Raw genomic sequence first — 72,089 nt, 5'->3', positions numbered from 1 at the left:
AGGGGTGTCCCTTCGTGCACATAAATAATCTATACTGAGGATTTGGCACTTCTATGTGTGCTGCAAAATGCAACACACATAGTAGTACCAATGCATTATTTTAAATGATTGTTTATGTACAGAAAGGTGTCCCTTCCTGCATGTAAACAATTGTCTGTTGCATTTTGCTTCTTCTATGTGTGCTGCTGAATGCAGCACATATAGAAAAAGCAAAAAACGAGGAGGAATAAAAGCATTCCTCTTCGTTTTGCCATGCTAATGCCACTAGTTTTTGGCGCTGCCTCAGGTTTACAACTGGTAAATCTGAAGCAGCATCAAAAGCAATTGGTGTTGTAGTGGAACACCCACCGCAACACCCATTGCATCCTCTGTGTTGGAGGGGCCCATATTTACAAGGAGGCGTAACATCACAAAAAAGTGGCATTACATCTCCTTGTAAATATGGAGCAGTGCTTAGCACCACTGGAGCGCCATGGAAAGTGATGCTCCAGTGGCGCTAGGGGCTCTTAAATATGCCCTTTAGCTTTTCACTATGAAATTACTACCTCTTGTTCTGGTCTCTAGCTCAGATGAATGGACTCATGAGAACAAATCCAGAAACCAGGTAAAAGACATGTAAATTGTAAAATGATAGCAAATGACAAATCTGCTTTTGTAAAGATTTTTTTATTTTTATTCATGATGTGTAATTTTATGTGGTTGTGCGTATATTAGTGAATGTTTTACTCTGCACATATGGCCAACTGTTGGCAATTGCCATTTCTTCAGCAGATGTACATTTTAAGAAAAAGCTCAGGTATAGAGTGCACTACTACTGTCCTTTGTCTGGGATCATCTGCACAAATAGATGCACAATATTTCTGTAATGTTTAGAAAAAGCAGAATCTCACCGTAAAATAGTTATATTGATGCCTGACAGCAGACTTCTGTTTCTTCAAGGGTGGTGTAATTGACAGGGAGGTATGCCCAACACCCTATTTAAAGGACAAGAAGACAATGGAGCACTTAGTAAAACATTGCAGCATAGCATTGAGCAATGGAGAGAAAATAATGTAGAGCCTAATTTTGCAGGAGTCACCTGCCGAGGACATCATTGCCTGCGCTAAGGGCCATATTTAAATATTTACTTTTCTTGAGCCCCCCTGCACCCTTTTAACGTCAACATGGTAGCACCGCATTACAATACGGGGCACCATGGCGCACGTTAGCACAATGGCATCAACGTTTTTCACGCTATTGTGGGGTATTGATCTAGCAATGCGTGAGAAGGTCCATTGGGAACAATGGGATCGTCACTTTAACACCCTGCCTTGAGCAGGTGCTAAGATTTATGGGAAAAATGGTGCAGTGAAATCTTGTAAATTTCACTGTGCTATTTTTCTGGGCCTCCAAATGGGGTAATGCCCCCTTGCATACATTATGTCCGACGCAGGCATAATGTGGTGCAAGGGGTTTCAAAGTGGCACAATGCTTGCATTGCGCCACTTTGTAAATCTGGTGTGTGGATAAGGCACCCTTGATGATGCCTTTGCATAAAACAAAGTATGCTATGTCGGCTCAAGGAGGTACTAGGGGCTTATAAATATGCCCTTAAATGTGCCTGATGTCGAAAATGCAACAGTGAGCTAGCCTTTTCTAGCCTAGAGTTTTTTATAGGCCACTGCACTGGGGGCCAGACATGTAAGATGTGTGCTTTGGTGCGAAGCACACATGTTACACATTGGGATTTCAGATGATATATCACCTGATCCCTTGCTTGCGTCTGGTTACACTAGAGTGCAGATTTACTGTCCTTTATTCAATATGGCGCTGCATGAACAATGTTAGTATTGCATTGCATGAAGGAGAGCAAATAGTTTAGCACCAGATTTGGCAAGTGACCCATTGATGACATCTCAAGTGGCACTAATGCTAAAGCTAGATGTTCTATTTGATGCTATTCATCACCATGTGGTGCAAAAGTGAGCTACCATTATATAGCCAGGGATTTCCACATGGGGTACACCTTCTAGTACAAATTGATGCTGGTATCAAACATTTAAAAGGTGCGCTCTAATGGAATTGACACATATAATGTTAAAATTAAAATATCAGCTAATGTACTTCTTGCCCCATACTTGTGCCGGGTTACACTAGCAGAAATACAAGATATTAATTCACTAGATCTGGATTCGTGCTCAAACCTATGGTTTTTGTGCTGTCTGTCCCGAGACACTCTCCCTTGCATACTTTAACATTGAAAGACCAACTTCTGACGCTAAACAGCTTCTACAATAGCAATGATCAGTCACTACTTTTTGTTCCTCTTTTTGTTGGCTTCCATCTCACCAGGACAAATCTTTAGTAGGCATTGGCAGGAGGATTTGGGGCAAATAAAGGTTACCTTACTTGAATACATCTGGCTTTTCTCTAAAATACACGGGGGCTTATTTACAAGCCCCTTGCGCTGCCATAGCATCACTTTTTAGTGAGGCTGCGGCCATGCAAGCAGTCCCCTACACTGCGCCACATTTATAAATTAGCGCAATGGGACAATTGCACCAGTTATATCTGCACCAGGTATAATGTATGCAGGCTGGGCATTTACTAAATTTCACTGCCCCATTCTGCGCCTTCACAGCATCAGTTTTTTAATGCCTGCTGAGTGCAGGCATTGAAGTGATGCTGGGCTTTTTGACATGGGACCCTCCTCGCATTGGTGGAGTAGCGTCATATTACCAACGCTATGCCAGCACTGTGCCACTTTTATGCCAAAAGATGCACCAGAATTCCTAGTTCATCTGTTGAAATATATGCAATGGAGCGCTGTATCATAAGTACAGCGCTATCATGGCACTGTGAAGTTAAGGGGTCCTGGGCTTGGGCTGGAAATTGGTGCATCAATGCCGATGTTCCAGTTTGTAGTAAGTGAGGCCTATGGATTTTGTACTGTCCCCCGAACCACCTCGTTTGCATGCATTAAATGTAAAAATATTTGGGCGTTTAGCAAAGGCCAGCTTTCTAGGTAAAATACTTAAAAATGGATTCATCACTGTCTCAATGGGTCGCGCGAGCTCCCGCACAAACCCTCCGCTAATGCCCCTTACCCATCCTGCCAGGGGAACGTGTGAAAAACATTTGCATATCTGTGTTTTCACCTAGAATGTTCACAAGACCTATATTCCTATTCAGACATTCTCACTTGCGGTCAATGGTTCCGGGACTGTAAAATCAACCGTAAGCCTGTCATTTGTAATACCGACGAGAAAATTCAATCGGCAATCTTGCCAAACAGAATACCTGAAAACACACAAAGGTGATGTCCTTTCCCCCTTGTCGCACTGAATCCTAAGGCATCCTCTGTAGGACAACATTGTCAGGTTGAGAAAATAATTAGATGCTGCCTTGTAGCTGTTATCTGTCATGCATTTTCATCTCTGCTACTTAATGCCCCTTCCAGAAGTAGTGCATTTCAGGATACATTTCTCAGGCCAAATCAAGAAATCGCTCTCTCAAGTGTTCAACACCTTGGGGTGCTTGATAAGCAGACACTGGAGTCATTGTTAAATAAATCAGTGAATTTCAAGTTCGTCACGTGGATCTGCCCTTTCTATGTGGTTAGACCTCCTTAATATATATATTTCTCTTAGATTTTGTTCCAGCTTGTGAAAAGGTTTGCTTCAAATGAAGTGAAGCAATGCTGCCATCTACTGATCATTTGATAGATCACGTTGTATGTAAACACAGCAAGGATTTTTCGAAATAGAACGTTGTGCGGCTTTTCACTGCGCAGGATGCTACTAATCGTGATGGGAATGCATATAATATTTTATCAGTAAGTGCCAGTATTGTTTAGATTTCATATCAAGCTTTGATGTAACCATTTTTATTTACGCAATGAAGTCATATTTATTGTTCATACCTGTTTCTAAATTGCTACCTCAAAATTATTCATGAATTCAGAAAAAAGGAGTCATACATCAGTGATCTGTTTTGGAGCCATCTGTAATTAAGTGGCCTGAAGATGAATGCATTCTCGAAGAGTTTCGCTTCCAGCAAAACGAAAAAAGATATTCGTGAATACGGATTGCTGGAGGCATGATGTTCCAGAAACCCTGCCCAATGATTGGCTATATTTTGTATTTTTCAGGACATAAAGGGTATCTACCACATATATTTTTATTGCAGTTATAGTAGTAACATTTGCTGTTGCTAATTTTCAGTTAGCTCACAAAACTAAGGCCCGTATTTATACTTTTCGACGCTAAACTGCGCTAACGCAAAAAAAAATTTGCGCCGGCTAACGTCATTCTGAAGCGCCAAGCGGGCGCCGTATTTATTGAATGCCGTTAGCCGGCGCAAGCAGACCGGCGCTGCCTGGTGTGCTTGAAAAAAAACACGTACACCAGGCAGCGCCGGCGTTGGGAAAAGTGGCGCTAGGGCGTCTTAAAAATGGTGCAAGTCAGGTTGACGCAAAAAAACGCCTCCACCCGATTTGCGCCATTTTTAACGACGCCCAGACGCCATTTACATGACTCCTGTCTTAGTAAAGACAGGAGTCATGCCCCCTTGCCCAATGGCCATGCCCAGGGGACTTATGTCCCCTGGGCATGGTCATTGGGCATAGTGGCATGTAGGGGGGCACAAATAAGGCCCCCCTATGCCACCCAAAAAAAAAAAAAAAAAAAAAATGTATACTTACCTGAACTTACCTGAATGTCCCTGGGATGGGTCCCTCCATCCTTGGGTGTCCTCCTGGGGTGGGCAAGGGTGGCAGGGGGGGTCCCTGGGGGCAGGGGAGGGCACCTGTGGGCTCATTTTGAGCCCACAGGCCCCTTAACGCCTACCCTGACCCAGGCGTTAAAAAGTGGCGCAAATGCGGGGTTTTTTGACCCGACCACTCCCGGGCGTGATTTTTGCCCGGGAGTATAAATACGACGCATTTGCGTCGCCGTCATTTTTTTAGACGGGAACGCCTTCCTTGCATCTCATTAACGCAAGGAAGGCGTTCACGCAAAAAAATGACGCTATTTGCCCATACTTTGGCGCTAGACGCGTCTAACGCCAAAGTATAGATATGCGTTAGTTTTGCGCCGAATTTGCGTAAAAAAAAACGACGCACATTCGGCGCAAACGGAGTATAAATATGCCCCTAAGGGCCTCATTTATGAGGAAATAACGCAGTACGCTGCCTCGAGCAATTTTGATGCTTCGAAGCTGCGTGATTTCCAAAACGCAGGGATGAGCCGTATTTGCCATAATGTGGTGCAACCCTGTGTTTTTCTCTGCACTGGCGCTAAATAAGCTGCTTAGTGCCAGCGCAGCCACCCTTGCACTATGGTGCAAGGATGCCTGAATTGCGTGGTGATTGTTTATGTGCAGGTTGGGACACCTTCCTGCACAAAAACAATCATAAAGGTTATTTGCCCATTCTATATGTGCTGCAGAATGCAGCACACATAGGGCCTCATTTACGAGGCTCTAGCACCACAGGAACGTCACATTTAGTGATGCTCTGGTGGCACTGTGCCATTTTCATTGTTTACAAGGCGGTGTTGCATGAAGTCACATGAACTAACTACTGCTGTTTAAGCTACAGGAATGTGTGTAACATGACCTGTGCAGACATGCGTTCACCCAGACAATAGACATGATGGAGACCAAGCAGTATGGTTAAACAAGATTTAATGAACTATGGGGCACATTTATGAAAAGTGGATCTACACCTATTTCTGCGCTTTGCAGAATTAGTGTAAAAAATGTTGTCGCTAATTCTGCAAAGCACCCAGAGGCCCATTGAATTCAATGGTAGACTCCTTTTAACACCTGCGCTGAGCAGGCCTTAAAATTTTGGGGAAAAATAACGCAAAGAAATCGAAATCCCTTAGATTTCTTTGCACCATTTTTTGGGCCCTCTACTTGGGGAACTCCCACATAGCATACATTATGCATTGGAATACTTTGCAAATTTGGTGCAGGGAAAAGGCCACCTGTAAAAAAAAAATACACTAAGGGGCATATTTATACTCTGTTTGCACCGGAATTACGTCGTTTTTTTTTACGCAATTCCGACGCAAAACTAACTCCATATTTATACTTTGGTGTTAGACGCGTCTAGCGCCAAAGTCCATGGAGTTTGCGTCATTTTTTAGCGTGGACACCTACTTTGCGTTAATGAGATGCAAGGTAGGCATTCCCGTCTAAAAAATTGACTCCGAGGCATGTGCGCCGTATTTACACTCCCGGGCAAAATTCACGCCCGGGAGTGGGGGGTCAAAAAAAATGACGTACGGCCGCTTTTGCGCCGGTTTTTAGCCCCTGGAAAAGGCAGGCGTTAAGGGACCTGTGGGCTCGGAAGGAGCCCAGAGGTGCCCTCCCATGCCCCCAGGGACACCCCCTGTCACCCTTGCCCACCCCAGGAGGACACCCAAGGCTGGAGGGACCCATCCCAGGGACATTAAGGTAAGTTCAGGTAAGTATTATTATTATTTATTTTTTTTGTGGCATAGTGGGGCCTGATTTGTGCCCCCCTACATGCCACTATGCCCAATGACCATGCTCAGGGGACAGAAGTCCCCTGGGCATGGCCATTGGGCAAGGGGGCATGACTCCTGTCTTTGCTAAGACAGGAGTCATGTCAATGGGGGTTGGGAGTAAAAAAAAAATGGCGCAAATCGGGTTGCGGCGCAAATTTTGCCTCAGCCTGACTTGCCCCATTTTTTGGCGCCCAAGCTCCATTTTCCCCTACGCCGGTGCTGCCTGGTGTACGTCATTTTTTTTAACGTACACCAGACAGCGCCGGCGGCTAACGCCGGCTAACGTCATTGAATAAATACGGAGCCCGCATGGCGCTTCAGAATGGCGTTAGCCGGCGCTAATTTTTTTGACTCAAAACTGCGTTTGCGCAGTTTTGCGTCAAAAAGTATAAATATGGCCCTAAGTCGGAGCTAAAGTGGAGCTAGGCCCTCTTAAATCTAGGTCTATAAACTTAACTCTAAAAAACCTATTCCTAAATAACCTAAGTATACTAACCTAACCTACACTATCTAACTCTAACGTATTAATACATCTAACTTAGCTTATCTTAACCTATTCTAAATACCAGAAGCCACATGATAAACATCAAACCCCAGCCCCCTTAAAATACATCCACTGACAAAGACAACAGGAACTACAGCTAAATATTAACAAAACATAAAGGCTAAATAAATATATATTTTGTTGTATTTTATTATTTTTGTCTGTATATTTTTTAATAAACATAACATATACCCAACACATCACCCACCCATCCCCACAAACAAAAAAACCCACCCCTTTCATTACAACTACTATTGCCTAAGATTAACTACACTATGCTAACTAATCTAACCCTAACACTTTAAAAAACCCAAATATGAAAACAAACTATATACATGAGGAAGGGAAGAAATGTTCAGATCACAAAATGTCCACTTCAGCACCTGCTGAGTTAAGCCTAGATGTATCGTAGTACTTTTTGGATCTGTTCAGTCCTGTGTTCCACCCCAGCAATAATATGTTTTTCGTCTGCCTGTTCTGTACTCTTGCACATATGGTGGCACTACAAAATGCTGAAGTGGCTGGGATGTACAGGTGCAGTATGTGACGATGGGGGCATAGGTGCTCTAGAGGGTCCTGTCCCAAATAGTCCTGCCCTGCCCGATGTTCCAGGCCTGCCTGCTGCCTGGGTGGTGGATGACGACTCATACCTTGGTTGTCCACCCTGAGGGAAGGCCCTCCAGGTCCCCAATGCCTTCTCTCTGTCATAGAGGTATTCCATCCTCCTGTACCCTTCCTGACTAGTTCGATGTGCTGGAAGCGTTTGGCACACTTGGCGAACTCCCGCTTCTCAGATGGGGTCATATTGGCAGCTGCAACAAAAATAGGACATGCCAGCCAAATGTCTATTAGGCAAAAGAGAACAGGCATGCAATGAAAACACCAACTTCAGTCCTCACATGTTGACCAGCACAAAACCCAATTTTCCCTCTGATGGGCGATGTGAATACACATCTGCACACCAACAAACACATAAAAAATGCTCATGTCCAAGGTTTCAAGGCAAGCCACTGTTGTGCAATAGTATTTAACCATATTTGAACATCTTCCGAGGACCATGACTCCATTGGCAAGTATTGTCATACACATCATCCATGTGACCATGGTATGTCACAATGATTATGTTTGATTGCTCATCAATGTCTCTCATGCATGCACCATTGACCTCTGATCTTATTGCACGTAACAAACTCATCAGAGCATGAAACTTCTAGTGATAGGTAGTCTTACAACTGTTTGTGCCTGGTATGGTAAGAATAGATTTCTGAAAACTTTGCTTCATGGAAAATTGATGTTATAAGTATTATATGTGTAAATGGAGGTTAGAGCAGTCATCCATGTCACACAGAGGAGCCTGACACAATTTTCATATCCACACAGCTCAGTACCTGGTGGATTGTGCCATAACGTAAGGCATAGTCTTGTAATTCCTTGATGTGTTGCACTATGCTGCCCATTGTCTGAATGTATCTCAAAAACTCAGCGCAGCATGTTGTACTACAGCACTCAGCACCTCCATCAGGACCACCACTATCTGATTATGTTTTGAATGATGGAATGCCGTATGACAATGTTGTATGGACATCCCTTAGCCCAAAAACACGTCAAGATCCCTGAGGCTGACATGGCTTAGCAATGTAGCTGCACACAACACTGAGTAGGAGGTATTACACCTCAGTCGTGGTTAAGACTTTGGCACTTCTCAATTGTGGTAGGTTGCCCACTGTACTGCAAATCTTAGGTAAGTAATGACATGATGAGTCCCACCATGATCAGAGTTGATGTGTGCTACGTGTGGCAAACAGTGCAGTAGCATGTTTAGGGAACAACATCTTGCCACCCTGCATAAATGTTTGGGGCCCTGTACTTCTGACACATGTCCCTACTGTCATCACTGTTTTTGCACTCATATGCCATGTCCAATATTTATAAGGTCCTTGCCGTACAGGTTGTCCTCAGTGCATTGTTTACTTGGGATGCACATGCTACACATTACTGCAACCATACTGTACACATTCATGTATTGCAAATAAGTTTTGTAATAACATACATGCATTTGATACATGGCATCACACACAACATACCACATCACACAACATACTTGCTACATACATTACGTATACAGATTGACACTCACTGGTAGTGTTGGTGTCTGCAAAACTGGCCACCTCACCAGTGGTGTACGGCTGGGGTCCACCTGCAAGAGAAAACATAAGACATAGCATTGTGAATGTGGAACAATGAACAGCATGGACACATTGTACATCACACACAATTTGTTAATGTACATAGGAGTCTTAGGTAAGGGATTACCCAAACAGGACAATTGAGATGTCTCTGTGACATACATTTGCAGGCCAGCTTGACATGTACACATATGTGCTGGGACAATACTTACATGCCTCCGGTACATTAGTCACATATTGCAAATGACTTCCTCCTGCATAATGTTTAGAGCGTAGTAGTAGTTTAAAGTTGTATTTGATTTCAACATAAAAAACATAATAAAAGCAAGTTAACAGACTGATAGAACAAGTTCAGTAGAAGGCCGTAGACCGCATATATCTAATGTATATTACAAATTACAAAAGTGGAATGGAATGCTAAAAAGATATTACCACGTCTAACCTGTGTATGCTTCCCAATAAAAAAACTAAGATTAGCTGCCTGTTCAGTCATTCCTAGCCCTGTCCAGAATTCATATTCCAGGTCCTGGGAGGACTTCATTGCATGCAATGCCTTTCAGGCTTCCCCCTTTAGGTCCTTCTTCCTTTGCTGAATTTATACTCTTGTCTGGTCACTTGTACATCTTATATTTACACCTAGGAATTCAATGCAATACTTCCATTAGCCTCTTAGGTGCTTTTGAACAGCCAAATCAAACCATCCTTTCCTCTTCAGTGGAAAAACACTTCCTAGTAGCAGAAAGCCCATCCTTAATCCTTTTTTTTTATGGAGAGAGATGCATCAATGATTACTTTAGGATCAGCAGTTTAATCTAAACAAGACACAAAATCCTTTCTTTGGGTTACAATTAAATCTTTTAGAAAACTACTGGGCTTCACCTGACTCCATCTCAATGAGTATCAATTTGAAGAAGTGGTCTCCATCTTATTAACTCTAAAGGGTGTGTTCTGTGAAAAACACTTGCTAACCTGCCCGATGATTAGCTGTCACTCCATGGATAATGATAGCTGAGTAATATTGAATGTGTGGTGAAGCTAGAGGTCCTTCCCATTTGAGAATAACAAAAAATCAATAACAATATCTTCTCCTTTACCATAATAAGTTAATTTAAACAGTGTCTGTGGGATAGATACCTTGTTATAAAAGGCCAGATCATATTTAAACAATAACTCATTCAATTTGTCTCTACGACAACTATGTGAAAAGTGATTTTGATCATTACTAACAGGGGCTATTAATCCACATATTTTATTCAATGTGCCACGGCATAAATAAATATTAAAATCACCACACCACATAAAGACGTGTTCTCTGGAGGTGCCATTACATATGCGCTCCAGGTCATCATCAAGTTGCCTAAGAACATTCACTATCTCAGACGGCGTAGCATGTTAGAAAAGTTAACCATCACTAAAAGAGTAGATGATGACATCACCAATGATAATCTGATAATACGTGTTAGACACATCTATTGTTATATTAGAGAGAGTCAAGTAATTAGAAACACATGTACATAAGCCTTCCTTGATCTACCAGAACTGGATGGCACAGCTGATGTATGGAAGGTTCTATAGGCCTGAACATGGATAGGCTACACGGCCCAAGTCTCCTGGAGACATACAATGTGAAATGCCGTAGCAAAATCTACCCAATCAGTCACAAGAATCTTGTTATGTAACCCAGCCACATTCCAATTAACATTCCTCAATGTGGTGGGTTCCAAGTTTTCCAATGATACATCCGCTGAAGATGATGATAAAGCCAAATTTGCTGACAGTCGGGTCGCCATAGGAGGAAATGTATAAGCAGCTAGCTACTGAGAGCACATGGAATGAAATCATCCCAAATAAAAAAGCTCTTTACCAGGGGGGATAGATGCCTGATAAAAGTCCTCAGCAAGTCAATCAACCCCATCGAGGTTGGCCAAACCATGAAAGCACTTGTGAGTTTAAACAGAAAACTGATGTACAGTAGTGGATCCTATTTAGTTTTAATGAGAATCAGGAGTTTAGCTTAGCCTTCTGTCTTGTAGGCCTGTCCCCCATCACCTAGTGAGTTTTACCCTACATAGCCTGCTCTGTCTTAGCCTATTTATTTAATTATTTCTTTTTAAATGGCTGCCATGTTTTTAGTTAGTGAAATGTTTTGATTTTGCGTTATCAGTGCCATTCTATGAATGCGTCACTATCAGCGCCAAAGTTAACTAATATACGTAGATATTCACATCATGTCCCTTTCTCACTCATGTGTGACAGGAACATAATGTACCTTTTAGAAGGAATTGTTTACATAATTGCCGCCCCAAGCATGCCTCCTTATCTATTGTTTGGGTACATACCTCCGCCAGGGTTCCTACAAGTTCTGTAGAAATACATCTTACACAGACAAGGTTTTCAGAGGGATTCCTACCAGATGCTATCGATGCCATCTATGCTGCATGTCCCCTTGATGCACACCCAGCCTTCGTGTCACCACAGAGTCTAATCCAGAGACCTCATTCCAAGGTAACAAGGGTTGGGGTGTGCTTCTCATGGACATGGCACTGGCAGATTAGGTTTATCACACCTAGCTCTCATTAAGCTAGAGATTAGGGGGAATATTTATACTCTGTTTGTGCCGGATTTGCGTCATTTTTTTTCCCGCAAATCCGACGCAAAACTAACTCCATATTTATACTTTGGCGTTAGACCCGTCTAGCGCCAAAGATTTTGGAGTTTGCGTCATTTTTTAGCGTGGACACCTTCCTTGCATTAATGATATGCAAGGTAGGCATTCCCGTCTAAAAAATGACTCTGAGGCATGTGCGCCGTATTTATACTCCCGGGCAAAAATGACGCCCGGGAGTGGGCGGGTCCAAAAAAAATGACATCCAGCCGCTTTAGCGTAATTTTTTTGCGCCTGGTCAGGGCAGGCGTTAAGGGACCTGTGGGCTCGGAAGGAGCCCAGAGGTGCCCTTCCATGCCCCCAGGGACACCCCCTGCCACCCTTGCCCACCCCAGAAGGACGCCCAAGGATGGAGGGACCCATCCCAGGGAACTTAAGGTAAGTTCAGGTAAGTATTTTTTTTTGTGGCATAGGGGGGCCTGATTTGTGCCCCCCTACATGCCACTATGCCCAATGACCATGGCCAGGGGATATAAGTCCCCTGGGCATGGCCATTGGGCAAGGGGGCATGACTCCTGTCTTTGCTAAGACAGGAGTCATGTCAATGGAGGGTGGGAGTAAAAGAAAATGCCGCAAATCGGGTTGAGGCAGATTTTTTGCCTCAGACCGACTTGCCCCATTTTTTGACGCCCAAGCTCCATTTTCCCCTACGCCGGCGCTTCCTGGTGTGGGTCATTTTTTTTGACGCCCCCCAGTCAGCTCCACCGGCTAACGTCATTCCATAAATAAGGCGCCCGCATGGCGCTTTGGAATGGCGTTAGCCGGCGTTACATTTTTTGACGCACAACTGCGTTGGCGCAGTTGTGCGCCAAAAAGTATAAATACGGCCCTAGGTCCTTCGTGCTAGTTTATTGCAAAATGGGGCGGGGGGGTCTTTGTATTCATGACTTTCATATTTAAAATTCTGCTTCCTGCATTGTGTATTATCCTAGTCATTGCAGCTCATGCATTTTTTCATAAATTGCAGTCTTTTTAATAAACCTATAGATAACTTTGCTGCATATTCTTTTTTGCCTGTGTGTGATTGAGATTTATTGCAAACATGAGAAAAAGGTCATCTACATTCCACCACAATTCCCCTGAGAAGTCCCATTGTAGAATCCATGTGTAAGGCTGCAAGAAATCACCTTTTACTGTTTGGATTTTTGGTGACCCACTGCTCGTGAGACGGGAGGGTTGGGCCAACAGTTGAAACTTGTTGTAGGATTGGCCTAGTAGCCTACAAACAAAAGTGCCGTCATCCCTAAACCAGCAGTCTCCCCTAGGAGCAAGAGTCCAACTATGACAGTACTGAAGTGGACTGACGGTTAGATCGTACCTTGAGTCTGGTATCACCAACCCTCTTTAAAGGCTGATAAGAAAAAAACAATGAAGAATAAATTTATCTGATGATAAATCATTAAATGTGATCTGGTTCTGTGTAGAATTGTCTCCACCAGGCGCAGAGTTTTAAACAATAATACTACTCGGTGACCTGGCAAAGACTGCCTTCCGCTGCCAATCCAATTCAACCTTCAAACCATTTTTAAGTCATCAAACAAAACCCATGTTAATCCGGTTTTACTTCCCAGCCAGTTCAGGGATTTATTTCTCAGTGAGCCCCAATTCTTCAAGCCCCAGGTGGTGATGGCGAATTACCACATAAGGTGTTACTGCCAGCGGAAGATCGATGATTTTAGGAACCTCCAATATCTTAATCACTGTGCCTGACTCTAATTTGTTGTTCAACTCTACTTTGTTGCCACAAAAAAAAACACTAAGGGTACAAGTAGCAAGCTCAGAGTCAGTACGAGTCACTTGCTCAGTTTGTATGTTTGGTGGCATATGTAGGTGTGGTGAATGGCCCGGGTTATGATTTAGATGACAACTAATTAGGGCCCATACGTGTCCCAAGTGAGCAGGTAAAATAGTCTGCTGCACTGGCACAATTACAGATGTTGCAACTGCTAGCATGCGAACCTCCCGACCTTCAAGGGGTTATAGGTTGCCAGCCTGATTGGGAATTGACTTTAATAGGTCCAGACAGGTGGAGAGCAGGCTTTCCTCCTGTGTTAGTCTAGAAAACAAAGGATCTAACACTGACCTCACATACAATTCTAGCGATTTAACCACAGTAACCAAACAGTTAAAATCTCCAGGATGTGTTTTAGAAAAAGACAAATCCTCAGTAGATCTGTTTTAGCTGGTCTAGACAAAGCCTTAGGTTTAGCCGTCATTAACTGCTTTTCCTCAAGATTAGATTTCAAAGCTTTAGACCAGGCACTAGAGGTCTTTAATTGTTTTGAATGAGGCTGTGAGTCTAGATCACACGGGGAAATGCTATTCAAAATGTGATGTACACAGCCATTTTGTCCTTTAACTGTGTCAGACACCCGAGGCACCCTTTTGGAATTATCAGTGTCAATTTTAATAATGGACTCTAAATGTTGTATTTGCTTGGATACATCTGTGATAACCCCGTACAAGTATACAAAGATTCTTTGACACTCAAAATCTGCTTCTCAATCGCGTCATTGCCCCGGTGGTATAATTCATAGTAGAGAATCCAGAATTCCTTGGAGAATTTGTTTTAGCAATGGAGGAATGATGTTTCCTTTTCCCCATCTCTTGAGCCTTTCAATACAAAAACATACACAAATAAAGAAAATTAAACTACTGCTATTGCCAAGTCCTCAGGCCTTAATAAGCTACACTGGTTGTTCTAAATATGTCTAGTATTGTGGCTGCCACTGCCCCTTTAGTCAGACACATTTCAGTTGGATTTACCTCAGTCCACAACAGCATAGTCCAAAAAGAAAAACATTGCCACCAAGTTAAGGGAGGGTGGCCCTTCCCTGCCTCTTACTGTTGCTGAAGGGTGCAGGACGGGTCCACCCTTGGCCCGGTCTTCACCCAGGCATGTCCTAAGCATGTCCCATGCCGCGGGGCAGAGTAAAGCACTTTATAGCACCACGAAGTGCTGACAATGACTAGGGCCACCTCCTGGGGCCCAGGGAATGCTGGAAGCCGCAGTCCCAATGTCGAAATGCTGCTGATTGTGTTCCGCACAACGGGGCAGAGTGAAGTACTTTATAGCGCCCTAGGTGCTGACAATGACTATGGCCACATCCTGGGGCCCAGGGAATGCTGGAAGTAGTAGTCCCAATGCCACAATTCTGCCACTTGTGTCCTGCACCAGAGGGCAGAGTGAAGGACTATTAAACCTGGCATCCTTGGCGTTGTCTCCCCTGTCTTTATTGCCTCTGCTTCCTATGTTGAGACTGTGTGCTGGACTCTGATTTTTTGCTATTTTTGGTACTCTGAGCACTTTACTACTGCTGACCAGTGCCAAAGTGCAAGTGCTCCCTGTGTAAAATGTATGTGTAATTGGCTTTTCCATGATTGGCACATTTGATTTACTAATAGGTCCCTAGTAAAGTGCACTGGAGGTGCCCAGGGCCTGTAAATCAAATGCTACTGGTGGGCATGCAGCACTGGCTGTGCCACCCACATGAGTAAACATGGCACAGACCTGCCACTGCAGTGTCTGTGGGTGCAGTGTTAACCTGCCAATTCGATCTGGCAAGTGCACCCACTTGCCAGGCCCAAACCTTCCCTTTTTAAACATGTGTGTTTTACATGTCCTAACATTGTAATTCTGCCAAATTAGTTTCTCACTGTTGCACAGCCTATCCTTCCTATAGGTTAACATAGGGGGTTGCCTTTAAATATCTTTTAAGTGCAGTTTCCCTTTGGGAGCAGATAGAAATTTGGTGTTTGTAGTATCTGAACTTACAATTTAAAAATACATCTTTTGGTAACGTTGTTTTTTAAATTGTCAGTTTGAAAATGCCACTCTTAGAAAGTGGGCATTTGTTTTCTTAAACCATTCTGCGACTCTGCCTGCTTGTGTATTCCCTGTCTGGGTCAGATTGACAGTTGGGCTGTTTGTAAATCCCCTCTAGAAAGTGACACAAGCGGAGCTGGTGTGTAGCATGCATATCTTGATGGGACATCTGAGCTAAAGTGGAGGGAGAAGTTGTCATTTACACCTGAATGGACTGTACCTCCCCTCACACAGTGCAGTCTCAAAACCCCTGGTGTGTGTCTGGAGCCAGGTGTAGTAGGCTGGCCTGGTTTGGAGTGGGTACCTAAGGTACTTGCACCTAATACCAGGCCAAGTTATCCCTTATTAGTGAAATGTAGGCAGTGTTCCAGCAGCTTAGGCTGATAGAGGTAGCTATTGCAGAACAGCTTAGGCTGAACTAGAAGACATGCAAAGTTCCTGCAATATCACTTATAGTCACACAGTACTTATACACAAGTAAAGACAATGCTCAGTGTTACCAAATATAAAGGTAGTTTATTTGGGTGACACAGTACACATCTTAGAGGCAATACTCCTTCTGAAGGTAAGTATTATACACAGTATATACACTAGACACCAAAATAAGGTAAGTAATTAGAAATAGGATAGTGCAAACAATAGGAAATGCTATCGAATGCAGTGGGAGAAAATAGGTCTAGGGGCAACACAAACCATATACTACGAAAGTGGAATGTGAATCACAAATTCTGCCCTAGACAAGTGTAGTGTGTGCAGAATCGCTGGGAGAGTAAGAATACAGTAAAGGTAAGTAAATTACCCCACCCCAGAGCCCAGAAAATCAGGAGTAAAGTACTGCAAGTTTCCTTAGGACACACTACAAGTCGTGATTAGAGTTATTGCAAGAACCAACCACGACTGCAAACAACAAATGGATTCCTGGACCTGAAGAACTGCAAAGGAAGGAGACCATGTCCAGAAGTCGAAAGAAGTTCAAGGAGGGACAGGAGCTCCTGCCAACCCAGAAGGGGGTGTAAAAGAAGAGTCCCTGGTTGGCCGAAGACTACAAAAATGCACCCTAGGAAGATGCCATTGGGTTCCTGCATGATGCACTGGATGTCCCATGGAGAGAAGTTGGATGCAGGCAAGTTTTGGTGCTGGATTCCTCCAACAAGCCCTGGTTCCGGCAAAGTCAAGTTTTGGGTCAAGTAGGCACTATCTGGACCCTGGAGGGACCTGGAGGCCTCATCTGTATGTGAGGAGGAATAGGGCGCTCTCAGCACTTCAGAGAGCCCTCAGTGCACCAGATAGCATCCATGGGAGACCCAGGACACGGGGACAAAGGAGGTGCAAAATGCAGTTGGTGCAGCACTACAAAGGAAAATCCCATGCCGCCGGAGAACAACTCAGTAAGTTGAGCGTCACAGGATAGAGTGTTGGGGACCAGGGCCAGGCTGTGCACAAAGGAATTCTGCAATTAGTGCACAGAGACCTCAGGAGGTGAAGAAGACATGGTGCACATGGGTCCTGTCGTTCCCGGGGAAGGCAAGGTCTTACCTCTTCCAAATTGGGGCAGCAGGACCTGAGGGCAGTCTGTGTCAATGGGGTCCATGGTCTGTGTTCCAAGGTGCACTCTCATTGCCAGGAGAGGAGTCCAAGAGAACTGTTGTCGACTTAGAAGGTGCCTGCTTGAGCAGGGTAGCTATCACAGAGCAGATTAGGCTGAACTAGGAGACATGCAAAGCTCCTGCAACACCACTTATAGTCACACAGTACTTATACACAAGTAAAGACAATTCTCAGTGTTACCAAAAATAAAGGTAGTTTGTCACGTAGGCTCTCATTATTCTAATGAGACTACTGGAATTCGAGTGGCAGAATTGCCTGCGGTGTGGGAGACTAAGGGGGTCATTTTAACCCTGGCGGTCCAAGACCGCCAGGGCTAAAATGACGGGGGCACCGCCAACAGGCTGGCGGTGCCCCGCTGGGCATTCTGACCGCGGCGGTTTGACCGCGGTCAGAAGTGGAAAACCGGCGGTCTCCCGCCGGTTTTCCGCTGCCCATTTGAATCCTCCATGGCGGCGCAGCTCGCTGCGCCGCCATGGGGATTGTGACAGCCCATACCGCCATCCTGTTCCTGGCGGTTTGCCCGCCAGGAACAGGATGGCGGTATGGGTTGTCGTGGGGCCCCTGGGGGCCCCTGCAGTGCCCATGCCAATGGCATGGGCACTGCAGGGGCCCCCATAAGAGGGCCCCACAAAGAATTTCACTGTCTGCATTGCAAACAGTGAAATTCGCGACGGGTGCCACTGCACCCGTCGCACCTTCCCACTCTGCCGGCTCCATTCGGAGCCGGTGTCCTCGTGGGAAGGTAGTTTTGCACTGGGCTGGCGGGCGGCCTTTTGGCGGTCGCCCGCCAGCCCAGTGCAAAACCCAAAATACCCTCAGCGGTCTTTCGACCGCAAAGCGGTAATTTGGAGGGGGAAGTCTGGCGGGCGGCCTCCGCCGCCCGCCAGACTTAGAATCACCCCCTAAGTCTGACCCACTGCAGGTGACACCTGTTGCTCCAATCCGGGTTCTGCTCCAGCTAACTAGCAGTGCCTCATCTCTACCCAAAGGCAGAGATGATTGGGCAGCCGAGCGAATGACATAACTGGTTTCTCAGTAAAGCCGTGGTCACTCAGGTCTTATCCGTTTCTCTCAGTTACATTAGTCTCACATACACAACGACAAACAGAGCCAGTATATATTTAAAAAATACTTTAATAAAGCGACTTTATCTTACATAGCAAATTGTGGACTGCTATAACCAGGACGATACAACATGACAAGATTAAAATTGTGACAAGGAGAGTAAAACATAAACATAATGCTACCATATTGTCACTAGACTAGACTGATTCCTACGTAGGCTATGATAGATCACAGTGTGTTAAGCTCTAATTCTGCCTTTCAGGTTTCCCTGGGAAGACGTCATCCCTCATACCTGAGCAAAGGCCTGAAGTCTTCAATATAGTTGTAGTGAAGCATTCGGCAATCAGCATACAGTCATGCTTCTCTGGCTGGAATCTCCCTCTAACGTGTAAGAGACAGGGAAGTGTTTTTATAATAAATAGCTGGTGTTGTAAGACAATGTCCCTACGTAAGGATGTGTATTTTCTATGAATGTCAGAGACTAAACATGCCACGTTCACCGGCAACCTATCTTACTGCAGCCTTGGAAGAAGCACAGAGTGAGCAAGAATGCCTTGTTTGAGAACAGAGTGCTGGCCTAGGCAAAAAGAGTGAGATAGAGAGAAAATAAAACAAGACCGTAAAAGTGGCTACTGTAACAATAATAAAGCAAAGCCGAATAAAATATATCTAGGTTAAAGTGGACAACAGCAGGCCTAGTATGTTAAAATAACGTGCATGAAGCTATAACTAAAATGGTTCCACACAGCCTCCGCTTGTCGGTTGAAGGTGGTTCAAAGCCTAAATATACTTAAAAGCTACTAAGCTCAACCTAGGATATAGATGTAAAAATGTCAAGAATTACAAGTTGAAAGGACACATGAGCATATAAAAGGACAATTTAAAACTGTTAACATGTGACAGAAAAAGGACCAAATTTCAAGAGTCATAGTTTTTTTTAGAATTTCCAATCGATTCCGGGACAATGGAGGACAGGAAATCTTCCACTTCTGCAGGTGTTAAAGTTGGAAAGGCATCACCGAGAAGGACCAAGGAGCAGTCATGTTCCATAGTCTGAGGCTCAGCCAAGATGGCATTCCGTGGTGTTCCCAATGATGAGGCAAGAGCCACATCCTCCAGGAAGAGCAACTTATAAGTAGCTTTCCGTAGCAAACGCACCCTCAACACACATGTCTGGTAATGATCCCTCAGCGAGAACATCAACAGGTCAGCGTCCAAACGAAGCAACAGCTGCGTAGAAAGACAAACTTCCAGTGCATGTTTCAAAGAGCACCAGAGGCACCGAAACACGGGCTGCACACAATGTAAAACCGGTCTCAATGACAGAGACCAGTCACACTCCAATTGCTCCAGGAGAGTTGCTCCAAAATACTGCATCATGCATACACAACACAGCTGCGCTGATGGGAGCACTATTGTTCCTTCTAGTTGCGGCAGGGCAGCCATTGCACATAAAAAATAGCAACAGCAAAACGCCAATTATTATAGCCAAAGTTATTGGAAATCCCCAGAAAAAGCTGGAGAATATTGAGTAGATGGCTGATGGTATTAAATCGAATATGGAGGAGAAGGTGTGAACAAACCCAGAACCAACAGCCTTAAAGAAATTTGTGATTCCAGCAGTACTGGACGCATTAAATTTCCGTCCCAGGAGTTCACAAAGGGGCATATTTATACTCTGTTTGCGCCGGAATTGCGTCGGTTTTTTTTAGGCAATTCCGACGCAAAACTAACTCCATATTTATACTTTGGCGTTAGACGCGTCTAGCGCCAAAGTCCATGGAGTTTGCGTCATTTTTTAGCGTGGACACCTACTTTGCGTTAATGATATGCAAGGTAGGCGTTCCCGTCTAAAAAAATGACTCCGAGGCATGTGCGCCGTATTTACACTCCCGGGCAAAAATGTCACCCGGGAGTGGGCGGGTAAAAAAAAATGACGTCCAGCCGCTTTTGCGTCGTTTTTTAGTGCCTGGTCAGGGCAGGCGTTAAGGGACCTGTGGGCTCGGAAGGAGCCCAGAGGTGCCCTCCCATGCCCCCAGGGACCCCCCCTGTCACCCTTGCACACCCCAGGAGGACGCCTAAGGATGGAGGGACCCATCCCAGGGAACATAAGGTAAGTTCAGCTAAATATTATTATTATTTTTTTTTTGTGGCATAGGGGGGCCTGATTTGTGCCCCCCTACATGCCACTATGCCCAATGACCATGCCCAGGGGACAGAAGTCCCCTGGGAATGGCCATTGGGCAAGGGGGCATGACTCCTGTCTTTGCTAAGACAGGAGTCATTTCAATGGGGGTTGGGAGTCGGAAAAAATGGTGCAAATCGGGTTGAGGTGATAATTTTTCCTCAGCCTGACTTGCCCCATTTTTTGGCGCCCAAGCTCCATATTCCCCTACGCCGGCGCTGCCTGGTGTACGTCATTTTTTTTTACGCACACGAGGCAGCGCCGCCGGCTAACGACGGCTAACGTCATTGAATAAATACGGCGCCCGCATGGCGCTTCAGAATGGCGTTAGATTTTTTGACGCACAACTGCGTTGGCGCAGTTGTGCGTCGAAAAGTATAAATAAGGCCCAAAGTGTTTTGGAAAGTTGGTACTTAAAAGTGACTGTATCTCTGCTGACGACCTTGCCACCTGAAGTGCGTAGGTCTCGTTTGCTGATGTAAGATCCACATGTTTTTGAAACAATAAAGCCTTGAGTCTGCTCACCTTGTCAAAATTTACATTAGAAGTAGCAATATGAGGCCAAATGTCTGCTACCTCTTTTGTTTTAGTGGTAGGAAAAAGTATGTTCCCACAGCATGTAACAATCTTAGAGACCAAAACAACATAAACTATACTGGCTCGCATCCCACAACAGCCTTCACCATTGAGGAGAACATAGATGCCATTTGAAAGCACCTGGAATGTAGGTCTCATCAAGAGGACTGCAGATCACAAGCCAAGTTTGCTGCAGATGCGTTACATGCCCCATGCAAGGACAGCTGTTTACAGAAGTCTCGCATTCATAACCGCTAAGAAAGACTTCTTTCATGCCACTGAGACATTTGTATGCGAAGGGTAGCTCCCACACCTCATGGATGTAACTATCTCCCAGTTTTTCGAATCTGTCTACTGGAATGTGTTTTAATCAGGTTGTGAATTGTAATGTGGAGATAGGCAGATTAATGACCCTGTGTATTAACCACTCAGCAGATGGTATTTCAGGCAAAGTAAAAAGCAACTTTTCTAATTTTTCAATGTTTAGCATGACGTAAGTCGCTTTTTTTTCAGCCATTAGTTGTTGTTGTCGCGGTAAATTAAAAGAAGAAAATATTTCCCTCGCGCTGACATATTGCCAGGGAACGCGACCCGCCTTCAGTGTTTGAAGCGACCAACCCAAATGCATGATGGACCTTAGCTGACTCTGTCCATGATGTAAGGAAGACATATCTGTTTGTATAACGTCTATAGCAGAAGATACGGTGTTATTTAAGGTACATATTTGGTCAGACAGGGTATTAATCCTATCATCTACAACAGTTAATGCCTTCTTTAACCCCTTCGCTGCCAGGCCTTTTCCCCCTCCTGTGCCAAGCCTTTTTTTTTACTATTTGGGGCAGTTCGCGCTTAGGCCCTCATAACTTTTTGTTCACATAAGCTACCCACGCCAAATTTGCATCCTTTTTTTCCAACATCCTAGGGATTCTAGAGGTACCCAGACTTTGTGGGTTCCCCTGAAGGAGACCAAGAAATTAGCGATGTCAGATTTTTTAAAGCAATATACCGTTACGTCAGCTGGACTCTTCTGGTTGTGGGGATATATAGGGCTTGTAGGTTCATCAAGAACTCTAGGTACCCAGAGCCAATAAATGACCTGCACATTGCAATGGGTTTTTATTCTATACCGGGTATACAGCAATTCATTTGCTGAAATATAAAAAGTGAAAAATAGGTATCAAGAAAACCTTTATATTTCCAAAATGGCCACAAGATAAGGTGTTGAGAAGCAGTGGTTATTTGCACATCTCTGAATTCCGGGGTGCCCATACTAGCATGTGAATTACAGGGCATTTCTCAAATAGACGTCTATTTTTACACACTGCCTTACATTTGGGAGGAAAAAATGTAGAGAAAGACAAGGGGCAATAACACTTGTTTCGCTATTCTGTGTTTCCCCAAGTCTCCTGATAAAAATGGTACCTCACTTGTGTGGGTAGGCCTAGCGCCCACGAAAGGAAATGGCTCAAAACACAACGTGGACACATCACATTTTTTCACAGAAAACAGAGGTGTTTTTTTTGCAAAGTGCCTACCTGTGGATTTTGGCCTCTAGCTCAGTCGGCACCTGGGGAAACCTAGCAAACCAGCACATTTTTTAAAACTAGACACCTAGGTTAATCCAAGATGGGGTGACTTGTGGGGCTCTGAGCAGGTTCTGTTACCCAGAATCCTTTGCAAACCTCAAAATTTGGCTAAAAAAACACTTTTTCCTCTTATTTCGGTGACAGAAAGTTCTGGAATCTGAGAGGAGCCACAAATATCCTTCCACCCAGCATTCCCCCAAGTCTCCCAATAAAAATGGTACCTCACTCGTGTGCGTAGGCCTAGCACCCACGAAAGGAAATGGCTCAAAACACAACGTGGACACATCAAAATGATCAAATACAAAACTACCAGTTTTTGCAGGGGTGCACCTGCATTTGTGGTCCTGGGCTCAGCAGCCTTCTATGGAAACCTATCAAACCCAGACATTTCTAAAACTATATACCCGAGGGATTCCAGTGAGGTGTGACTTTCGTGGATCCCCCAATGATTTCTTACCCAGAATCCTCAGCAAACCTCAAATTTTGCTTAAAAAAATGACATTTTTCCCACATTTCTGTGTGGGATCACCGCACTGGGACACATTTCATACCACCCAATGTTCCCCTCAGTCTCCCGGTAAAAATTATACCTCATTTGTGTAGGTGGGGCAAGTACTTGTGAAAGGGAAGAGCCAAAAACATGTCGATATTGAGGGGGAACAAAGGGGGTCCAAAAGGGCAATTTGCAAAAAAACATTTTTAGGCTGACAAGTGCAGCAGAATTTTTATTGGTATAGATGAGACAATGCTGGGTGGTAGGAATTTTGTGGATTACTGCATATTCCGGAAGGTTCCATCACAAAAACGTGGGAAAATGTGTGATTTCCAGCAAAGTTGGAGGTTTGCAGTGGATTGTGGGGTGCGGGGTGGATGTGAAACACACCAGTCTGGAATCACCCAGATGTTTAGTTTTCAGATGTGTCTAGGTCTTGTGGAATTTTCTACATGGCAGCATCCCAAAGTCCATAAAGTGCAGCCCTCACCATTCCAAGTGGGACGATTTTGAGAGTAAGCCAAGTTCTCATGGCCCAAATGTAAAACTAAAACCCAAAATAATCAAATGCCTTCTTGCTTGCTGTGGGATAAGATGTTTTAGAGTGCGGGGGAGAGCTGAAAGACTGTTACCCCCTTCAGTTGAGGTGGGGGCGTAACCAGGCCCATACTGGTTGGTAGCCACCACCCCAATATTTTTAGTTTTTAAAAAATTCCCTGGCATCTAGTAGACTTTTTGCCCCCCCCCCCAGGGTGTGGCTCAGGGGTAATTGCCCCATCTGCCCACTAGTGGGCAGAACAACTTTGGCCCCATTTATTTGGGGTGGGGGTATGGCCATAACCACACGCTCTTATTTTTGGGAAAAAAACTTCCTTGGACTCTGGTGGGCTTTCTGCCCCCCCTTTGGGGCAGATGGGCCTTCCAAAAATAGGTCCATCATGTGCTCCCATGGGGAGCGACCCTTACCCAAGGGGCTGCATCCCTAAAGAAAACACACGCATACACACACACACCAATCCCTGGTGCCTAAGTGGTTTCTGCCCCCATGGGGGCAGATTGGCCTAACAAAAATTGGCCGATCTGACCCTTTGCGTGACATTGACGCAAAAAAAAAATCCCCGGTGCCTAGTTGTTTCTGCCTCCCTTGGGGGCAGATTGACCTAAAATCGTCCGATCTGTCCCCAAGGGGGACAGAAATGGTCTAAATACAATTTTCCCCCCAGGGGAGCGACCCTTGCCTAATGGGTCGCTCCCCATCTCTAAAAAAACAAACAAACAAACAAAAAAAACTGAAAACAAAATTAGCCCTGGCACCTAAAGGTTTCTGCCCCCCCAGGGGCAGACCGGCCTAATAACAATAGGTCGATCTGCCCCCAGGTGGGGCAGAAATGGCCTAAAATAAATTTGCCCCTCCACCCGCGAGGAGCGACCCTTGCCTACGGGGTCGCTCCCCTTGCGTGACATTGGCGCAAAAAAAAAGATTCCCGGTGCCTAGTGGTTTCTGCTTCCTTTGGGGGCAGAATGACCTAAAATCGGCCGATCTGCCCCAAAGGCCGCAGAAATGGCCTAAATACAATTTTCCCCTCCAGGGGAGCGACCCTTGCCTAAGTGGTCGCTCACCATCTGTAAAACAACAACAACAACAAAATCCCCGGTGCGTAGTGGTTTCTGCCCCCCTTGGGGGCAGATCAGCCTAATTAAAATAGGCCTAAAATAAATTTGCCCCCAGGGGAATGACCCTTGCCTAAGGGGTTGCTCCCCTTGCGTGAAATTCACGAAGAAAAAAAAAAACTCCCTGGTGTCTAGTGGTTTCTGTCCCCCTTGGGGCAGATTGGCCAATCTGCCTATGGGGTCGCTCCCCACCTCTAAAAAAAAAAAAAAAATGATGATCCCTGGTGCCTAGAGGTTTCTGCCTTCAAAAAAATGCCCCCCCCTGGGAGCGACCCTTGCCCAAGGGGTCGCTCCCTTATGCCAATTTCCAAATAGAAAAGAAATCCCTGGTGTCTAGTGGGCATTTCAAAAGCCGTATTGCTTTACAATCCAGCTTTTGAAACGCTCAGAGAGACTTCAAAGGGAAGGAAATTAATTTCCTTCTCTTTGAAGACTCTCCGGCCTCCTCCACGTGATCGGAAGAGAATTGCTTTGCATTTCTCTTCCGATCGCGCTCAGCTTCCAGCGCAATGGGAGGAGGCCTCTGTGATTGTCAGCGCGCACGTGGGGGTGGTGGGTGGGTCGGGGTGGAAGGGGAAGGGATTCCCCTTCCATCCACGACCGGGGGGGAACCGGTGCCTTGGGAGAGATCACCTCGTCCAAGGCACCCAAGCGGTTAAAATGTCCTGATCTATTTTCCTTAACCGGGCAGCAGCTTCTTGTTGTGAAAGCTTCCAAATTTCATTCTATACTTCATATGAGAAGCATTTTCTACGTTGTTTTCTGGGGCCTAACAGGAAGTCATGTAAGTCGGTGTTATTAGACAGGAGACTGAGGTGTTCTCTAACTGCGTCTAGTGAGGAAGTCTTTGACCATTGCTGGCATAGTTTCACTACACTGTTGTTACTATACTCGCATGTTCTGACAATATATAGTGAGTGTCCAGCCTATTTGTTCTAAACCCCCGAGGAGTTAATGAAATGTTTGTGACACCCATTGGTATCTATTGGCCACAATAACCCCCCGCCAGGATGTGTCAGTGAAACATTAAATGTGCCACTCTGGACCCATTCATTGAGTTGATCTTCAGTTGCATTTATATATTTCTGCCATTTATAAGATTTTGCAGGGGCAGGTATACTGGGCGTGTTCAATTCCTTAATCTTTGTTAAGCCTAAACAACTCATTTGTTGTACAGTTTCATTTAAACATGTATCAGGCTTGCTCTAAATAAAGCTTCCTTCCCTTGTATTTGCCAGTGTCTGGTTCCCCACACACTCTTCAAGTCAATCGACTTTAGCTGATATTCATAGCCTTCTATAGTCAACTGGGAAACAAAGGAATCCCAAGATATAAATTTCCTATTTGTCAATAGTATGTTTTCTGTAGGTGGCAATTTAAAATAATATGACTCAGCATTTTTAACATCGTGCCCAGAAAAATATGTAAAATTGTCAGAATACATTTTAGAACTCCCTTGTGGTGGAGTCGGACAATGTTCCCATTGTGTATAATTAAAAGCAGTCTTTGGGCTGCTTGCTCTGTGGATGAAATGGTGCCTATAATAATTATAGCAAAACATATCACCATAATTTTCTCTAGATTGATAAACATCTTTGTTTTTAAATACAGTACAATACTGCAATTCAGTCATCATAGAATCAACTGTTTTCACATCCCAATCATCAGAAACAACCCTGGGTATTATTATATCTTTCATTGAAAGTTTAAAGACATATGGGGGGTCATTCTGACCCTGGCGGTCAGTGTTAAAGCGGCGGCCAACCCGCCAACAGGCTGGCGGCCCAAAAAATGGAATTCCTACCCTGGCGGGAACCGCCAACATAGGCTGCCGCATTAACACTCCGACCGCCACGGCGGTACAAACAAACAGCGCGGCGGTCACCGCCAACAGGCAGGCGGCAGACAATGTACCGCCCACCCTATCACGACTCCCCAATCCTCCACCTTTTCCGGGGCGAGAGCCCCGCCGATAAAAACACGGCGGAAACAGACATCTCCAATGGAAAACGCTTACCTCGACACACTCCACGCGGAATCGGAACAGCATGGAACCCGAACTCCACATCCTCCCAGCCATTGCCTTCCTGCTATTCTTCCAGGATCACGAACCTCGCCGCAGACGACAACGGTGAGTACTGCACCTACAACACAGGGGAGGGGGGAGGAGGAAAGGTTACGGGCACACACATACGCCACACACCCACCCCCACCCTCACCCCCACCGAAATACCTACACACCTATGCTGATAAAAAAGTCAGAGTGACACCCCCAAAACCCCCCCAAAAAAAACAAAGACAAAAGGCAATGAATGTAAAAGTAGAACTATATTATTGCAACAATAAAGTATAGCGACCTTAGCAATATATGAAGAATCAATACACATCTAGAACTATATCCATACAAGTAGCAAAAGTCTGGCCCAGTCTTTCAAAGTCCAAATGTCCGTGGGCCAATGTGCAGCAACACATGGGCAAAGCCCACACACGAGATCGAGTCCATTGGAGAGAACACTGCTGGGGCATCACAAAAATAAAAAACAGGCACCTCAGGGGGAAGGGAAGGGGGTGCACCTCAGCCACATGAGTCCACGACGCCAGATCCACGAAGGCCCTCCATGCCCACTGTGCCATCCTGGGGAGTGCAAAGCCACAGTCTCACAAGTCTCTACAGTGGGTGGATTGCCCACTGTGCCATCCTGGGGAGTGCAAAGCCACAGTCTCACAAGTCTCTACAGTGGGTGGATTGCCCACTGTTACATCCTGGGGAGTGCAAAGCCACAGTCCATCAGGTGGATTACAGAGACCACTGGTCATGGAGGAGGCATGGTGGGCAGAGTGCGTCGTGAAGGCCTGCCCGACACAGAACCGGGACTGCCAATGGGCCAGCGGTGCTTGACAGGAAGGGCCCAGCGGAGCGGTGCTTGACAGGAAGGGCCCAGAGGAGCGGTGCTTGAGACGGCGGTGCCCAGCGGAGCGGTGCTTGACAGGAAGGGCCCAGCGGAGTGGTGCTTGACAGGAAGGGCCCAGCGGAGCGGTGCTTGAGACGGCGGGGCCCAGCGGAGCGGTGCTTGACAGGAAGGGCCCAGCGGAGCGGTGCTTGACAGGAAGGGCCCAGCGGAGCGGTGCTTGAGACGGCGGTGCCCAGCGGAGCGGGGATTGACACGAAGGGCCCAGCGGAGCGGTGCTTGACAGGAAGGGCCCAGCGGAGAGGTGCTTGAGACGGCGGTGCCCAGCGGAGCGGGGCTTGACACGAAGGGCCCAGCGGAGCGGTGCTTGACAGGAAGGGCCCAGCGGAGCGGTGCTTGAGACGGCGGGGCCCAGCGGAGCGGTGCTTGACAGGAAGGGCCCAGCAGAGCGGTGCTTGACAGGAAGGGCTCAGCGGAGCGGTGCTTGAGACGGTGGTGCCCAGCGGACCGGTGCTTGACAGGAAGGGCCCAGCGGAGCGGTGCTTGAGACGGCGGGGCCCAGCGGAACGGTGCTTGACAGGAAGGGCCCAGCGGAGCGGTGCTTGACAGGAAGGGCCCAGCGGAGCGGTGCTTGAGACGGCGGGGCCCAGCGAAGCGGTGCTTGACAGGAAGGGCCCAGCGGAGCGGTGCTTGAGACGGCGGGGCCCTGTTCAGCGGTGCCTCTCACGGCGGGGCCCTGTTCAGCGGTGCCTGTCTTGTGTTTCCAGGGAACCACACCTGGCCAATACTTGCTGCTCAGTCTGCATCGGACCTTTCCGTTGCGGGGCCCTCCTGTGATGGAGTCCTGGGGCCCTGGGTCTCCTCCGATACCCCCGGAATGGGGCTGGTGGGGCCCTCATGGCCAGGTCGGCTGCTCCCTGCCTTTTGCTCCTTGCTGCCCTTGCCCTCCTTGGCAGACTGTCCGTGGCCCTTGGCTCCCTTACCCGATGTGGCAGGTGATGGTGCAAGGCTACCCTCCTTGGGGGCAGGCGTATCAGGTCTGTCGCGCCTGCCCTTCAGTTTTTTGCTCCTCATCCCAGGGGGGGGGGCTGGCTGTGCCTTTGCTACTGGAAGATGTCCCAGCCCAAGGAAAGGGCGGACTCCAAAAACCAGGCACGACGTTCTTGGGAGTTGCTGGGCTGGTGGTGGCTGAGGTGTTTGTGGAACTCTTACGGGATGGAGGAGGTGGGTCAGGTGAGGAAAAGAGGTCAAGTTTAGAGAGGAAGATTTTCTTTGGAGCCATGGGAAGGGTAGCTGGAGTGGGTATGGGAGTGGAGGAAGAGGATGTGGTTGTAGGAGAGTCAAGTGTGCTGTCTTTGGGTGCAGGTGCTTGGGCAGGAGGCTGACGTGAGGTGGATGGCTGTTGTTTGGGTGCCTGCCTGCGTTTGTGTGGTTGGGAAGCGGGGGTGACAGACACACTGGGAGAGGACACAGGGGACGTGTACATGGCAGTGGGGGTGGTGACTGCACGTGTGCGGACTGGTCTGTAGGGTGTGCTGGTGATGGGTGCAATGGCTGATGGTGGTGTGCTTGCAGGTGTGTGTGGAGACGTCACAGGGAGGGAGGAGGGAGATGAGGAGGTGGAGGACACAGAGGAGGTAGTGACTGTTGGCATGTCTGCATCTGGATGTTGCTTGGGTGAATGCTTGTGTGTCCTGTGGTGCTTATGTCTGGATGAGCTGACCTTGGGTGTTGAGGTGTGTGCAGGCTGGTCTGTAGGTGTGGATGGGATAGGCAGAGGAACAGGGGAGTGGGACTGGGTGGAGGGAGTCAGAAGAGGGAGGCTGGAGACAGGGACAATCGCTGCCGTCAGTGCTGAGGCCAGAGTGTTGAAAGATCGTTGATGGGCAGCCTGACCCGAATGAAGGCCCTCCAGGTATGCATTGCTTTGATGCACCTCCCTCTCCACACCCTGGATGGCATTCAAAAGGGTAGACTGCCCAACAATGATGGTCCTCAGGAGGTCAATGACCTCCTCACTGAGGGCAGCAGGGGTGACTGGGGCAGGGCCTGAGGTGCCTGGGGCGAAGGAGATGGCCGGCTTCCTGGCCTTGCGGGCACGGGCCGAAGGCCGAGGGGCTGCTGGGAGGGCGGAGCTGGTGCGCTGGGTGGCGGCTGTACCTGTAGGATCGGTGGGCACGGATGTTGCCGCCACCGCAAGGGAGCTCTTTTCCGAGGACGTGTCGGTGTCGCTGACGTCTCCACGGGTCCCCGTGGTGGAGCCCCCCTGGCCTCCGTCTCACTGGTCATGTCGGAGTCCGTTGCATGGCCCTCCGGGGCCATGTGAGATGCAGCTCCCTCTTGCGCCGATGCCACTTCTCCTCCGCCTGATGATGCTAATGCACACATTCACAGAAAAACAAAGAAATTGGGGGAGGGTGGAAAACATAAAGACAAGTTGAGTGCATGCATTGGGGACACCATTGGCGGAGAGGACAGACACAGAAGCCCCCTGCACTACGCTGCGCACTTGGGGTACACTACTCATTCACTGGGACATGCCCTACAAGCCTATGGGCGACAACTGCCCACACAGTATACACTGGTCCATGAATCGCGTTACTAGGCACCCTACAGAGGTGGGGGGTGGGGGCACATGACCATACCTCACGGACGGGCCTATCCTACAGAAATCGCCTTGGCCTAGGGATACCCACAGCCCTCCTCCCCCACCCAGGCACCTCCACTGCGCGCAAAATAGCTGAATGTGCTGGTACTCACCCCCTTGTGTCTGCTGTGATGTCCTCAAGCGCCCATCTAAATCGGGGTAGGCCACCGCCAGGATCCGGGACAACAGGGGGGTCAAGGTACGACTGGCTGGGGGGCCATCCCCAGCAGAGCCTCCGCGGTCTTCCTGCTCCCACGGCGGATGTCCTCCCACCTCTTGCGGCAGTGGGTGCCCCTTCTGTTGTGGACCCCCAGGGCCCGGACGTCCTTGGCGATGGCACGCCAAATGTCAATCTTCTGATGGGCGCTGACCTATGTGACATGTACAGGGGGGAAGAGAAACATCATCACTTTTCTGCATGCTCGATGTGAGTGGCCCCCCCTCCCCAACCTTGCCATGTGGCACATGCTCTCATCTGTCGTGCCATGCATTCGTCATTTGCTGCCCTCCCCTCCATCGTACATCCTCCCCACTCAACCCAGGCATTGGGCACTATGCATTGCCCCCCCGTGTACTCACCTGTTGGTCTGGAGGCCCATAGAGTAGCGCATACTGGGGGAGGACCCCGTCCACGAGCTTCTCCAACTCCTCGGAACTGAAGGCGGGGGCCCTTTCCCCAGTCGCAGCAGCCATAGTAACTTCCAGACCGAGGTCACAGCAGCACTTGCAGTATAGGTCCTCTCCTGTGGATGCTCAGGTCTTGTGTGATCAAGCAGAGAGAAAATGGCGTTTACGGCCGCGGCGGTGCGTACCGCGACCGCCGGCGCTCACCGCCATTGGCTCCTGGAACCCATAGGGTTCAATGTTGTCCAATGCGGCTTTGCGCCGCGGACTGCGACCGCCTACCGCCACAGTGTGCCACGCTTGCGCAATGACCTCACTTCACATTGTCACACTTCACAGGTCAGGCAGCCGCCATTTCAAGGGCCCACATGGCTTAATTCCTACTGCGTCACACATGGCTAGGCCTTGCACCGACAATCATACTAGCCATTCAATCCCGAGAGATTCGTGTACTGTGCATTCTGTGGGCACTTACCTGTGGGTTGCTTGACTCTGTGGTCCATGTTGTCCTTCCTAGGCATCGTCCGCTGGGACTTGCGAGGAGACGGAGAAATCTTCCAGTGTACAGACCTCTGGTGGACCTGTCGACATTGGAAGAAAGACACGTTATACTCACCTACAGACTCAACCGTGCCACTACACAGGAACTGTGTGCCCAGCTGGAGCCAGACCTGATGTCACCCATCCGCCAACCCACAGGGATTCCGCCTCTAGTGCAGGTGCTGTCAGTACTGCATTTTTTTGCCAGTGGATCATTTCAAACTACCGTGGCCATTTCATCTGGGATGTCTCAGCCTATGTTTTCAAAGGTGTTGTCCAGAGTGTTGTATGCCCTGATGAAATACATGCGGAGCTACATCATTTTCCCTGAGGTGGGTGACTTGCCTACAGTGAAGCTTGATTTCTATGCCCTTGGACATATCCCCAACATCATTGGTGCCATTGATGGTACCCATGTGGCTTTGGTTCCCACAAAAGACGATGAGCAGGTGTACAGGAACAGAAAAAGTTATCATTCGATGAATGTCCAGGTGGTCTGTTTGGCTGACCAGTACATCTCCCATTTAAATGCCAAGTTCCCAGGGTCAGTGCATGACGCGTACATCATGCGAAATAGCAGCATCCCTTATGTGATGGAACAGCTACAGAGACAGCGTGTGTGGCTAATTGGTGACTCTGGTTACCCAAACCTGCCTTGGCTATTGACCCCAGTGAGGAATCCCAGGACCAGGGCAGAGGAACGGTACAATGAGGCCCATGGGCGTACCAGGAGGGTGATTGAGCGGACCTTCGGCCTCCTGAAGGCCAGGTTTAGGTGCCTGCATATGACTGGTGGATCCCTAAGGTACTCACCAAGGAAGGTGTGTCATATCATCGTGGCCTGCTGCATGCTTCACAACCTGGCTTTGCGACGCCAGGTGCCTTTCCTGCAGGAGGATGGTCCAGATGGTGGTGTTGTGGCCGCTGTGGAGCCTGCGGAGAGTGAAGAGGAGGAAGATGAAGAGGACGACACAGACAACAGGGACAGAGTGATACTGCAGTATTTCCAGTGACACACAGTTAATAATCTACTCCTGAATTGTATTATATCTGTAACTGTAGTGGCTCTCTACTGTCTGACCTTTCACCCCAATGTATGGTAACTTAGTTGTGTATATCACTTCCTATTTCAGTGATCTGATCCCCACGGAGTGCCCTCTGTTTTTTTTCCCCATGGACTACCGCTGTGTGACACTGGTATGTTGTCATCACAATGTAAATAGAAATGTTTTGTTGGTTATATCGAATACATTTGGTTTAAATAAATAGATAGCAGAATCCAGTTGGTTTTTGTGCAAGAATTGTGTTTATTGAAGTTTTCAAATAGGTGTATAGTTCAAAAAGGGTGATGGGTGATGGTGGAGGCATGTCCATGGCAGTGTCCAGACTGTCGTTCCTACAGGTCCATTGTCCATATGCCTGTGGAAGGAGGAGCAGGGGCAGTTCAAGGTTGGACAGGGTGAACAAGTGGGACAGTGGGATGGCATCCGTGGGTTTCCGTGCATGGCGGGGGTCTTGACATCCTACTCTGTCTTCTTCCTAGATCTCAGGCCTTTCTTGCGGGGTGGTTCTTGTTTTGCAGGGGGTGGGGTCCGGGTGGGCCGTTGCTGTTGTGTCGGGCCTCCTGACCACTAGCGCCGGTGGAGGTGGTGGGCTGTTCTTCCTCCATGCTAGTGGCAGGGGCACTTTGGGGGGCCACATGGTCCCGCAATGTGGTGACAATCTGGTTGAGTGCCACCACGATTGTACCCATTGCGGAACTGATGCTGCGCAGTTCTTCCCGGAACCTCATGTACTGGCCTTCCTGCATGGCCTGGATCTCCTGGAACCTGGCCAGGACCGTCGCCATCGTCTCTTGGGAGTGGTGGTACGCTCCCATGATGGTGGTGAGGACCTCTTGGACAGTGGGTTCCCTAGGCCTGTCCTCCCTCTGTCGCACAGCAGCCCTCCCAGTTCCTCTTTGTTCCTGGGCCTCTGTCCCCTGGACGGTGTGCCCACTACCAGTGCCCCCAGGTCCCTGTTGTTGTTGGGGTTGTGGGTTACCCTGGGTGCCCTGTACTGGTAGACACACCGCTGCTTGACCTGTCCTGGAGACAGAAGCATGGGCCCGCTGGGTGGGTGCTGTGCTGGTGTTTCCAGAGGGGGGTAGGTCTGCTGTGGCCTGTGGCTGACTGAGGGGAACCGACTGTCCAGAGGTCCCCGATGGTCCGGGCTGGTCATCAGGTTCTAGGTCGACAGAGCTGCTGTCATCACTGTGGGCCTGTTCTGGGGGTGGGATGGACAAATCTGGACCCTCCTGGCCGGTGTGTTGGCGTTCGGGCCCTGCAGGGGTAAAATAGTATGGTTATTGATTTTGTGTGTGCCATGGCGTGCGATTTGTGGGTGCCCTTGTCCCCCAGTGCTGGCAGTCCCATGTGGGAGGAGTTGTGAGGGTGGTTTGTGGGGGGGGATGGGTATGTGCAGTGGTCATGCTTAGGTGATGGGTGTCCATGGTTTGTGTTCATTCAGGGGTTGGGGTTGGGTTGGGTGGGTTGTGCTGGTGAGACATTCACAGGGAGTATGTGTGCTGGGGGGTTAGGGGTGAGGGTGGGGGTGTGGGTTGGCATGCTGGTGGTTGGGGGGGGTGAAGTAGTTGAGATTAGACTTACCAGAGTCCATTCCTCCGCCTACTCCAGCGAGGCCCTCAGGATGCAGGATGTTCAAGACCTCTTGCTCTCATGCTGTGAATTCGGGTGGAGTGGGTGGGGGTCCGCCGCCAGTCTTCTGCACAGCGATGTTGTGTCTTGACACCATCGACCGCACCTTCCCCCCTAGGTCGTTCCAGCGCTTTCGGATGTCTTCCCGATTTCTGGGATGCTGTCCCACAGCGTTGACCCTGTCGACGATCCTTTGCCATAGCTCCGCCTTCCTGGCTATTGTGGTGTGCTGCACCTGTGTGCCGAAGAGCTGGGGCTCTACCCTCATTATTTCCTCCACCATGACCCTGAGTTCTTGATCCGAGAACCTGGGGTGTCTTTGGGGTGCCATGGGGTGGTGTGGATGAGGTGTGGGGTGGTGTTTGTGGTGATGAGTTTGGTGGTGTGTGGTGTTTTGTGCGTAGATGTGGTGTGGGTGGTGAGGTTGGGTTCCTGTGTGTGTTGTGGTTTGCGTTCCCTGTGCTCTCTCTCTGTGTATTGTGCCTTGTCTCTGAATTTCGATTTGTGGGGGTTTGTGGGTGATGTGGGTGTGTGTTTTATATGGTGATGGGTGTGTGGGTGTGTTGTTTGTATGGGTATCAGGTGTGTGCATTTCGATTTGTCCAATGTGGCTGTGTTTTGTAAAGGTGTGTGTATTTTGAGCGCGGCGGTGTGTACCGCCAATGGAATACCGCGGTTGAAAGACCGCCGCGTGGATTCGTGGGTCGTAATGGCATGGGCGTGTTTGTGTTGGCGTGACGGTGGAGGTTTGGTCATCTCCAGTTTATCGCTGACCGCTGATGAGGCGGCCTTCAGTGGATGTCGGGTTTTTGGTGGTTTGGCAGTTGTGGGTCAGAATGACCGTGGTGGTTTACTGCGGCCGCGGCGGTATGTTGGCGGTCTTCTGACCGGCGGTAAGAGCCTTTTACCACCGAGGTCAGAATTACCCCCATGGTATTTGAATGGCCTCCGTAGGACCGTATATATCAAATGTTACTTTATCCCAAACAATCCCATCAGGAATTGGTATTGCGGAAATGTTCACAAAAGACAAGTCTCTGCGGACCTTGTGAGAAGAAAAATGTGGTTTTAGGACCTTATCCACCTGTTCAACTGCTGATTTTTCAGGAAAAAAGTTACCATATATTAATAAAAAGAAAGTGATGATAAACCCAATCCAAAGCAGGACAGCTAGTACGGTCAAAGAAAGCCACAGATAGTTCAATGGAAGAATAAAGTGAGTTACTTTAAGCCAATTTATCAGCATACTTGGTTTTGACAGTGCAGGTGTCGAAAAGGTGAATGTGTCATCGTTGATGTCAGAAAAGTATCCAGAAGCAGTTTGTGCAAAGACTGGAGCTGTGTTTGTTGGTAGAGTTGTTGTTTCCCGTGGTGGCACCGGATAATAGCACCATCTATCTGTGTCGAAGCTGTGTCAAATCGTGCAGTAATTTCCGTATTATTTGATGTCAGTGGAACTAATGCAAAATCATCTTCCACCCTCCCCAAGCCCGGAGAGGTGTCAGTGTTGCTGCTTACAACTTGTAGAGGAACTTCTTGACCAATAGTGAGAGGGATTCAGGAGCTACTGGCTGTTCATTTTGGTCGGCTGTGCAGGATCGGCCACATGGTGTAGTTTTACATTTTAGATAGAGACAAAACGATTTTCTTTGGCACCAGCCAACGACGGTAGAATTAAAGTTTTGGTACCGTGTATTCCCAAAACTGGGTCCGGTGCACTATAAGAAGGGCCAAATTCCTTTTTCACAGCAACTTTTTCACATACTAGATACCCCACTCTAGGATTCCAGCCGGTAGGAGTTACAGGTACATCCTTAATTCCTATGGAGGCAGCACTGGCAGAAGAGTTGTCGTCACGGAACTGTTGTAATTCCTGTAAGACAGTGACATGTTCATTTATGTCAAAAGGTGTTTCTGCCGCCTCCACGCCAGGACCATCAAGATCTGGAACAAACATTTAAGTTCCGAACAGAACATATGAAGTACGACCCCCACAGGAACCTTCTAGGCAGATTGTTAAGTGCTCTCTGGACTCCATACAGGTGATTAAGCCAACTACGACCTGTACCTAAGACTCTGGCTTTTAAGGATAGCTTTAAATCACGGTTTAATCGCTCCATGACACTATTTCCCTCAGGATGAATTGGAGACCATTACTGCAGTTAGATCCCCAACGAAACCATAGCATCCCTGAAAGCACTTGAGGCGAAAGCAGGGCCCTGGTCCGAGTGGAAAGCCGCAACTGCATATGTATCGATAAAGACTCGCAAATCTTTAATAACAGTCCGAACGTCAGCTGAGCATTGTGGCCACACCCATCGAAATCTGGAGCAGGGGTCAACAGCGACTAGGATATATTTGTATGCACTATCCGGTGTTAGTGGACCGCAATGGTCCAAGTACACACATTATAAAGGTTTGTTAGAAATTAGGAGGGGTGTCTGCGGTGGGTGTTTAGCAGTGTAAACTTTGATTTGCTGGCAGATGTGACAACAAAGGACATACTGCTAGGCCTCCTTGTATAGGAATGGGCACCAAAAATGGGCTTGTAGCAATGATATTGTAGCCGCCACACAACCATGGGCAGATGCTGCCCCCTCATGCGCTGCTTTCATCAACTCTGGTCTTATATCTTTATTGAGAATTTCTCCTACCCCTGCGCCTGGTCTCTTAACTTCCGTGTTTAGGCAGCCTCCTATTCGGTAGGAATATTTAGCAAGAAATGCTTTTGGATAGGGCGTACCATCAGCCGTAGCTTTCACGGCAGCCCATATGTCTGTGTCCAGTTTCACTCATGAGCGGGTTACTGCAGCAACAGTAGCCGTAGCAACTTATGACTTTGTGGCTTCATCAGCCCGTGTATTCCCAGCTACTGTCAGAGTCACCAGATCCTCGGGGTTTGCGCACGTTCCCAACACGTCCTCTAATGAACAACTCCAAGACTCTGATAGACAATTCACAGAGACTGTGAGATTTCAAGAGGGGAAGAGGGGATTAGGAAGGGTACTGCTGGGAAGGAGACCTTTAATGGGAAAAAAGGTTAGAACACACAATATAACCTGAAGTAAATATTAATAAACATAGTCTTTCTGAAAATATGAGCAATCTTGAATTGCAGTTTTAAAAATGAACAGATTTTGTGATGATCAGATACCTGTAATGGAATCAAGATTAATTGAAATAAAACTTTTCTTATTCAAGCATGAATTAGAATAACAAGAATATGCATAATAGGAGCATTTAATATTGCATCTAGAACTTCTGATCCTATATATATATTTTCCTTGAAATGTTTTCAACAGATTACACTCTTAAAACACTAGAGAAGAAATATTTTTCAATGGGTTCAATAGTTCAAGAAATATTTCCCATACTTGTCAACTCGAATTGTATCAAGCAATTATCCTGGAATGGTAATATGCAGTTCACAACATAAATAAACTCTAGTAAAAAATTGCATGTCCTGCTGACTCGAATGCCACCATGCAAAGTCAAGAAATGGTTGCACAATAAATAGCGACAGGTTTTGACATTTTCTTAAATTGAATTATACATCGTGCTACTTCAAAACCTTCTTTTAAATGTCAATAAATAGTAACACACAATGTACCACAAGCTTTTAAAGCTTCATAAACGAACCGCGCCTCTTGCCGATTCGTGATCAATCATGTATGTGTCAATAAATGCCAGCGCGCAATGCAACTCAAGATTTTAAAGCTTTTCAAATGAATCGCGCCTCCTGCTGATTCATAAATATCCACGTGTATGTCAATAAACACTGGCACGCAATGTAACACAGTTTTTTTTCTTATTAAAGCTTTTCAAACGAATCGCGCATCCTGTCGATTTGCAAACCTAACGCGTATGTCAATAAACGCTGGCGCGCAATGTAACATGAGTTTCAAAACTATAAACGAATCGCGCTTCTTGTCGATTCATAAACATCCATGTACACACTTTAACAAAAATACTCGACTGCACTTTTTATGACTATGACCTTAAAACAAATTGTTAACATAAATAAACGAGCAGATCTTAGAATGAGATAATTCTAGATAAAATAAACGGTATTGGGAATAAACCCAACTACCGTCTTACCACCCAGGAACAAAAAGCACCAATAAAGATTTCACAGCAGAACTGGGAGATCAAAAAGGCCACTGGAACTGAAGTTCTGGAAATAGCTGCTCTTCTGCACTGGAACCTCTGAATAGTGAGCACTGGGAGTTGGGCTGACTCTCCTTATATAGAGTCTTGGCCCAGCCCAGAACCACGCCCGGGCATGTTGCAGGGAAAGTCTCTGGAAGGCCCTGGAAAGAGGCCACACCCTAACCCACTATGAAAACCTGTAGCAATACCTTGCAAAGAAACAGTATTTGTAAATATATTAAGAATAAGTGTTTAGGATTGAACTCTGCAATGCAAAAGGGTAAAATACAACATATCAGCACAATGCATGAATCATGTTATTTTGAAAGTGATTTTTTTTGCATTTTTTTATGCCAATAGAGCGCGTACTGTTCTGGTGTTGACAGTACTCCCCTCTCCCAGACGAGCTCTAGGGCCTGGTTTGCTTGGATTAAGACGATGAAAGTGTCTCAAAAGTACTGGAGCATGAACATCAGATGCGGAAACCCATGAGTTACTTTCAGGACCATAACCTTTCCATGAGATTTAATACCAAAGATTACGTCCTCTCAGTTTAGAATCCAACACTTTTTTGACTTCATATTCTTCTTCCCCTTGTACTAAAACAGGAGCTGGATGAGGATGGGCCTTTTGGACTGCCTTTTTCTAGAGGGAAGTGTGGAACACTGGATGAATCCGTAAGGATCCGGGCAATTGTAGTTTATAAGCCACTGGATTGATTTGTTGAAGGACAAAATAAGGACCTATGAATTTGGGGTTAAACATGTGCTTCTTCTTGAAGTCTATATGTTTTGTGGAAAGCCACACTTTGTCACCTGGTTGATATTGCGGTCCCTCACAATGTTTCTTATCATAATGTCTTTTATATTTTTGTTTGGCTTTTTCTAGATACTGTTGAATCAGCTTCTGGGTTTGATGTAAATGCTGAATGGTATCTGACACAGCTGGAGTAAGAGAACTTTCTTGAGGAATTGTGATGGGCAAGGTGTCAGGATGATAACCAAATAAACCAAAAAAGGGTGTAACACCAATGGAAGTGTGGAATGAGTTAATGTAAGCTAACTCAGCTAACCAGAGCATAGATGTCCAAGAATGAAGTACCTTTTCAGCGTAGGCACGTTGGTATTGTATTAAAGTCTGATTTAGTCTTTCTGTTTGACCATCTGTTTGAGGTTGGTGACTAGTAGATAGTGTAGATGTCACTTGGAGTGTTTTACACCATGTCTTCCAGAAATTGGAGGAAAATTGTGACCCCCGATCGAAGAGGATAACCTTTGGTAGTCCATGATAACGAACCACTCTGTTCAGTAAAATGTTTGCCAATTCACTAGAAGTGGGCAATTTTTTACAGGCAATAAAATGTCCATATTTTGTGAGACTATCTACTACCTCCAGAATTACTGAATGCTGTTGAACCACTGGCAGACCTGTAATAAAGTCTAATGAAATGTGTTCCCATGGACGACTTGGAGTTGGAAATGGATGTAATTATCCTTTAGGTTTAGAATGACTTGTTTTAATGCGAGCACAAACTTCACAGTTGTTTACCATTACTTTTACATCTTTTGCTAGGCTAGGCCACCAAAAATAACGTTGGATCAGTTCAAGAGTTTTAGGAATACCTGGATGACCTGCCGTAGGTATAACATGTAACCAATGAAACACTATCTTGTGAAGTTTGATAGTGGGTATGAATAAACGAGCGTCATGATAGGGTAAACCTTGTTTGATTGACCTTTTGGGATCAGCTTGGGCCCATGTTTGCCATTTTTCAACAGTGAAGGAATTGCGAATTTCTTCAAAGAAATCTTCAGTTTTTATGATACATAGAACCTTGTCTGGAGCAATGATAGCTCTGGAGGCTTGAAATGCAGGCAACGTGGTAGACTCTTGACGGGACAAGGCATCAGCCTTGCGATTATCTTTACCAGGCCCGAAGGTTACTACAAAATCAAATTCGGCAAAAAAAAGCATCCAGCGTAATTGCCTAGGGGTCAAAAGTCTGGCTGAACTCATGAATTGAAGATTACGATGATCAGTATATACTGTAACAGTGTATTTGGCACCCAATAAATGATGTCTCCATTCTTTAAAGGCGTCCCGAATTGCCAGAAGTTCTATTTCAGCAATGACATAGTTTTGTTCGGCTTCGTTCAACTTCCGAGACATATAAGCTACAGGATGAAGTTGACCAGTGTCTTTATTTCGTTGTGATAAGACGGCTCCTATTGCTACATCTGAAGCATCAGCTTCCACTATAAAAGGTTGATTCGCATCAGGATGAGTTAAAACTGGGGCAGTGGAGAAAGCTTTCTTTAAAGTCGAGAAGGCTTGATCAGATTCTGGGGACCATACAAACTTTTCTTTCTTTCTTAGTAGCTTAGTGATTGGAGCCACTGTCTGGGAGAAATGACTTATGAACCTCCGGTAAAAATTTGCAAACCCCAGGAAGCACTGTACATCACGAAAAGTTTTTGGAATGGGCCACTCAGATACAGCTTTTACTTTCTTTTCTGCCATCACCATACCTTGAGGGGTAAGAATAACCCCCAAAAACTCAACCGTGGTAACATGAAACTCACACTTGGTTAGTTTACAATATAAATGGTGTTTTCGAAGGGCTGCAAGAATTTTCTTGACATGTTGTACATGTTCGTTTTCATTGTCTGAGTAGATCAAAATGTCATCGATGTAGACTATGGCAAATATGTCGAGGTACTCTCTAAGAACGTCATTCAAGAAAAATTGAAAAGCTGCTGGAGCGTTACACAGACCAAAAGGCATGACGGTATATTCAAAAAGGCCATATCTTGTCTTGAACGCTGTTTTCCATTCGTCACCCTCTCTCATTCTGACCAAATGATAAGCACCTCGAAGATCAAGCTTCGTGTAGATCTTTGCTCTCTTTACTTGTTCCAATAAAACCGGAATTAGGGGTAAAGGATATTTATTCTTGATGGTGACTTTGTTTAAACCTCTATAGTCCATGCAAGTTCGAAGTTCTCCATTAGCTTTTGGAACAAAAAATAAAGGCGAACCTGCAGGAGACTTAGAGGGGCGAATGAAGCCATTCTCCAAAAATTTATCTAGGTATTTTCATAAATGTTGGTTTTCATGTTCTGACAGAGCATATACACGACAGTTGGGAAGTGTCACACTTGGGGCTAGGTCAATTTGACAGTCATAAGATCTATGAGGAGGTAGAGTCTCTGCTCCTTTCTCATCAAATACATCTTTGTACGATGAATACTGTTTGGGCAACTGAGTTTCTTTCTCTGCAGCAGTAGCTATGTTAGAGTTGCAAACTATTGGTACTTGATTTTTTTGGAGACATTGTTCATTACATAGCGCAGATGAGAACACGATTTGTCGTTCTGCCCAATTGATTTCTGGATTGTGATGAGTTAACCATGGCAAGCCGAGGATAATCCCATATTGGGGAGCATGGATCACATCTAGAATGATTTTCTTTTCATGTTTCTTTCTTAGAATCTTATCTTCAAAAATAATTGACAAGGGGATAGTCTGAAGAGTTACCGGACCACCAGTTAAGAGTTTTCCATCGACTGCCTGGATGATTTCTGGGTTTTTCTTTTCAATACATGGGATCCCCCATGCACGAACCAATTGGACATCAACAAAATTCCCAGTAGCTCCAGAATCGACTAGAGTTTTTTTGAAATAGATCTCTTTCTTGACCCGAACTCTTATTTCCAGTTTAAGATGTTTAGATTGTGAAGGGTCCACAGTGACACCCAAGAGCAACCCTTCTCTGCATCTCGGGTGTTTTAGTTTTCCAACTCGACTGGTGCATTGGCTGCGACCTTCTGAACTGGACCTTGCTTGTTCTTTGGTTTGATGGGACAATCTTTGGCAAAATGACCTTTTCGCCCACAATAAAGACATTGTACATTTTTTCTGCGTAAGTCCTTCTCATCTTTAGTCAAAGGTCTTCTGATGGTTCCAATTTCCACCGGTTCCGATGTTCTTTCTTTCGGAGTTCTTGAATCTCTGTTATCATGAACGCGCCATGAATATTTTTCAATCTTTTTGTGCATTCCTTTACGTTCTGCTAAACGATGGTCAAGTCTCAAGACAAGATTTATTAACTCTTGACAGTCTGTAGGTTGTGGATCGATTTGCGCTAAGATATCTTTTAATTCCTCTTTGAGTCCCTTGTAAAACAAGACCGCTTGTTTTTCTTCAGGCCAGGAAGTCTTGGCAACCAGCTGGTTAAAGTTGGCTAAACACGACACGAGGTCTTGATTTCCTTGGCGTAAGTTTAATAATTCATGATCTGCTGACTGTGTTACAGTTCTACGATCAAAAACTTTCTCAAATTCACGAACAAAATTTCTCCAATTATACAACAAGGGACTATTTTTACACACAAGAGGAATTGACCAAGTAGCTGCATCTCCAGTCAGATATGATAACAAGAAAGCTACTTTGGACTGGGCATCGGGAAAGGTATTTGGTCTGCAGGTGAAGAGTAGTTCCACTTGAACCAGGAAAGATTGCGCTTTCAATGGGTCACCTGAGAAACGTTCTGGGGGAGATAAAGGAATAGCAGCAGGAACATTTAGGGAAATTGGACTACTTCCAGAAGCCTGAGAAGAAGTACCTGGCCAAAACACCCCTGTGGGACTTTGCTCCTTCTTCTCTACTTTATCTTGCAACTGACTCACTCTCTCTGCTAAGCTGGTTGACAATTCTTTGGATGATACCACCTCTGCTTGGAGCTGGGTGATAGCCTTAACTAACTCGTCTAGCGTGGCCATGCTGAGAACATACACAAACCAGGAGGATAATAATTTGTGGGCTCACTATTCTGTCAGAGTCACCAGATCCTCGGGGTTTGTGCATGTTCCCAACATGTCCTCTAATGAACAACTCCAAGACTCTGATAGACAATTCACAGAGACTGTGAGAGTTCAAGAGGGGACAAGGGGATTAGGAAGTGTACTGCTGGGAAGGAGACATTTAATGGGAAAAAAGGTTAGAACACACAATATAACCTGAAGTAAATAATAATAAACATATGCCCGTATTTATACTTCGTTTGCCCCGAATTTGCGTCGTTTTTTTAGACGCAAATTGGGCGCAAAACTAACGCCATATTTATACTTTGGCGTTAGACGCGTCTAGCGCCAAAGTATGGGCAAATAGCGTCATTTTTTTGCGTGAACGCCTTCCTTGCGTTAATGAGATGCATGGAAGGCGTTCCCGTCTAAAAAAATGACGGCGACGCAAATGCGTCGTATTTATACTCCCGGGCAAAAATCACGCCCGGGAGTGGGCGGGGCAAAATACCCCGCATTTGCACCACTTTTTAACGCCTGCTCAGGGCAGGCGTTAAGGGGCCTGTGGGCTCAAAATGAGCCCACAGGTGCCCTCCCATGCCCCAAGGGACCCCCCCTGCCACCCTTGCCCACCCCAGGAGGACCCCCAAGGATGGAGGGACCCACCCCAGGGACATTCAGGTAAGTTCAGGTAAGTATTTTTTTTTTATTTTTTTATTTTTTTTGGTGGCATAGGGGGGCCTTATTTGTGCCCCCCTACATGCCACTATGCCCAATGACCATGCCCAGGGGACATAAGTCCCCTGGGCATGGCCATTGGGCAAGGGGGCATGACTCCTGTCTTTACTAAGACAGGAGTCATTTAAATGGCGTCTGGGCGTCGAAAAAAATGGCGCAAATCAGGTTGAGGCGATTTTTTTGCCTCAACCTGACTTGCCCCATTTTAAGACGCCCTAACGCCATTTTCCCCCTATACCGGCGCTGCCTGGTCTACGTGGTTTTTTTCCACGCACACCAGGCAGCGCCGGTCTGCTAGCGCCGGCTAACGCCATTCCATAAATACGGCGCCCGCATGGCGCTTCAGAATGGCGTTAGACGGCGCAAAATTTTTTGACGCTAAACTGCGTTAGCGCAGTTTAGCATCAAAAAGTATAAATATGGGCCATAGTCTTTCTGAAAATATGAGCAATCTTGAATTGCAGTTTTAAAAATGAACAGATTTTGTGATGATCAGATACCTGTAATGGAATCAAGATTAATTGAAATAAAACGTTTCTTATTCAAGCATGAATTAGAATAACAAGAATATGCATAATAGGAGCAGATAATATTGCATCTAGAACTTCTGATCCTATATATTGTTTTTAACACAGATTACACTCTTAAAACACTAGAGAAGAAATATTTTTCAATGGGTTCAATAGTTCAAGAAATATTTCCCATACTTGTCAACTCGAATTGTACCAAGCAATTATCCTGGAATGGTAATATGCAGTTCACAACATAAATAAACTCTAGTAAAAAATTGCATGTCCTGCTGACTCGAATGCCACCATGCAGAGTCATGAAATGGTTGCACAATAAATAGCGACAGGTTTTGAAATTATCTTAAATTGAATTATACATCGTGCTACTTCAAAACCTTCTTTTAAATGTCAATAAATAGTAACACACAATGTACCACAAGCTTTTAAAGCTTCATAAACGAACCGCGCCTCTTGCCGATTCGTGATCAATCATGTATGTGTCAATAAATGCCAGCGCGCAATGCAACTCAAGATTTCAAAGCTTTTCAAATGAATCGCGCCTCCTGCTGATTCATAAATATCCACGTGTATGTCAATAAACACTGGCGCGCAATGTAACACAGTTTTTTTTCTTATTAAAGCTTTTCAAACGAATTGCGCATCCTGTCGATTTGCAAACCCAACGCGTATGTCAATAAACGCTGGCGCGCAATGTAACATGAGTTTCAAAACTATAAACGAATCGCGCTTCTTGCCGATTCATAAACATCCATGTACACACTTTAACAAAAATACTCGAGTGCACTTTTTATGACTATGACCTTAAAACAAATTGTTAACATAAATAAACGAGCAGATCTTAGAATGAGATAATTCTAGATAAAATAAACGGTATTGGGAATAAACCCAACTACCGTCTTACCACCCAGGAACAAGATGCACCAATAAAGATTTCAAAGCAGAACTGGGAGATCAAAAAGGCCACTGGAACTGAAGTTCTGGAAATAGCTGCTCTTCTGCACTGGAACCTCTGAATAGTGAGCACTGGGAGTTGGGCTGACTCTCCTTATATAGAGTCTTGGCCCAGCCCAGAACCACGCCCGGGCATGTTGCAGGGAAAGTCTCTGGAAGGCCCTGGAAAGAGGCCACACCCTAACCCACTCTGAAAACCTGTAGCAATACCTTGCAAAGAAACAGTATTTGTAAATATATTAAGAATAAGTGTTTAGGATTGAACTCTGCAATGCAAAAGGGTAAAATACAACATATCAGCACAATGCATGAATCATGTTATTTTGAAAGTGATTTTTTTTTGCATTTTTTTATGCCAATAGAGCGCGTACTGTTCTGGTGTTGACAGTACTCCCCTCTCCCAGACGAGCTCTAGGGCCTGGTTTGCTTGGATTAAGACGATGAAAGTGTCTCAAAAGTACTGGAGGATGAACATCAGATGCGGAAACCCATGAGTTACTTTCAGGACCATAGCCTTTCCATGAGATTAAATACCAAAGATTACGTCCTCTCAGTTTAGAATCCAACACTTTTTTGACTTCATATTCTTCTTCCCCTTGTACTAAAACAGGAGCTGGATGAGGATGAACCTTTTGGACTGCCTTTTTCAAGAGGGAAGTGTGGAACACTGGATGAATCCGTAAGGATCCGGGCAATTGTAGTTTATAAGCCACTGGATTGATTTGTTGAAGGACAAAATAAGGACCTATGAATTTGGGGTTAAACATGTGCTTCTTCTTGAAGTCTATATGTTTTGTGGAAAGCCACACTTTGTCATCTGGTTGATATTGCGGTCCCTCACAATGTTTCTTATCATAATGTCTTTTATATTTTTGTTTGGCTTTTTCTAGATACTGTTGAATCAGCTTCTGGGTTTGATGTAAATGCTGAATGGTATCTGACACAGCTGGAGTAAGAGAACTTTCTTGAGGAATTGTGATGGGCAAGGTGTCAGGATGATAACCAAATAAACCAAAAAAGGGTGTAACACCAATGGAAGTGTGGAATGAGTTAATGTAAGCTAACTCAGCTAACCAGAGCATAGATGTCCAAGAATGAAGTACCTTTTCAGCGTAGGCACGTAGGTATTGTATTAAAGTCTGATTTAGTCTTTCTGTTTGACCATCTGTTTGAGGATGGTGACTAGTAGATAGTGTAGATGTCACTTGGAGTGTTTTACACCATGTCTTCCAGAAATTGGAGGAAAATTGTGACCCCCGATCGAAGAGGATAACCTTTGGTAGTCCATGATAACGAACCACTCTGTTCAGTAAAATGTTTGCCAATTCACTAGAAGTGGGCAATTTTTTACAGGCAGCAATAAAATGTCCATATTTTGTGAGACTATCTACTACCTCCAGAATTACTGAATGCTGTTGAACCACTGGCAGACCTGTAATAAAGTCTAATGAAATGTGTTCCCATGGACGACTTGGAGTTGGAAGTGGATGTAATAATCCTTTTGGTTTAGAATGACTTGTTTTAATGCGAGCACAAACTTCACAGTTGTTTACCATTACTTTTACATCTTTTGTTAGGGTAGGCCACCAAAAATAACGTTGGATCAGTTCAAGAGTTTTAGGAATACCTGGATGACCTGCCGTAGGTATAACATGTAACCAATGAAACACTATCTTGTGAAGTTTGATAGTGGGTATGAATAAACGAGCGTCATGATAGGGTAAACCTTGTTTGATTGACCTTTTGGGATCAGCTTAGGCCCATGTTTGCCATTTTTCAACAGTGAAGGAATTGCGAATTTCTTCAAAGAAATCTTCAGTTTTTATGATACATAGAACCTTGTCTGGAGCAATGATAGCTCTGGAGGCTTGAAATGCAGGCAACGTGGTAGACTCTTGACGGAACAAGGCATCAGCCTTGCGATTATCTTTACCAGGCCCGAAGGTTACTACAAAATCAAATTCGGCAAAAAAAAGCATCCAGCGTAATTGCCTAGGGGTCAAAAGTCTGGCGGAACTCATGAATTGAAGATTACGATGATCAGTATATACTGTAACAGTGTATTTGGCACCCAATAAATGATGTCTCCATTCTTTAAAGGCGTCTCGAATTGCCAGAAGTTCTTTTTCAGCAATGACATAGTTTTGTTCGGCTTCGTTCAACTTCCGAGACATATAAGCTACAGGATGAAGTTGACCAGTGTCTTTATTTCGTTGTGATATGACGGCTCCTAATGCTACATCTGAAGCATCAGCTTCCACTATAAAAGGTTGATTCGCATCAGGATGAGTTAAAACTGGGGCAGTGGAGAAAGCTTTCTTTAAAGTCGAGAAGGCTTGATCAGCTTCTGGGGACCATACAAACTTTTCTTTCTTTCTTAGTAGCTTAGTGATTGGAGCCACTGTCTGGGAGAAATGACTTATGAACCTCCGGTAAAAATTTGCAAACCCCAGGAAGCACTGTACATCACGAAAAGTTTTTGGAATGGGCCACTCAGATACAGCTTTTACTTTCTTTTCTGCCATCACCATACCTTGAGGGGTAAGAATAACCCCCAAAAACTCAACCGTGGTAACATGAAACTCACACTTGGTTAGTTTACAATATAAATGGTGTTTTCGAAGGGCTGCAAGAATTTTCTTGACATGTTGTACATGTTCGTTTTCATTGTCTGAGTAGATCAAAATGTCATCGATGTAGACTATGGCAAATATGTCGAGGTACTCTCTAAGAACGTCATTCAAGAAAAATTGAAAAGCTGCTGGAGCGTTACACAGACCAAAAGGCATGACGGTATATTCAAAAAGGCCATATCTTGTCTTGAACGCTGTTTTCCATTCGTCACCCTCTCTCATTCTGACCAAATGATAAGCACCTCGAAGATCAAGCTTCGTGTAGATCTTTGCTCTCTTTACCTGTTCCAATAAAACCGGAATTAGGGGTAAAGGATATTTATTCTTGATGGTGACTTTGTTTAAACCTCTATAGTCCATGCAAGTTCGAAGTTCTCCATTAGCTTTTGGAACAAAAAATAAAGGCGAAGCTGCAGGAGACTTAGAGGGGCGAATGAAGCCATTCTCCAAAAATTGATCTAGGTATTTTCATAAATGTTGGTTTTCATGTTCTGACAGAGCATATACACGACAGTTGGGAAGTGTCACACTTGGGGCTAGGTCAATTTGACAGTCATAAGATCTATGAGGAGGTAGAGTCTCTGCTCCTTTCTCATCAAATACATCTTTGTACGATGAATACTGTTTGGGCAACTGAGTTTCTTTCTCTGCAGCAGTAGCTATGTTAGAGTTGCAAACTGTTGGTACTTGATTTTTTGGGAGACATTGTTCATTACATAGCGCAGATGAGAACACGATTTGTCGTTCTGCCCATTTGATTTCTGGATTGTGATGAGTTAACCATGGCAAGCCGAGGATAATCCCATATTGGGGAGCATGGATCACATCTAGAATGATTTTCTTTTCATGTTTCTTTCTTAGAATCTTATCTTCAAAAATCATTGACAAGGGGATAGTCTGAAGAGTTACCGAACCACCAGTTAAGAGTTTTCCATCGACTGCCTGGATGATTTCTGGGTTTTTCTTTTCAATACATGGGATCCCCCATGCACGAACCAATTGGACATCAACAAAATTCCCAGTAGCTGCAGAATCGACTAGAGCTTTTTTTAAATTGATCTCTTTCTTGACCTGAACTCTTATTTCCAGTTTAAGATGTTTAGATTGTGAAGGGTCCACAGTGACACCCAAGAGCAACCCTTCTCTGCATCTCGGGTGTTTTAGTTTTCCAACTCGACTGGTGCATTGGCTGCGACCTTCTGAACTGGACCTTGCTTGTTCTTTGGTTTGATGGGACAATCTTTGGCAAAATTACCTTTTCGCCCACAATAAAGACATTGTACATTTTTTCTGCGTAAGTCCTTCTCATCTTTAGTCAAAGGTCTTCTGATGGTTCCAATTTCCACCGGATCCGATGTTCTTTCTTTCTGGAGTTCTTGAATCTCTTTTATCATGAACGCGCCATGAATATTTTTCAATCTTTTTGTGCATTCCTTTACGTTCTGCTAAACGATGGTCAAGTCTCAAGACAAGATTTATTAACTCTTGACAGTCTGTAGGTTGTGGATCGATTTGCGCTAAGATATCTTTTAATTCCTCTTTGAGTCCCTTGTAAAACAAGACCGCTTGTTTTTCTTCAGGCCAGGAAGTCTTGGCAACCAGCTGGTTAAAGTTGGCTAAACACGACACTAGGTCTTGATTTCCTTGGCGTAAGTTTAATAATTCATGATCTGCTGACTGTGTTACAGTTCTACGATCAAAAACTTTCTCAAATTCACGAACAAAATGTCTCCAATTATACAACAAGGGACTATTTTTACACACAAGAGGAATTTACCAAGTAGCTGCATCTCCAGTCAGATATGATAACAAGAAAGCTACTTTGGACTGGGCATCGGGAAAGGTATTTGGTCTGCAGGTGAAGTGTAGTTCCACTTGAACCAGGAAAGATTGCGCTTTCAATGGGTCACCTGAGAAACGTTCTGGGGGAGATAAAGGAATAGCAGCAGGAACATTTAGGGAAATTGGACTACTTCCAGAAGCCTGAGAAGAAGTACCTGGCCAAAACACCCCTGTGGGACTTTGCTCCTTCTTCTCTACTTTATCTTGCAACTGACTCACTCTCTCTGCTAAGCTGGTTGACAATTCTTTGGATGATACCACCTCTGCTTGGAGCTGGGTGATAGCCTTAACTAACTCGTCTAGCGTGGCCATGCTGAGAACATACACAAACCAGGAGGATAATAATTTGTGGGCTCACTATTCTGTCAGAGTCACCAGATCCTCGGGGTTTGTGCATGTTCCCAACATGTCCTCTAATGAACAACTCCAAGACTCTGATAGACAATTCACAGAGACTGTGAGAGTTCAAGAGGGGACAAGGGGATTAGGAAGTGTACTGCTGGGAAGGAGACATTTAATGGGAAAAAAGGTTAGAACACACAATATAACCTGAAGTAAATAATAATAAACATAGTCTTTCTGAAAATATGAGCAATCTTGAATTGCTGTTTTAAAAATGAACAGATTTTGTGATGATCAGATACCTGTAATGGAATCAAGATTAATTGAAATAAAACGTTTCTTATTCAAGCATGAATTAGAATAACAAGAATATGCATAATAGGAGCAGATAATATTGCATATAGAACTTCTGATCCTATATATTGTTTTCAACACAGATTACACTCTTAAAACACTAGAGAAGAAATATTTTTCAATGGGTTCAATAGTTCAAGAAATATTTCCCATACTTGTCAACTCGAATTGTACCAAGCAATTATCCTGGAATGGTAATATGCAGTTCACAACATAAATAAACTCTAGTAAAAAATTGCATGTCCTGCTGACTCGAATGCCACCATGCAGAGTCATGAAATGGTTGCACAATAAATAGCGACAGGTTTTGAAATTATCTTAAATTGAATTATACATCGTGCTACTTCAAAACCTTCTTTTAAATGTCAATAAATAGTAACACACAATGTACCACAAGCTTTTAAAGCTTCATAAACGAACCGCGCCTCTTGCCGATTCGTGATCAATCATGTATGTGTCAATAAATGCCAGCGCGCAATGCAACTCAAGATTTCAAAGCTTTTCAAATGAATCGCGCCTCCTGCTGATTCATAAATATCCACGTGTATGTCAATAAACACTGGCGCGCAATGTAACACAGTTTTTTTTCTTATTAAAGCTTTTCAAACGAATCGCGCATCCTGTCGATTTGCAAACCCAACGCGTATGTCAATAAACGCTGGCGCGCAATGTAACATGAGTTTCAAAACTATAAACGAATCGCGCTTCTTGCCGATTCATAAACATCCATGTACACACTTTAACAAAAATACTCAAGTGCACTTTTTATGACTATGACCTTAAAACAAATTGTTAACATAAATAAACGAGCAGATCTTAGAATGAGATAATTCAAGATAAAATAAACGGTATTGGGAATAAACCCAACTACCGTCTTACCACCCAGGAACAAGATGCACCAATAAATATTTCAAAGCAGAACTGGGAGATCAAAAAGGCCACTGGAACTGAAGTTCTGGAAATAGCTGCTCTTCTGCACTGGAACCTCTGAATAGTGAGCACTGGGAGTTGGGCTGACTCTCCTTATATAGAGTCTTGGCCCAGCCCAGAACCACGCCCGGGCATGTTGCAGGGAAAGTCTCTGGAAGGCCCTGGAAAGAGGCCACACCCTAACCCACTCTGAAAAGCTGTAGCAATACCTTGCAAAGAAACAGTATTTGTAAATATATTAAGAATAAGTGTTTAGGATTGAACTCTGCAATGCAAAAGGGTAAAATACAACATATCGGCACAATGCATGAATCATGTTATTTAGGAAGTGATTTTTTTTGCATTTTTTTATGCCAATAGAGCGCGTACTGTTCTGGTGTTGACAGTACTCCCCTCTCCCAGACGAGCTCTAGGGCATGGTTTGCTTGGATTAAGACGATGAAAGTGTCTCAAAAGTACTGGAGCATGAACATCAGATGCGGAAACCCATGAGTTACTTTCAGGACCATAACCTTTCCATGAGATTAAATACCAAAGATTACGTCCTCTCAGTTTAGAATCCAACACTTTTTTGACTTCATATTCTTCTTCCCCTTGTACTAAAACAGGAGCTGGATGAGGATGGACCTTTTGGACTGCCTTTTTCAAGAGGGAAGTGTGGAACACTGGATGAATCCGTAAGGATCCGGGCAATTGTAGTTTATAAGCCAATGGATTGATTTGTTGAAGGACAAAATAAGGACCTATGAATTTGGGGTTAAACATGTGCTTCTTCTTGAAGTCTATATGTTTTGTGGAAAGCCACACTTTGTCACCTGGTTGATATTGCGGTCCCTCACAATGTTTCTTATCATAATGTCTTTTATATTTTTGTTTGGCTTTTTCTAGATACTGTTGAATCAGCTTCTGGGTTTGATGTAAATGCTGAATGGTATCTGACACAGCTGGAGTAAGAGAACTTTCTTGAGGAATTGTGATGGGCAAGGTGTCAGGATGATAACCAAATAAACCAAAAAAGGGTGTAACACCAATGGAAGTGTGGAATGAGTTAATGTAAGCTAACTCAGCTAACCAGAGCATAGATGTCCAAGAATGAAGTACCTTTTCAGCGTAGGCACGTAGGTATTGTATTAAAGTCTGATTTAGTCTTTCTGTTTGACCATCTGTTTGAGGATGGTGACTAGTAGATAGTGTAGATGTCACTTGGAGTGTTTTACACCATGTCTTCCAGAAATTGGAGGAAAATTGTGACCCCCGATCGAAGAGGATAACCTTTGGTAGTCCATGATAACGAACCACTCTGTTCAGTAAAATGTTTGCCAATTCACTAGAAGTGGGCAATTTTTTACAGGCAATAAAATGTCCATATTTTGTGAGACTATCTACTACCTCCAGAATTACTGAATGCTGTTGAACCACTGGCAGACCTGTAATAAAGTCTAATGAAATGTGTTCCCATGGACGACTTGGAGTTGGAAGTGGATGTAAAAATCCTTTTGGTTTAGAATGACTTGTTTTAATGCGAGCACAAACTTCACAGTTGTTTACCATTACTTTTACATCTTTTGTTAGGGTAGGCCACCAAAAATAACGTTGGATCAGTTCAAGAGTTTTAGGAATACCTGGATGACCTGCCGTAGGTATAACATGTAACCAATGAAACACTATCTTGTGAAGTTTGATAGTGGGTATGAATAAACGAGGGTCATGATAGGGTAAACCTTGTTTGATTGACTTTTTGGGATCAGCTTGGGCCCATGTTTGCCATTTTTCAACAGTGAAGGAATTGCGAATTTCTTCAAAGAAATCTTCAGTTTTTATGATACATAGAACCTTGTCTGGAGCAATGATAGCTCTGGAGGCTTGAAATGCAGGCAACGTGGTAGACTCTTGACGGGACAAGGCATCAGCCTTGCGATTACCTTTACCAGGCCCGAAGGTTACTACAAAATCAAATTCGGCAAAAAAAAGCATCCAGCGTAATTGCCTAGGGGTCAAAAGTCTGGCGGAACTCATGAATTGAAGATTACGATGATCAGTATATACTGTAACAGTGTATTTGGCACCCAATAAATGATGTCTCCATTCTTTAAAGGCGTCCCGAATTGCCAGAAGTTCTTTTTCAGCAATGACATAGTTTTGTTCGGCTTCGTTCAACTTCCGAGACATATAAGCTACAGGATGAAGTTGACCAGTGTCTTTATTTCGTTGTGATAAGACGGCTCCTATTGCTACATCTGAAGCATCAGCTTCCACTATAAAAGGTTGATTCGCATCAGGATGAGTTAAAACTGGGGCAGTGGAGAAAGCTTTCTTTAAAGTTGAGAAGGCTTGATCAGCTTCTGGGGACCATACAAACTTTTCTTTCTTTCTTAGTAGCTTAGTGATTGGAGCCACTGTCTGGGAGAAATGACTTATGAACCTCCGGTAAAAATTTGCAAACCCCAGGAAGCACTGTACATCATGAACAGTTTTTGGAATGGGCCACTCAGATACAGCTTTTACTTTCTTTTCTGCCATCACCATACCTAGAGGGGTAAGAATAACCCCCAAAAACTCAACCGTGGTAACATGAAACTCACACTTGGTTAGTTTACAATATAAATGGTGTTTTCGAAGGGCTGCAAGAATTTTCTTGACATGTTGTACATGTTCGTTTTCATTGTCTAAGTAGATCAAAATGTCATCGATGTAGACTATGGCAAATATGTCGAGGTACTCTCTAAGAACGTCATTCAAGAAAAATTGAAAAGCTGCTGGAGCGTTACACAGACCAAAAGGCATGACGGTATATTCAAAAAGGCCATATCTTGTCTTGAACGCTGTTTTCCATTCATCACCCTCTCTCATTCTGACCAAATGATAAGCACCTCGAAGATCAAGCTTCGTGTAGATCTTTGCTCTCTTTACTTGTTCCAATAAAACCGGAATTAGGGGTAAAGGATATTTATTCTTGATGGTGACTTTGTTTAAACCTCTATAGTCCATGCAAGTTCGAAGTTCTCCATTAGCTTTTGGGACAAAAAATAAAGGCGAAGCTGCAGGAGACTTAGAGGGGCGAATGAAGCCATTCTCCAAAAATTGATCTAGGTATTTTCATAAATGTTGGTTTTCATGTTCTGACAGAGCATATACACGACAGTTGGGAAGTGTCGCACTTTGGGCTAGGTCAATTTGACAGTCATAAGATCTATGAGGAGGTAGAGTCTCTGCTCCTTTCTCATCAAATACATCTTTGTACGATGAATACTGTTTGGGCAACTGAGTTTCTTTCTCTGCAGCAGTAGCTATGTTAGAGTTGCAAACTGTTGGTACTTGATTTTTTGGGAGACATTGTTCATTACATAGCGCAGATGAGAACACGATTTGTCGTTCTGCCCAATTGATTTCTGGATTGTGATGAGTTAACCATGGCAAGCCGAGGATAATCTCATATTGGGGAGCATGGATCACATCTAGAATGATTTTCTTTTCATGTTTCTTTCTTAGAATCTTATCTTCACAAATCATTGACAAGGGGATAGTCTGAAGAGTTACCGGACCACCAGTTAAGAGTTTTCCATCGACTGCCTGGATGATTTCTGGGTTTTTCTTTTCAATACATGGGATCCCCCATGCACGAACCAATTGGACATCAACAAAATTCCCAGTAGCTGCAGAATCGACTAGAGCTTTTTTTAAATTGATCTCTTTCTTGACCTGAACTCTTATTTCCAGTTTAAGATGTTTAGATTGTGAAGGGTCCACAGTGACACCCAAGAGCAACCCTTCTCTGCATCTCGGGTGTTTTAGTTTTCCAACTCGACTGGTGCATTGGCTGCGACCTTCTGAACTGGACCTTGCTTGTTCTTTGGTTTGATGGGACAATCTTTGGCAAAATTACCTTTTCGCCCACAATAAAGACATTGTACATTTTTTCTGCGTAAGTCCTTCTCATCTTTAGTCAAAGGTCTTCTGATGGTTCCAATTTCCACCGGTTCCGATGTTCTTTCTTTCGGAGTTCTTGAATCTCTGTTATCATGAACGCGCCATGAATATTTTTCAATGTTTTTGTGCATTCCTTTACGTTCTGCTAAACGATGGTCAAGTCTCAAGACAAGATTTATTAACTCTTGACAGTCTGTAGGTTGTGGATTGATTTGCGCTAAGATATCTTTTAATTCCTCTTTGAGTCCCTTGTAAAACAAGACTGCTTGTTTTTCTTCAGGCCAGGAAGTCTCGGCAACCAGCTGGTTAAAGTTGGCTAAACACGACACTAGGTCTTGATTTCCTTGGCGTAAGTTTAATAATTCATGATCTGCTGACTGTGTTACAGTTCTACGATCAAAAACTTTCTCAAATTCACGAACAAAATTTCTCCAATTATACAACAAGGGACTATTTTTACACACAAGAGGAATTGACCAAGTAGCTGCATCTCCAGTCAGATATGATAACAAGAAAGCTACTTTGGACTGGGCATCGGGAAAGGTATTTGGTCTGCAGGTGAAGTGTAGTTCCACTTGAACCAGGAAAGATTGCGCTTTCAATGGGTCACCTGAGAAACGTTCTGGGGGAGCTAAAGGAATAGCAGCAGGAACATTTAGGGAAATTGGACTACTTCCAGAAGCCTGAGAAGAAGTACCTGGCCAAAACACCCCTGTGGGACTTTGCTCCTTCTTCTCTACTTTATCTTGCAACTGACTCACTCTCTCTGCTAAGCTGGTTGTCAATTCTTTGGATGATACCACCTCTGCTTGGAGCTGGGTGATAGCCTTAACTAACTCGTCTAGCGTGGCCATGCTGAGAACATACACAAACCAGGAGGATAATAATTTGTGGGCTCACTATTCTGTCAGAGTCACCAGATCCTCGGGGTTTGCGCATGTTCCCAACATGTCCTCTAATGAACAACTCCAAGACTCTGATAGACAATTCACAGAGACTGTGAGAGTTCAAGAGGGGACGAGGGGATTAGGAAGTGTACTGCTGGGAAGGAGACATTTAATGGGAAAAAAGGTTAGAACACACAATATAACCTGAAGTAAATAATAATAAACATAGGGCCTGATTCTAACTTTGGAGGACAGTGTTAAACCGTCCCAAAAGTGGCGGATATACCACCTACCGTATTATGAGTCCATTATATCCTATGGAACTCTTAATACGGTAGGTGGTATATCCGCCACTTTTGGGACGGTTTAACACCGTCCTCCAAAGTTAGAATTAGGCCCATAGTCTTTCTGAAAATATGAGCAATCTTGAATTGCAGTTTTAAAAATGAACAGATTTTGTGATGATCAGATACCTGTAATGGAATCAAGATTAATTGAAATAAAACGTTTCTTATTCAAGCATGAATTAGAATAACAAGAATATGCATAATAGGAGCATATAATATTGCATCTAGAACTTCTGATCCTATATATTGTTTTCAACACAGATTACACTCTTAAAACACTAGAGAAGAAATATTTTTCAATGGGTTCAATAGTTCAAGAAATATTTCCCATACTTGTCAACTCGAATTGTACCAAGCAATTATCCTGGAATGGTAATATGCAGTTCACAACATAAATAAACTCTAGTAAAAAATTGCATGTCCTGCTGACTCGAATGCCACCATGCAAAGTCAAGAAATGGTTGCACAATAAATAGCGACAGGTTTTGAAATTATCTTAAATTGAATTATACATCGTGCTACTTCAAAACCTTCTTTTAAATGTCAATAAATAGTAACACACAATGTACCACAAGCTTTTAAATCTTCATAAATGAACCGCGCCTCTTGCCGATTCGTGATCAATCATGAATGTGTCAATAAATGCCAGCGTGCAATGCAACTCAAGATTTTAAAGCTTTTCAAATGAATCGCGCCTCCTGCTGATTCATAAATTTCCACGTGTATGTCAATAAACACTGGCGCGCAATGTAACACAGTTTTTTTTCTTATTAAAGCTTTTCAAACGAATCGCGCATCCTGTCGATTTGCAAACCCAACGCGTATGTCAATAAACGCTGGCGCGCAATGTAACATTAGTTTCAAAACTATAAACGAATCGCGCTTCTTGCCGATTCATAAACATCCATGTACACACTTTAACAAAAATACTCGAGTGCACTTTTTATGACTATGACCTTAAAACAAATTGTTAACATAAATAAACGAGCAGATCTTAGAATGAGATAATTCTAGATAAAATAAACGGTATTGGGAATAAACCCAACTACCGTCTTACCACCCAGCAACAATTTGCACCAATAAAGATTTCAAAGCAGAACTGGGAGATCAAAAAGGCCACTGGAACTGAAGTTCTGGAAATAGCTGCTCTTCTGCACTGGAACCTCTGAATAGTGAGCACTGGGAGTTGGGTTGACTCTCCTTATATAGAGTCTTGGCCCAGCCCAGAACCACGCCCAGGCATGTTGCAGGGAAAGTCTCTGGAAGGCCCTGGAAAGAGGCCACACCCTAACCCACTCTGAAAACCTGTAGCAATACCTTGCAAAGAAACAGTATTTGTAAATATATTAAGAATAAGTGTTTAGGATTGAACTCTGCAATGCAAAAGGGTAAAATACAACATATCAGCACAATGCATGAATCATGTTATTTTGCATTTTTTGACGCCAATAGAGCTCGTACTGTTCTGGTGTTGACAGCTACGTGTATTCTGACACACTGGTGTTCAAATGTATGCACAACATGGACATTTCGTAGCGCTTCCTTCAGATCCGCTACTTTCCCCCACAGTAATCTGTGTTTATTGGTGCTGCCTTTAGAATCTCTGAGCTCATTCTGGCACCAATAATGCAGGAATTCATTGAAGGACTGGACACAATAGTACAAATCACAAACAATCAGCGTGTGCTGTGCAGGATCCCTATGTTCCAGTTCCACCACCAGAACTTTCAGCTCTGCTAGTTGTGCTGTGCAATCCCCTAGGGTTTGGGTAAATGTATGTAGGGGACAAAATGTATTATCCTCCATGTAGCCACTTACGACTGTGCAAGCAGCGGAGTATTTGTGCTGTGTGCCCATTGCAGGTTGTGCAGAGCCATTGGTGTACATGACTCTATGATATTGTTCAATAGGCAGTGTGTTTGCTGGAACTGGGTATTCTAGTTCGTATTGCAAAAATTCCTGAGTTTGTAATTTTGGGTCAAAAATGTAATCTACATCAGTGGCTGTCAGAGATGTGGCCCATTGGATCCAACGTGGATGTAATGCTTTTCCGTTAGGAACGCTGGCTTTGGTGACAGCCTCTAGGGCTGGGATGGGAGTAACAATATTATGTTTGCCATGGGCTAAAGGTCTTTCTTTAATGACAGCCATCTGAACTGCAGTGGGAATTTTCTCAGTGGGCCCAAAGCGTTGTTCTGCTGCTGAGTATAAATGTGATTTGTATGCTATCGGGACGGTCTCACCCTCATTAAAGGTTACATAGGTGAAACCGATGGCACCAGCAATTACTCTGATGACCAAGTGTGTTTTGTTGTCCCTTGTGTGTAGGTGTTGTGCTGCAAGCATGTCTGTCTGCAGGGCTCTGAGCATGTGTGTGCGTTCGACTGTCCAAAATTAGCTTTAAAAGTTAGGACGTATTAAGTCATATAAGGGTTTTATGCATGACGCATAATCTGGAATGTAAGTTCTGCCAAAATTTAGGAAACCCAACAGAGATTGGAGTTTTGTAATCGTATTTGGCAGTTGTAATTGTGCGCACTTTTCTAAGAATTGTGGCTTTGGGCTTTTTCTTTCACTCGATAGCTCATATCCTAGACACAGGACGCTGAGGCAGGCTACCCAACAACAATGCGGGCTACCCATCTTAAATGTTGTAATAATTCATAATCTGTAAGATAGATTCCATCTACATAGGACAATGCTTCAGGGTGAATGCCGTGCAAATTTGCAGTCACACAAGCTGCAAACAGTCCTGGACTGTTCTTGTACCCCTGAGGTAAACAACAGAATTTTTTCTGAGAACCTAGTCCACTGAAACTGGTTAAGTCTCTACCCTCAGGTGCTATATTCTGGCAGAAGAAACCATTGGAAATGTCCAGTGTTGTTTTGTATTTTTTACGCATTATGTAGTTTATTAGTGCTGTGCTATGTGAGTTTTGTAAAGCATATGTGCGTGTATGACTGTTTAAGTGTCTGACTATTCTGTATGAATGGTCTGGTTTAGCTACGGGGAATAGAGGATTATTTATTGGGGAGACACAAGGTTCAATTACGCCCTGGTACTCTAGTTTTGTGAGGATTTCTCTCACAGGTGCTTTTGCATCATGTTTTATTGGATATTGAGGTTTAGGTTGAGGTTCATTTTTAATAGGTATTACAGGGTAGGGGGATTCTTTATCCCTTCCTACATGGTTGCGATATAACGCGGGTGACTGCGCCAATGCCCAATCGATGGCGTAGGATTCAGTGAATTCCTCCAGAACAAGGGGCAAGAAAGAAGGTTTAATAACCTCTTCCCCATATGGGCCGGTATGGACAAATTCAGGTGGCCAATCTTGTTCGGCCAATACGATATCATATATATTTACCACGCGATCCCAAAAGATTGCGTCTATTGTGCGTTCAATGTCCCCTTATAACTGTAATGTTACTTTATACACCCTATCAGGCGTGGAGACATGCATGTCCACAGTTTCTACTTGTCTAAAGTCATCAGTTGTTTTCACCTTCAGATGCTCTAGAAGACTCTGGCAAACTATTGTGACCTCTGCCACGCTGTCTAACAGCGTTAGTGCCCACTTCCGGTTCTTCAAGAGGACCCTCTTCTTGAGCGGCATGTCGTATTGCAACTGCTGCCACTTTTTTCTTTTTAAACTGGGGTTTTTGTTGGTGAGCTTTCTCTTTCTTTTTTACAGAAACCTCTAATGACGGTTGTGATTCCTGTCTCGCTTTCACATACTCTGTTCTTGGCTCTGATCGCCCACCTCTCTCACTGCGTTTTTTCAGAGGAGTCCTGAAAGGAACGAGATTGGCGTGTATCAGTATATTGATATCTATCAGGTGTTTTTATATCATCTCTATTTCAGAGATTATATATATTCTGTGTGGTCTCCGTACACAGAGATTCTCCCCTTTCTTTTTTAGGAGTTTGTTGTTTTTTTATCCCACCGTTTCTCATTACACTCAGGAGCTTTCTTGGAAAATTCTTTATTAGATTTGCCCTGAAATTGTAGTTTAGTAAGTCTGGACCCTAGACTATCTCGACTAATACTAGACAAGGTGTCTGCGATAATCTTATACAGCTCGCGCTCCTGATCCTGTTGAGGAACATCACAGAGCCGCAGGCGCACCGCTAGTGCGACTGGTTCCCCTTTAAGATTGCTTAAAATAATGGAGCATTCTATGGCAAAATTGCCCATTAATTGCATCCCCAAGTTCAGGGCTGGGGCAGCCCCATATTCATCTTGAATTTGCTTCAACACTTCCGGTAAATTGGCAAGTGTTGGTATACGTGTTCAGTAGTATAGAGTGCGGCAAATACCGTGCCTCAGGGTGAAGACAGGGAGTCCTCAGAGCATGCACACTGGGGAAACTGTTGCAGTTGCTGGCTGGAGCTGAAGTTGCAGAGGAAAAGTATCCCTTCTGGATAACTGTGTAGTAGTGCTTAACTGTGTCACTCAGGCTTATGGTAACTAGAACCTAAGTGCTTATGCTCTCTCTGCTTTGAAATTTGTCACTATAGGCTAGTGACTTCATTTACCAATTTCAGTTGGCACATTGGACCCCCCTTATAAGTCCCTAGTATATGGTACCTAGGTACCCAGAGCATTGGGATTCCAAGAGATCCTTACGGGCTGCAGCATTTCTTTTGCCACTCATAAGGAGCTCAGACAAACCTTTCTTCAGGACTGCCACTGCAGCCTGAGTGAAATAGTGCCCACACTATTTCACAGCCATTTTCACTGCGCTTAAGTAACTTATAAGTCACCTATATGTATAACCTTAAAGGCTAGGTGCAAAGTTACTAAGTGTGAGGGCACCATTGCACTAGCAAAGGTGCCCCACGTTGTTCAGGGCCAATTCCACAGACTTCATGAGTGCGGGGATACCATTACACGCATGAACTACATATTTGTCAATACATATATGTAGCTTCACAATAGTAACTCCAAATATGGCCATGTGAGGTGTCTAAGATCATGGAATTGTCCCCCCATTCCAAATATGGTATTGAGGGGCCAATGCCATGCTTCTTGGAGGCTCCACCATGGACCCCAGTACTATCAAACCAGCTCTCTGAGGTTTCCACTGCAGCCCCAGCTACTGCCACCTCACAGACAGGTTTCTGCCCTCCTGGGGACCGAGCAGCTCAATCTCAGGAAGGCAGAACAATATATTTCCTTTGGGAGGAGTTTGTTACACCCTCTCCCTTTGGAAATAGGTTTAAGAGGCTTGGGAGGGGTAGCCTCTCATAGCCTCTGGAAATGCTTTGAAGGGCACAGATGGTGCCCTCCTTGCATAAGCCAGTCTACACCAGTTCAGCAACCCTCAGTACCAGGTCTGGTGTGAAACTTAACAAAGGAAAGGGGAGTGACCACTCCCCTGTCCATCACCACCCCAGGGGTGGTGCACAGAGCTCCTCCAGTGTGTTCCTGGTATTAGCCATCTTGGATTCTGAAGTGTGGGGACACTCTGGAGACCTCTGAGTGACCAGTGCCAGCAGGTGACGTCGGAAACCCCGCCTGATAGGTGCATACCTGGGTAGGTAGCCCATCCCACTCTCAGGGCTATTTAGTGTCTCTCCTCTGGGTGTTTCCTCAGATTCAGCTTGCAAGTTTCCTCCAGAATCCTCTGCCACCTCTGCTTCAGCTTATGACTATCGGATCAACAGCAGACTGCTCCAGGAGCTGCTGTAACTGCAACAAAGTATCCAGGAAGGCTACTGTCAACCTGAAACTTCAGCTCCAGCCAGCAACTGCAACAGTTTCCAAGGTGTGCACGCTCTGAGGACTCCCTGCCTTCCCCCTGCACCAGAAGAAACGAAGGAATCTCCTGTGGAGTGACGGAGTCACTTCCCTCCTCCAGCAGGCACCTTCCAAGACGACAATTGGTTCTCTGGAACTCCTGGCAACGAGTGTGCTCCCTGGAACACAGGTGGTGGACCACTTTGACCCAGACTGTCCTAAGGTCCTGCTGTCCAAATTTGGCACAGGTAAGAGCTTGCCTTCCTGGTTTGCGACAATACCCCTGTGCACAATGTCATCTCTAGCTCCTGGGGCTGCTGTGCACTTCTTCCAAGAATCCTTCGTGCACAGTGTAGCCCAGGTCCCCAGCACTCCATCCTGCAATGCACAACTCGCTGAGTTGTTCTCCGGCGGCGTGGGACCTTCTTTAGTTGTGCTGCACCAACCGCATTTTGCATCGTCTTTGTCCCCATGTCCTGATACTCCCGTGGGTGCTGCCTGGTCATCTGTGGGCTCTGTCCAGTGCTGGGAGCCCCAATCTGCCTCTTCAGTCTGAGTTGAGGCCCCCAGATCCCTTGTGGGTCCAGGCAGTGCCATTTTGGTGCAAAACGCAACCTTGCTTGAACCAAGGCTTGAAGGATGAATCCAGGACATCTCCTGCATCACGCAGGAACCCTTATTCATTTTCTTTGGTGCTCTTCTGCAGACTTCTTCCAACTGGAGAATACTCTTTTGCACCATCTTATAGGTTAGCAGGGGCTCCTGTCCTTCCTAGAACCTTCTGCGACTTCTGGACTTGGTCTCCTCTCTTCACAGGTCTTCGGGTCCAGGAATCCACCATTTGTTGGTTCCAGTCTTGCTTGGTTCTTGCAATAACTCTTATCACGACTTGTAGTGTGTCCTGAGGAAACTTGCAGTACTTTACTCCTACTTTCATGGGCTTTGGGTGGGGTATTTTACATATCTTTGGTGTTTTCTTAAACTCCCAGTGCCCCTCTAACACACTACACTTGCCTTTGGGGGAATTTGTGATTCACATTCCACTTTCTTAGTATATGGTTTGTGTTGCCCCAAGACATATTCCATTCTATTGTATTTTCTACTGTTTGCACTATTCTATGACTATTTAGATACCCGATTTTGGTCTGTAGTGTATATATTGTGTAGAATACTTACCTCCAGAAGGAGTATTGCCTCTAAGATATTATTGGCCTTCTGTCACTAAAATAAAGTACCTTTAATTTTGGTAACACTGAGTATTGTCTTTTATTGTGTAAAAGTACTGTGTAACTACAGTAGTTTTGCAGGAGCTTTGCATGTCTCTCAGTTCAGCTTAAGCTGCTCTGCTACAGCTACCTCTAGACAGCCTAAGCTGCAAGAACACTGACTACATTTCAATAATAAGGGATAACTGGACCTGGCATAAGGTGTAAGTACCTAGGGTACCCACTACAAACTAGGCCATCCTCCTACAGATATCCAGAAGAAATTCCTCTGAGGACCACTACAGCTCCTGAAGTTGCAAGCATCCTCCTATGTATATTTTCCAGGGTAGGCTTCCCTAAAGAGGTAGTGTCAGATAGAGGTAGTAACTTAATGTCTACATACCTGAAAGCAATGTGGAAAGAGTGTGGAGTAACCTACAAGTAAACCACACCTTACCATCCCCAGACAAATGAGTTGGTTGAGAGATTTAATAAAACTCTCAATGGTATGATTATGGGACTTTCTGAAAAGCTGAGAAGGAAATGTGATGTCCTATTACCATGCCTCCTTTTTCCCTACAGGGAGGTACCCCAGATGGGAGTGGGCTACAGCCCATTTGAACTCCTTTTTGGTCACTCCATTAGGGGTCCTTTAGCTCTTGTAAAAGAGGGGTGGGAGAAACCCTTGAAGCCCCCTAAACAAAATATAGTGGATTGTGTACTTGGCCTAAGATTTAGAATGGCGGAGTACATGCAAAATGCCACTAAATACCTTCAAGCCAGCCAAGAGTCACATAAACAATGGCATGACCAGAAGTATATTCTACAAGTGTATCATCAGGGCAGGAGGTATGGGCAATGGAGCCTTTGGCATCCAGGGCACTCCAGGACAAATGGATTGGTCCACACCTGATAGTGGAAAAGAAGGGTGAGGTCACTTATTTAGTAGACCTAGTCACTCCCCGAAGTCCTCATAGAGTACTTCATGTGAACCACCTGAAACCCTACTATTATTGGGTTGACTGAACCCTATCTATGGCCACTGATGAGCAACAGGAAGATGAGAGTGACCCTCTCATTCTTTCTCCAAAACTGTAGCTGATGGCTCAGTGGAAGGAGTTGTTCTTGCAGATTGTCTTTCTGAAGAGCAGGAGGAGAAGTGTAGGAACCACCTAGGACAATTGTCTGAACTTTTCTCTCTGATACCTGGTCAGATCACTTGGTGTGAGCACACCATAGATACTGGAGACAGTTTACTTATCAAAAGTAAGATTTATAGACAGCCTTGCCATGTCAGGGACTGCATTAGGTTTGAAGTTCAGAAGTTGTTGTACATAGGAGTGATTGAGAAGTCAGATAGCCCTTGGGCCAGCCCAGTAGTGCTAGTACCCAAGCCTCATTCTCAAAATGGGAAAAAGGAGATGAGTGTTTTTTGTAGATTTTAGAGGGGTCAATTGTAGGAAAGTACCATCTTGCCTGGCATGTTACCCCCATATTTCACTGTATATATGTTGTTTTAGTTGTATGTGTCACTGGGACCCTGCCAGCCAGGGCCCCAGTGCACATAAGTGTGCCCTGTATGTGTTACCTGTGTTATGACTAACTGTCTCACTGAGGCTCTGCTAATCAGAACCTCAGAGGTTATGCTCTCTCATTTCTTTCCAAATTGTCACTAACAGGCTAGTGACCAATTTTACCAATTTATATTGGCTTACTGGAACACCCTTATAATTCCCTAGTATATGGTACTAAGGTACCCAGGGTATTGGGGTTCCAGGAGATCCCTATGGGCTGCAGCATTTCTTTTGCCACCCATCGGGAGCTCTGACAATTCTTACACAGGCCTGCCACTGCAGCCTGAGTGAAATAACGTCCACGTTATTTCACAGCCATTTTACACTGCACTTAAGTATCTTATAACTCACCTATATGTCTAACCTTTACCTGGTAAAGGTTGGGTGCTAAGTTACATAGTGTGTGGGCACCCTGGCACTAGCCAAGGGGCCCCACATTGTTCAGGGCCAATTCCCCGGACTTTGTGAGTGCAGGGACACCATTACACGCGTGCTCTACATATAGGTCACTACCTATGTGTAGCTTCACAATGGTAACTCCGAATATGGCCATGTAACATGTCTAAGATCATGGAATTTGCCCCACCAATGCCATCCTGGTATTGGGGAGACAATCCCATGATTCCCCGGGTCTGTAGCACAGACCCGGGTACTGCCAAACTGCCTTTTCAATGATTTCACTGCAGCTGCTGCTGCTGCCAACCCCTCAGACAGGTTTCTGCCCTCCTGGGGTCCAGCCAGGCTTGGCCCAGGAAGGCAGAACAAAGGACTTCCTCAGAGAGAGGGTGTTACACCCTCTCCCTTTGGAATAAGGTGTTAAGGAAGGGGAGGAGTAGCCTCCCCCAGCCTCTGGAAATGCTTTCATGGGCACAGATGGTGCCCATTTCTGCATAAGCCAGTCTACACCGGTTCAGGGACCCCTCAGCCCTGCTCTGGCGCGAAACTGGACAAAGGAAAGGGGAGTGACCACTCCCCTGACCTGCACCTCCCCTGGGAGGTGCCCAGAGCTCTTGGAACAGAGGTGCTGCTGGCACACTGGACTGCTCTGAGTGGCCAGGGCCAGCAGGTGACGTCAGAGACTCCTTCTGATAGGCTCCTTCAGGTGTTGCTAGCCTATCCTCTCTCCTAAGTAGCCAAACCCTCTTTTCTGGCTATTTAGGGTCTCTGCCTTGGGGAATTCCTTAGATAACGAATGCAAGAGCTCATCAGAGTTCCTCTGTGTAGGAAAGTCCTCCTTTTTTGCCTGATCACCCCCACACTTTTTGGATAGGTACTGGTGGTTACTGACTCTTGGCTGTGCCCTGGGTACTGCTTACCAGTCCCAGGGCCAGTGCTCTGTGTAAAATGGATATGCAAATTAGGCTAATTATAATTGGCTAAGTTAACCTACCTATAAGTCCCTAGTATATGGTAGGGCATGTAGGTTAAGGGACCACAGCATAGGTGGTGCACACCTAGGTGCACTGCTGCAGTGCCCAGTGTCATTTTAAAAGCAAGCCTGCCTTGTTGGCTGCTTTTAAATTAAAGTTATATGCAAATTCGACTTTGGAATTAAAAGTACTTCCAAAGTCTTAAACTACCTTATTTTTACATATAAGTCACCCCTAAGGTGTGCCCTATGTGCCCCTAGGGCTGGGTGCCATGTAACTATAAGCAGGGACTTTATAAAAATAGATTTATAAGCCCTGGTGAGGTAAAAACAGCAAAATTCGTTTTTCCCTCATTGAAGTAAATGGCCTTCATAGGCTAGAATGGGGAGACTTTATTTTAAATTTTAAAGTCTCCTTAAATGTTGCATACCAAGAATTTGGTATCAAATTAATTGTTGTAATAAATCCCACTACTTCCAGTTGTTGGATTTAATATAACTTGTTCAGGTAAAAAGTTTAGACTTTACCTAAAAAGTTGCCAATTTCAGCTCTGCATTGTTTTTGCTGCTGTGCTCTGATTGGCCCGCCTGCAACAGCTTTTGCCAAGCTGCCTTGATGAGGTGTGAAGTGGCCTGGCTTCACACAAAGGAATGTGCTTGGGGGAGAGAATCTCCCCTGAGCAGATGGTGAGGCAGGAAGGGGGAGGGCTGCCAAACTGGTCTTCAAAGGCAGAGAAGGACATCTGGAGAACCCAGCAACACCCCCACATCCTGCAACCCCAGACAACTAGGTGCCCCCTTGATTAGATTATGAGAGGGCAGGAGAGGGGTGTGTTTATGATTTTTAGCCCCACCAGTGGGTGGGCTCAGCCAGATGTAACCTCCAAAAATCAGATTCAGCCATGTTGGATTTTTAGAGACTGTTGCCTTTTGGGATGGATTTTTGCCACACTTCCCAGGAAGTGGTCATCACAGGGGGACGACCCTGTACCTGATTGGAGGACCAGGACCCCCCTGCTTTTCACCCAGGAGCAAGGATAAAACTGGCAGACCTGCCCCCACACCTCAGATCCCTGCCAGATTTCAAGAAGAAAAGAACTAAAGGAGAAGAAGGACTGCCCTGCTGGACCCCTGGCCTGCACCTGGAACCTGCACTTAGAAGGACTGCACCAGCTGCACACTTGGGCTTCACCACAAGAAGGACTTTGCCTGGCTTCAACTGGTTCAAGGAGGGACTCCCTGTTTGCTACAGGTGAAAAATTGCTATCCAGAGTCCCCCTGCACCAACTCCTGAAAAGTGACCAGCTGACCACTGTCCAGTGGCCAAAAAGAAGGTTGCGCCAGGTGCATTCTGGGAGTTGAAGTCCGCACCCCCCAAGGACCATCACAGAACTTCTGGACCCTTGGGGTGAGCTGTGGAGCCCAAAAGAACCTTAAAAGAACATCTGGGTGAAGCCCCAGAAGTTTGGAAAAGATTTGAAAAATTTTGTAAAAAAGCTCCAGAGAGGGACCGACCCGCCGCGGAAATTCTAGCCGGCTTGCCTCAACCGCGACCCGGCCTGACTTGGTGGTTCGTCCCGGTAAAGAAAAACCTCCAAAAAAGAGACTAAGTCCGAAAGTAAAAAGTTGACCGGGACCTCCCAGCCATCGTATCCGAGAAGGGCTCCACGGACGTCGGATCAAGATCCAGGTTTACCCCGGTCGAAAGATTTTCATCTCGAAAAAACGACTAAGTCCGAAGGTAAAAATCTCCACCGAGGAAACCCACATTGCGTATCCGGACAAGGGCTCCAGGAGGTCGGATTCAACTGGCAGGTTCGTCCCGGTGAAGAAAAACTTCAAAATAAAGACTAAGTCAGAAGGTAACTTTTTAACCGAGGCCTCCCGCGACTTGTAGCCGAGCAGGGCTCCATCGTGGTCGGCCTGAAACTTTGACTTTGCCCCGGTCGAGGTGCAACCAGATGACCCGATTGGCGCTTTTTGTTTCTAAGCGCTAGAAAAATAATAATTCTTTAAAAGTTCATATCTCCGGTTCCCTTTCTCCGATTTTATTCGTTTTTGTGTCATTTTAAAGATAAAAATATAAACTATTTTTATGAATTGGTTTTGGATTTTTAAACTGTTTCCTGTGTTTTATTTAATTACTGTTTTGTGATATTTGAATGCTTTACACACTGTCTCCTAAGTTAAGCCTTGACGCTCGTTGCCAAGCTACCAAGGGTTGAGCTGGGATTAATTTACTGAGACCTAACTGTACCTAGGTGGAGGTTAGTGGCTTGTTGCTAGGTGTAGGTATCTACCTGCCCTTACCAATAACCCATTTTCCAACATTTTTGGTGGCAGCGGTGGGATTCTGTACTTGTGTTCAGTATCACGTTACAGTTTTGAGTAAAACAAATTAAAAATCCTTTAAATTGTCTTAGTGCAAAAAAATTTTTTTTTTAATTTTTACTTTTTTTTTTTTTTAAATTAATTTGGATTAATTTCAATTATTGAATTTTTTTAATTTTTCTAAATTCTTGTTTCCAGTTTTTGCAAAAAGTTTTTGTTGACATAAAACTAGGGAACCATGGAGCTTGATCTGGCTAGCCTACCCACACTGACAGTAGTCCAGCTTAGGGGGTTGTGTATTGAAATAGGGTTGCCTGCAACCACTGATCTCAGGAAGCAAATCCTGATTAAATCCCTGACAGCATGGGCTGAGGCCCAAGAGCTAGGCACTGAGGAAGCTCCAGAGGAGGAAGAAAAAGGGGAGGATGCTAACTCTAACCTCTCAGGGGAGGGAAGGCATCTGAGCCCAAGTGAGGATGAGGAAGAACGGTCCTCAGTAGATACAGTCACTAGGGGCAGACCCAAAGCTAGTGGTAGGAAGGGGGTCCTTTCAGGAGGAGAGAACCCATCCATCAGAGAAAGAGAGCTGGAGGCCCAGCTAGCATACATAGCTTTGGAAGCAGATAAGCTGGCCCTAGAAAAGAAAAAGTGGGCAAACAAAGAAAAAAAGAGATGGTGGCAGCGATAAAGAAGCTGAGGTGTCCATGGGTGGGGTTTTTTCCCCCAGATTACCCAAAGGGGTGGTTCCTGCCTATGTAGAGGGGGATGACATAGATAAGTGGCTGGGGGCCTTTGAGAGGGCCCTCCAGATGAGGAGAGTCAAGCCTCAGTACTGGGGTTCACTTCTTTGGGAGTTAGTTCCCAACTCTGGGAGGGATAGGCTCCTAACCATGAGTGCGGAAGATGCAGACTCATACCCCAGTATGAAGAGTTGCTTGACTAAAAAGTTTGGTCTGACCCCAGAGCAGTATAGGCTCAAGTTTAGGGACACCCAAAAGACAAGCACCCAGTCCTGGGTGGACTTTGTGGACATTTCAGTAAAGGCACTGGAGGGCTGGATACAGGGCAACAGGGTAAGTACCTTTGAGGGGCTGTACAATTTGATTATGAGGGAGCACCTTCTAACTAATTGTGTCCAAGAGAAGCTCCGCCAGTATCTAGTTGACTCTAGGTTGACCAACCCCAGAGAGCTGGGGGAGGCAGCAGATGACTGGTTAAGAACTAGGGTTAACCAGAAACCCCAAGGGGGTGATCAGAAAAAGGGAGGACATGGTTCTTCTCAGGGTAAGAACCAGGGGAAAGATGATAAAAAACCCAAAGAGTCCTCACAAGAGTCCCCAAAAACTTCTCAGGGAGGGGGAGCCCCGAGCCAATTCACTTTTAAAGGGAAAGGGTATCAGGGAAAGAATTATGATCCTGCTAAAGCAGGAAGGTTTCAGGAGCTTGCTAAGGCCGGCAAGTGTTTGGATTGTCATCAACCTGGACATAAAAGAGGAGATGCTATCTGCTCCAAGAAGCCCCCCACTGGTGGGCAATCCCAGGGGATTGCTAGTGTAGGGTTGGGGGTGGAAGTTGGCCCAGGGGTGGAATCTGGGTACACAGAGGTCACCTTAGTATCCGTGGGTGGGGTGGACATTGCAACTATGGCCACCTTACCTCCCATCATGGAGAGGTGTAGGCAGAGGCCTAAAGTCAATGGGACTGAAGTGGAAGCTCTGAGAGATACAGGAGCCAGTGTGACAATGGTCACAGAAAAGCTGGTTTCTCCAGAGCAGGTCTTACCTGGTGTCTTCCACCAGGTGACTTATGCAGATAGCAGAACCAAACTCCATCCCATGGCTATGGTGAGTCTGGAATGGGGAGGTGTGACTGGCCCTAAAAAGGTAGCTGTAGCTCCTGCCCTCCCAGTAGAGTGTCTGCTGGGAAATGATCTTGAAGCATCTGAATGGTCAGAAGTGGAGAGAAGGGTCCATGCACAGATGCTGGACCTCCCTGAATGGGTGTGTGCTGTGACCAGGTCACAGGCAGCACAACAGGGAAATGCTGGACACTTGGACCCTGGACCAATGGGCCAAGCCTCCAAGAAAAAGAGAAAGGGCACTTGGTCTGGATTGCCAGCCCCAACAAGTACAGAGGGTCAGGAAGAATCCAACCCTGAGGGGGAGGATCTGAACTCTGAGGGAGGGACACTTTCCCTGCAAACTATGCCTGATTTGGCAGAACTGCAAGGGGCAGGTGGGCCCACCAGAGAAGATTTGTGCCAGGGACAAAGAGAGTGTCCCACTCTTGAGGGCCTGAGGCAGACTGCTACCAGGCAAGAACAAGGGGATACCAGTGGGACCCACAAGGTTTACTGGGAGGATGGAGTTCTCTACACTGAGGCAAAGGCCCTCAAACCAGGGGCTACTAGGAGAGTAGTGGTCCCCCAGAAGTATAGAGAATTCCTCCTTACCTTAAGCCATGATATCCCCTTAGCTGGACATTTGGGACAGACCAAGACCTGGAACAGGCTGGTCAACCATTTTTATTGGCCCCAAATGTCAGAAAAAGTCAGGGAGTTTTGCAGCTCCTGTGTCACCTGTCAAGCCAGTGGCAAGACAGGAGGCAAACCAAAGGCCCCCCTGATACCACTGCCAGTGGTTGGGACTCCCTTTGAGCGGGTGGGGATTGACATTGTTGGTCCCCTAGACCCCCCAACTGCTTCAGGTAACAGGTACATTGTGGTGGTAGTGGACCATGCCACCAGGTACCCTGAGGCAATACCCCTTCGGACAGTCACTGATCCCACAGTGGCTAGGGCCCTACTTGGTGTGTTCACCAGAGTGGGATTCCCAAAGGAGGTGGTCTCAGATAGGGGCACAAACTTTATGTCAGCCTATCTGAAAGCCATGTGGGATGAGTGTGGTGTTACTTATAAGTTCACCACCCCCTACCACCCACAGACCAATGGTCTGGTGGAAAGATTTAATAAGACCCTGAAGGGCATGATCATGGGTTTGTCTGACAAACTCAGGAGGAGATGGGATGTCCTCCTCCCTTGCCTGCTGTTTGCCTACAGAGAGGTGCCACAGAAGGGGGTTGGATTCAGCCCCTTTGAG

Source organism: Pleurodeles waltl, chromosome 2_1 (assembly GCF_031143425.1).
Source record: "Pleurodeles waltl isolate 20211129_DDA chromosome 2_1, aPleWal1.hap1.20221129, whole genome shotgun sequence".
NCBI classification, from domain to species: domain Eukaryota; kingdom Metazoa; phylum Chordata; class Amphibia; order Caudata; family Salamandridae; genus Pleurodeles; species Pleurodeles waltl.
Note: the sequence above shows the minus strand (reverse complement) of the source record.